This window comes from Diadema antillarum, unplaced genomic scaffold (genome assembly GCF_040938485.1).
Source record: "Diadema antillarum isolate AM-2024a unplaced genomic scaffold, OU_Dant_1.0 seq00001473_RagTag, whole genome shotgun sequence".
NCBI lineage: Eukaryota > Metazoa > Echinodermata > Echinoidea > Diadematoida > Diadematidae > Diadema > Diadema antillarum.
The window spans coordinates 426,765-498,853 of NW_027272212.1; the positions used below are offsets into that span (position 1 = coordinate 426,765).

The following is a 72,089-nucleotide window of genomic DNA, read 5'->3' on the forward strand; positions in this document are numbered from 1 at the left end:
CCTGTTCTGGATCTTGGCACAAGTGAGGTTGTTGTATAGGGCCTAATATCATACACTCATAAACAAATGCACTAATCTACACTCAGAAATATGTCATTCCTGGAAGTCAGCACAAAATTTCAACTCACAGTGATTCTTCAGTTGCGTCTCAGTGTAATATATATTTTGTTTTTATTTTCATAGGAAACTACATATACAAAAAGTACAAAGACTGTATCACCTTAAGATTTACAGCATTAATGTCCAGAAAATATGAATTTAGAAGAGAAATAAGTGCAATAATGAGTACATATGCATTTAATCCAAATTATTGGCAAGGAGGGAAAGGGAATTATGCTAGAACCACTGGCTTGCTGTTGTGGGTTCACTGTGTTCACCTGCAATGCATGAATCAAAGATTTACTAGTCACATCCATTATTTCACACACAATAATGATAGACATGATGTTTGGCAGATTGCCCTTGTTTTCTTATCAAATGAAATGTGCATAAACTTAACTGTCTTTATGCAAAACAAAATCTAGTTTTCAAAACTAATGTACAGCACATTCAAGTAACTTACTGCCCAGAAATACAGTATGTCCCCAAAAAAATTACAATCAAATTTTCACATTGATAACACCCGATATGATTTAACTGTCTAAATGCTACTTCAGGGTCTTAAAATATAAAATCTTAGCTCTATTTTGCAAAAAAAACCCATTCAATTTGGTTAAGCGGTCACAGAGAAATGTGGAATGTTGGAAAGCATGTCATGAGTCTGATTCTTCCAAGTTTAGCACTTTGATGCTTTTGTTTGTAAATACAATAGACAGAACTTGGAGGGAAGAGATTTTTGACATCCTCTACAAAATTCCTCATTTCTCTTTGACCACTGAAGCAAATCAAATGGGGTTTTCTGTAAGATGTGGGCGATGAGTTATAGTTTCATACCCTGAATTTGTATTTGGATTGATTCACTATTTTTAAAGATATCATTGTGGAGGGTCCTGTTGTAATTTTTATCGGACATACTGTATTTCTTGGGTGTGAGCAGACTAACACTGGCAGATCAGAGCAAAGCTGCACACACATTGCAGTCATCACCATATCTTGAATTTTGGTAAATTGTCTTGCATGGTATCCAGAGGTTATTCAAGGCATAAACATTTGTGTCAGTTATGCTTGTTTCCAATTATGCTTGCCTGATGTAAATGTGTTGTATCTTTAACTGTAATACAGGATAGAATAAGAATGGGAATAATCATTAAAATAATAATAAATGATTACAGCACCACTGCTGTGTGAAGCTGTACATGGGTAAGAACTAATATCTTGCACTATGTAAGATGTGGCAGGATATTTTGGTTGAAAATGATGCACTATATTACATCAAATCAGTCTACATTGGATATACCTTGAAGCTCATTTGGAATGCTTCGATACACCGAACAATGATGGCAGTAATGAGTCACAAACTGACTGCAAAATATTTTGTGTGTCACTGTGCAGATGGTGCATCTCGTATTGTGTGTTTATGTGTGCATGGGCAGATGTGCGCATTTCCATGGGGTAAAAAAGAAAATCATCAGCAGAGAGAGGGAATAAAAGCCAACTTCATATATTTCTTCTTTTCTGTGGTTGAACTTCGCATATTTTCTATAAATTCATTCACACACCTTCTACACCCAAATTATGTATCAAAGTTCATGAAAGACGCATCAAGAAAAACAAACAAACTGATGAGTCATTATTAAACTTCCAATGCACAGGTTCTCATTCAATGCATTTGTATTTTAAAAAGTCACTCTGTTCTGCTTCCTGCTCAAACTACTTACTTTTCGTTTACATGTACAACTGGATCAACAGCAATTTCTTCAAAATCATGCTGAAATATTTTAATCACGGAATGCAGGTACTATTTCAAGCATGATTGCCAGTTGGTTGATAGGATGTATCCTCGCATTCACATATTACAGCAATGGATGATGATGTTGACTCTTATTCTGGCTGAAACGCTGACTCACACCAGTTTGAAATTATTGTCATAAATCATAATAGATCAAAGAAAACCTTGCACTCTTCATGATTTTTCTGTTAGTGCTTCCTTCCTTCCGGCCGTTCCACACTGAATAGACCCATTCTTCCTCCCTAGGTCTTTCAGCATGTCATTTGAGGCACGATGGAATTCAAACAAATGCCCCTCGCTGGTAAGGAGACTTAACAGGAATGCAGTAATGTGCGATTGGTGAAGCCGGCATTCTACTCCTCTTTCAATCCATCATAACAGGAGCATTATAGTTCGGATAACTGTACTGTAAAAACCGTTATTTTTGCGTAGACATTTTCGCAAATGAGGAGGTCACAGACATTTTCGCGAGCTGTCGTTTGCGCGATTTGACACTGAGGCTATTGTCAGTGCACTTATGCCTGTCCATTCACTCCGCAATCCAGATTCGACGGTGATATTTTTGCATGTTGAATTCACAGCCCAGTAGTGATTCGTGATATTTGCAAAATTCGCAAAAATTAAACCCCCATAAAGATAACGGCGTTTACAGTATCACTAATGGCTCTGACTAGCATCCACGTCTAATCAGCACTCGGATCGGCACTCCTGAAGAATGTTTGCGTTTTGCGTTGCTGCTGGAGAATTGGCTGATGCAGTCACAGTGCCATCAGGATGGCGTTGTTAGCCCAAGATCCTCGACGGACAAGTTTTGAGTCCAGGTGTACAGCTTATCCGCTTCATCCTCCCAGCCATCACCATCATCGTCGTCACCGATGTCGCCTCCCTGGTGAAGGTCAATGGCGTCCCGTCCGTCGTCGTGCCGGTGCGGACTGACACTCGACGTTCCGCGGTTGTCGGCGTCACCGTGCCTGTCGGAGATGACAGTGTTTTGTGGGGCCAGCATGGATTCCTGGATAAACAACATTATGTCAAAGCGAAAAAATGGGAAATTACTAGAGCATATCTTCATGCCTTTCATAAATAAGAAAGGATAATATCAAACAGTAAGATGTTGCTTGGACGAACCTCTTCATTGTCATAACTAACAATGATATTTTGAAGTGTCACGGGTATGCATCCATAACGATATGACTTTTGAGTGTGATTTCTAACAGTACTACACTGTATTTCTAAAGAAAAAAACTCTAGCAACATGAAAACAAAGCACAATCAAAGCTAAAACTAATCATCAATAGCTTTTTGAATGTCTAATGACAGCATCAAGCAACTGTCTACCAGGCTGGCTGCAATTTTACACAGTAACAATAGGATATCATGCTTTTCAATACACCCTTTGTTTCATGTCTACGCCAGGGCCAGCGCTACGTTTTTAAGAGTGAGGGGGCCCAGTTTCTATTCAATTTAATTTAAATTCATTTTGAGGATGGAGGGGAAAAGACTTTTTGGATAACAAATTTCTGGTGCCACTTCCAACGTTAATCAGCTGACAAGCAAAAAAGAGGCTTAACCACACTTTTCTACTGTCCCTTCTGGGTTTAGTCAGCTGACAAGCAAAAAAAAAAAAAAAAAAAAAAACTGAACATTTTTGTGGTGCCACTTCCGGGATAAAGAATGAAAAAAAAACCCAGATATATCGCTACGGCGACTGATACATGTATGCCTCCGCCATAATGCATGGTTCTCCTAATAGGTCTATAGTACAATGTCTTGACAATGTGTGATGACAGTTTCACACAATTGGCAAAATATTAAAATGACAGGTTTGCCACAAATGTGCTGAATGTTCACTTTCCTAGAACTAGGTTCAATTGGATGAATGATTAAAATGTCAGAGTGCAGATATTTGGGGAACTGATGATTTTTACTTGACTTTTGACCCTTTTATAAGTTTATGCATTGAGTAATTTTCAAGGTATTGAGAAAAAGTATAATTTCAGTATCAAATGGGAAAAAAACATTATCTAAACCTGGCCTTTGACCTTTGACCTCACAGTTCCAAAGAGAATCACTGTTAGGTTGAACATGCATAAATATGTAAGATTCATGATGATACCTTGAGTTACTTTTGAGATATGGAGGAAAAAGTGCAATTCAACACTTTCACTTGACCTTTCACCTTTTGACCTTTGACCTTTTGGCAAGAAACTTCCCACAGAATATATATCGGGTAATACATGCATACATCAAGAAAAAAAAAAACCTTCAGGCATTGCATAACTGTATAAGGAAAGTAGTGATATTTTGAGGAGTTGACCTTGACCTTTGACCCCCTGACCTTTGAACCATGACCCCCAACTTCCCTAGATAATCACTGCCCATTGGAACAAGCATATATACTAAGTTCCATGAAGATACCTTGAACCATTTGCGAGATATGGAGAAAAACATGAATTTTCAACCTTTTTTTTCACTAAATAACCTGTGACCTTTGACCTTTGACCCCGTGACCCTTAAATCCAAACAAAGTATTATCTCCCCAGGATATACCCTCATACCAAGTTTGATGTAAAACCACCACATGGTTCTTGAGATATCGACAAAAACAAAACGGGACGGACGTACGTACGGACGGACGGACGGACGACCCGAAAACGTAATGCCTCCGGCCACTTCATTGGCGGAGGCATAAAAAGGTTGGGGGGAGGAAGACTCCAAGTGGTGAGACCCTGTGTATTCCTATGTATTATGCAAAAAAAAGATGCCCGCAAACTTCCCGCAAAACTTCCTCCATGCACTTGGCAAGTTTCTCACTTCTCAGGAAACTGCTCAAAGTTTAGTGCATAGTGATCGCACACAGCTGGAACTTCGAGAAGTTTGTGAAGCATAATAGATCCATTCGTGTTGTTTACACAGATTGTATTCTTTCGTATGCTGTTGCGCACTTGCATTTTTTTCCCTACGAGACACCGAAAGTACAGGTAGTTTCCTGTAACTGAAACTACGTTTATTTTGTCTATTTTTTTTTTTCTTAGCATCACCGCATGCTTAAACTTTTGGAAGTTCCAGTAAGCAAATTATGAGTAGTTTTGCATAATGCGACCACAACATTTTTTTTTCCTACGAGACACCAAAAGTACAGGTAGTTTCCTATCACTGAAACTACATTTATTTATTTATTTTTTTATTAGCATCACCGCATGCTTGAACTTCTCGAAATTCAAGCAAACAAACTACGAGTAGTTTCACATAATGCGACCACAGCTCATGAGATTCATGTAACACTTGGTCTTTCCCTAACGCCCTCTTAGAATCTCCCTGGTTTTGATACGGGAATGTTGGCAACTTGACATTCAAAACACAATGTTTAGAGCAAAACTCACATCTGTTGGGGACATATAGAGTTTCCTCATGCGCGATGCCCTCTGTCGGGCCTGCCTTGACCGCCTGGACGTCACCCCAGGGCTACTGGTGGGGGTGGCACGGGACGACGTGAGGGTACCAGGGGGAATGGATGGCAGGAACGGTGTCCTAAAATCGAAAACAAAGGAAAAGTTTGCTTTCGAATGAAAGGGACCAGACATCGACATCAAAGCAAAATAAGATATTTTACATTGTTTTTGTCATGAGAGAAAAATCAGACATGTCAATTCAGAGATTAAATCATGTACAGTATCACAAAGAAGCAATTCATAGCACTGTCTAGTGTGTATTTAGAGGTCAACAAACTAAGTGGCTAGATTTAGCCAGATTTACTAAGCTGGTTTTGGCTAGTCATGCCAACAAGACTACTTCAATTGTGTCATTATAGTGAAAAGACACTTAAGACATTAAAGTTGACATAACAAATGATTTGTCACACACACTATTCAAGTGCTTGACATGTCTTTGAGATCAGAGTAAACAAAAGAAAAATATGGTGCTTTGAAATTAAATATGTCTGTGTAAAAAAGTGACATTGGTTATAGACCAATCCAACCTGGTTGAAAATCCACCATTTCTGCAGTGTCCAAAGTGCGTATGTGTGTGCTGGGACACTGCAGTAATGGCAGATTTCGCTACCTGGTCAGGTTGATTCTTCTCTGTGTAGTATAAATTTAGACACCTTCTTGACTAAGCCAATGCGTACATAGGCATGACTGGGCACTCAATCAATGGGAAAATATATCACCTGAGTTTTGAGATGAGTTTGATGTGTTTCAGCTGCATCTCCTGCGTAATCGGACGTGCGGTGAGGACTGGGATCTCAGGACGCAGGCGGTCCGACGGGGAGCCTCTACTCAGGTAATCGATGATGTCGTATAGGATGGTGGTCCTCGGAAGAACTGGGAAATGATTTATGGTGCACATCAAAGGAACGGATAAAATCACATGGAATATGAATGATTAGAATAACAGGGACTGAACAAAAAACAAAATTACATTTGTATTTAAATATACAGTATGTCAAAAAAAAAATTACAATCGGATTTCTGCATTGATAACTTTCAAAATGATTATAGAATTTGAATGCTATTTCAGGGTATGAAATTATAACTTCTTACCTACATTTTGCAGAAAATTCCATTCAATTTGCGTAAGTGTTCACAAAGAAATATAGATTGCTGTGAAGGATGTCTGGGTCCGTTTCTTCCAAGTTTAGCACCTGGATACTCTTGGCATCCATGCGAATAAAAATATTTTGCTCACAACTGAGAGGACAACTAACATGAATTCAAATTCTGTGTATGATATCATTATATCACTAGGTAAATACATTAATACTGGGTATGTAAATATGCAAATATCATTGTTCATGGTTATCTTGAAGAAAAAAAAAAAACAGAACCCCCCCCCCACAAAACAGAAAGTCAAAAAAGGAGGAACAGCTCAATCCAACTTCCATGGGTTGACAATTTGACATCTCTCCTTAATCTTTCATTTTTCTGAACATGCACATATACTGTGAATTTATTTATGTACATTTTATTTCAAATGTGACCCTGCACCTCAAAACAAACAAAAAGTCGCCAGATATGAATTTTTAGTTAAGACCATATTCTGAAAGAGCAGACTTTAAGCTTTAAAATGATGTATAACTCAAATCAAATGGACTCTCCTAACCTGTCTAAATATTGGAAAGAAAGCACAAACTCAGGAAAAGTGTGAACTGAGAAAAGAGGCTCTGAAGTACAGTGTCTATTCAAGTGCTTAATCTTTACCAAGCCGTGCTGGCTGTGCGATGAATGGGACAAAAAACAGGAAGTAAACCACCAGAGTAACAACAATGAAGAGATTATCAAATTAAACTGAAATTAAGCATGCCTCATTAACACATTCTGTCCATAATTAATGCCAACTTTCAAAGCAGTAGCACTATCCTTTTAAAAGTTATTAGAGTTGAAAGTGAAGAGTGGGACAAGGTTTTTCAGAGATGAAAAATGTCGCTATGGCGACTGATGCTTCCGCCATAATGCATGATTCTCCCAATAGGCGTATAGTACAATGTCTTCACAATGTGTGATCCATGACAGTTTCACATAACTGGCAAAATATTGAAATGACAGGTTTGTCAGAAATGTCTTGAACTGGGTTTGCTTTAATTTTCTAAGAGTGCAGGTACACATATTTGGGGAATTGAGAATTTTTACTTGAATTCTGACAGACCTTTTTATAAGTTTATGCATTGAGTAATTTCCAAGGTATGAAGAAAGAGTGTAATGACGGTACAAAATGGATTTTTTTTTTTTTTTTTTTTTGGGGGGGGGGGGGGGCATTGAAACCTGGCCTTTGACCCTTAACCTTTGACCTTTCACCTTCTGGCTGGAAATTTCCAAGAGAATCTCCATTAGGTAATGCATGTAATAAGTTTTGAAACTAATAATGCAAGCATTGCATATACTAGTATATGAGGGAAATAGTAAAATTTTGAGGAGTTGACCTTGACCTTTGACCCCTGACTATTGACCCATGACCCCTAAATTCCCTAGATAATCCCTGCCAGTCAGTACATGCGTAAGTACCAAGTTCCACGAAGATACATTGAACCATTTGCGAGAAAAGTGATATTGCAACATTTTCACCTAACCTTTGACCTTTTGACCTTTGACCTTATGACATGAAACTCTCTCTGGAGAATCTTTACACAGTAGTACACGTCCACACCAAGTTTCAAGAAAATACCTTTGGGCATTGCATAGATATGGGGGAAATTGCAACATTTGTAGCATTTGACCTTGACCTTTTGACCTTTGACCTTTGACCTCTTGCCAATGTCACTAAAATCATATCAGCTAATTGTCCCATCATACATCATCCTTGGACCAAGTTTGGTGAAAGCTGCTTCATCCAGTTTTGAGTTATCACGCAAACAGATAAATTTTAGAATTTGACCTTGATCTTTGACCTTTGACCTCTGTCCGATTTCACTGAAAAACTAATCAAGTAATTGTCCCCTCATACATCATCCTCCAACAAAGTTTGGTGAAATTTACTCCATCCGGTCTTGAGTTATCGCATAAACGGATACAATTTCATGATTTGACCTTGACCATTGACCTTTAGCCGATTTCACCCAAAATCTAATCAAATGATTGCCCCATCATACTTCATACTTGACCAAGTTTGGTAAAATTCCAGTAAATATTACTCAAGTTATCGCGTAAATGAAAGCGGACGGACGGACGGACGGACAACCCGAAAACATAATGCCTCCGGCACCACTTCGTGGCGGAGGCATAAAAAGGGATTCTAAAGACACACCTAATCACACTATTCTACCATAAATGTTCGAGATAAACTGCTAAAAAACACACTTTCCTGCCCGTTTTAAGATACCAAATTTTAGCATAATGTAAAAGAAGACCCGCTCTTTCAGAAAATGTGAAAAAGACAAGTTCGGCTAGGTTGACCCATTTCACTTATTTTCAGTCCTCACGCAAAATCAGTGTGTGCGACTTTATGTTCGTATTGAGGTGCAGGTGTCACAAATGAATGTACCACTAATGCATGTCTTATTTTCATGGAAAAAGCAGAAATAAATCAAACTGAAACTTAAATATAGGCATTCATGTATTGAGAAGTTTACAAACAGATGACAAGAAGGAGAGAAAATGGGGAAAAATAAAAGACAAGCACTAGAAACAACAAAAAGAAGAGAGAGGAGATGGCAGACGTATGAAATTTGAAGGGACAAAGGGTGCAGTACTTCAAATCTACCGTCACTACCTTTCAAATTGTGGAATCATCAGTGATACTAAGAGCAAAACATTGTGCACTTTAATAATATGAAATACAACCAGCGCTTGTTACAAATGTATAATTGTTCATCTCATTACCATTTAAATCTAGTCTCCTCCACAGGTTTTCCCTTCCTCCCATGTACGCTGGCATCTCGTCGAGGTTGCTAAGATACTAGAGAAAGGAGAATGAGGAGGAATGAGTCTTTGTATTGGAGAATTGCAAAGAGTAAGAAAATGCTCGATGTTCCATTAAAAAAATACAAAAAACAATGTTCTAGTGAGATAAAAAATATTTCTTGGAGTTCATGTCTAACTGGCATTTCAGTGTCCAGAGTTGCATTTACAGATCAATTTCCAGATTTCTGCATCAATTGAAAATTCTTAATGCTCCTTTACAAAGATCATCATTGTACATGTAATTTCTCATGACAAATAGTATTTCCAGGCACATAACCACTTTAATATAAAATACAACAGCAATAACAAATATTGACCAATACATTCTCTCCTTTGATTAAAATAAACTGTCAAATGTTTATGTGAAATAATATAGATAATGGGAAGAACAAACTGACTCAATAACAGAGAACAGCTGATGTATCCTTTTTTATTGTGTCACTATGATTTTTAATCTATTTATTTGCCCAACTTTTGTTTGTGTTTACATTGTACTGCTTCGTTGGATATTTCCACTAACTTTTTTTTTTTTTTTTTTTTTTTTGGGGGGGGGGGGAGGGGGTTCCACTTTAGTACAACTAGACTGCATTGTAATACAATGGGACATTATTGTAAAAAAAGTTGACTATAACAAAAGCATCTTTAACAAAAACAAGGTGATTTTGCAGTTCCTAGCTCTTCATATTTCTTTGTGCTTGTACCCTACCACAATGAGAAACCCGATATGACAAGGTAGTTGTCAGGATTGTTATAGCAAGGTTCTCCAGAATTACATTTGTCAGAAATTTTCTACATTTAACAGTTTCATTAAAAAACACAACAAAACAAAAAAAAACACTAATGAAAAAATAAACAAACAAAAACACAACACTCAGCCTTGATAAAAAAAAAAATAATAATAATAAATAACCAAAAAAAAACAAACAACCAAAACCACAACACCCAGCCTTGATAACAAATGAAATAAACGTGAACAAGGCAGGTCGCTACCTGCATGTAGTCCTTCACTGTCGTTACGTCCACTTCGTCAGTGATCTTATCCCGTTCGTACTGGCAGGTATCGGCGATCATCTGGTCATAGAACTTCCGGTTGCCCATCTCCTTACAGGCATCAGAGGCAGCCTGAAACAAAGGGGTTAAGACATACAGCTGTGTAAGCTCTTCGGTGGTAGCTGTCCATGCTTAAAACAAAAATATAGCTTGGCAGTTCTTGATTTCTAGTGGGCCCACTGAGTGAGTGAAAATGCTGGCTCATCATGTGCATATCTTACCGTGGTAATGAGATACTTGTAATTATTTTCATTAGATTGCCAACTAGGAAAAAAAAATGTGACTCCCCACAACAAAAGGATCCTAAAGTCCCTGAATGACGACTGAGCCGACAAAATTGAGTTTGAAGTCAGATCATCAAAATTGGTCAAAACAATCAGATTTCTGTTTTTGGCATAATTTTGTAGTCTAATGTATCGTCTATCATCTGCTACAATTTCGAAGCTAAACGATCAAAGGAAAGATATTGGTGTTTTTCTGGGCCATGATTTTCTGACCTTCAACGGAACAGAAACGTGTCTGAAGATTCAAGATTTGGATTTAGCGCTGCAGATAGACTCCGCCCCTTGCAACGAGGAGGTGATCTTATTGGTTAGTGCATGACACCCTGGTTACTGGTTGGTCGTGCGTAGACCGCTGGCGCTAAGCTTGAGTGAACATCACAGAGGTTGCTAGGAGCAGACCTTCTGCTGTCAAGAGGTGAAACTGTCTTACCACCCCTTGATCATGATTGCGTTGGAAAGAAAACTTTGAAGGCTGTTTTCTCGAAACACTGATTTCCTAGACCACCCGACATGGTCTCATAAAATCACCAATATCTCCCCAACTGAGTACTTTTATGAGTCGTGTTATAAATGAAATAAAAGCGGAAGAGTAAGGAAATAATATCATGTCATTTTCAGAAAATCAACCTCCCCCGACTTTTCAGATCTTTTTGTTGTAGCGGGTCACAAATTATAATAACTCTTGACTCTTGGTTTTCTTCTACATGATTGGAATATGCCCTTGGAATCCTTGCAATTCGTGATTTTCCATGAATATCATTTATCCCCAAACAACTTTGGGCCCATCTGGATTTATCCTTTTCAGCTTGTCACAGTTACAGTGTGTAGGTTGAACAAAGCTGTATCCGCACACATTATCACATCCCTACATGTTGTTTATTCTTTCCATAGTCCCAACCACAATTCTAGGTAGGGAACACAAAAATAATCCACTGTCATCGGTCACAAACTGCAGAGCAAAACGGGCAGAAAAGATCACCATGCGCATTTAAGAGGTCAGGGGTCAATCTACCTCTGAGGCTGGTTTGATGACCTTCTTTCCACTGAGATACTTGAGGCCCCGCCCCTCTGTGTGAGTGTAGATCTTGAAGAGGATGACTGGCGGAAACTCTGAACCAGCAAACCTACACGAAGAAGAAATCAAGTTTTGTTTAATTTTATATCTTATACAAACAACCGCTTCATCTTTTATGAACATTAAAATAAATGTTATGTTAGTGCCAACTTCTCATTCATTCAGTATGATTTATTGCACGACCAAATTTTTCTGGAACCTTAACATACAACCTGATTTAATACTTGTTGATTCATTATAATGAAAAACTTCAAGAATCACCAAAGAAAATGAGTGAATGTTTGGTAACTCAAAACAGTAGATATTAATGTGATTATAACTACTGTACCAATTAGTCAGCTTTTGATCTATTTCTCACAATCTTTGTATGGACCATGGACTATATTGGCGAATTGGGCAGCATAGTCCCACACATCAATATCAACGTAGACCGGGCGGTGGCCATGCTTCATCTGACAAACAAGCATAGCATACCTGAATCGGACCCTTGTTTTCATGCTTTTGTCCTTCAGCAGCTCCGCCTCAGTTGGGCAAATCTTCCGCAGGATTTCAAAGGTCATGGAATGCTCCTGAAGAAAGGACGCAAAACATATTTGAGAGGCATTTGAAGGTTTATACCGCATAGAGCTTTGATCGGATGCAATGAAATAGAGCTGCACAATATTCATTCTTTGAAAATACGGATGTGAAATCTTCCATGCCCATGAGACTCTGTGAACAAGAGGAATTCCTTCCAAACATTGGCTCTTGTAGAAATAATGTTATTAACATGAAGGACACCAACCAGAATTGTTTTAATTTTGCATTAATTCGAACAAATATGCCATTTTAAATGTTAGTGGCATTATAATGCGAAGGAAAGCTGCGGCCATTCAGTTAAACAAATATGGCATATTATCAGACACATCATCCAAGTATCTTTCATTTGTCTCCAGGTTTAATCATGTTCTTTCCTCTGATACTTGATACATCACTGATCAGTAAATGACAGAACACAGGATGTGGAAAAAGGACTGCAATTGTTTCATTTCTCTACCTTCCCCATTCCCTTCCCAATTCTCCAGTTCAAGGGAAGAAAAACTTACTGCAGCACAGATGGCGTGCTTGAGGAGGCGGAACATCTGTTTGTCTCTGTACGCACACCAGCTTCGCTCTATGGTTCTTGCAGCCAAGAGATGGGTCATTCTATTTGGGGGAAAAAGAAAGAGAGAAAGAAAAAAAAAACAATACCCCAAAATGTGAATGGATGTTGGTTGATTGGAAACAGTTTTACATTTTCAGAGAAAAAAAAACAAACAAACAACAACAAACACACATGATGTTGACAGATATCATACAATGTATCAGGGGCGTCACCAGCTTTTTTTCAAGGGGGGTGCGTTTTGACCCTAATGTAACGAGATTTTTTTTTTTTTTTTTTGACAGACATTTGGAATATAGGAAGCTCTCAATCCCTAGACTTTTACTGTTGTTGAGGGAAACCAAGCGGGGAAAGGGCACCAGAGTAGCTAGGATTTCATCTTTTACAGTAAAAGAACTACCATTTGGAGCTATATTTTTTTCGCTTTGGAAATACATGTAAAGGGGGGAGGGCGCACCGGGCGCAGCTGCCAGCAATTACTGGCAGCAACATCAGGAGAAAGGCATAACAATTAAATGCGAGCGAGCGGAGCGAGCGAGATTGAATATTTTGACATTTTACAGTAAAAAAAAAACCCATGCCGTTTGTTGCTATATTTTTTCGCTTTGGAAATAAAGGGAGGGGCGCACTGGGCGCAACTACTGGCAATTACTGGCAGTAACATCAGGTGAATTGCATAACGATTAAATGCGAGCGAGCTTGAAAATTTTACATTTTACAGTCCAAAAGCTGCCGTTCGTAGCCATATTTTTTCGCTTTGGAAATCAAGGGAGGGGGCGCACCGGGCAGAACTGCTGGCAATTACTGGCAGCAACATCAGGTGAATTGCATAACGATTAAATGCGAGCGAGCGAAGAGAGCGAGCTTGAAAATTTTACATTTTACAGTTCAAAAGCTGCCGTTCTTAGCCATATTTTTTCGCTTTGGAAATTAAGGGAGGGGGGCGCACCGGGCGGAACTGTTGGCAATTACTGGCAGCAACATCAGGTGAATTGCATAACGATGAAATGCGAGCGAGCTTGAAAATTTTACATTTTACAGTCCAAAAACTGCCGTTCTTAGCCATATTTTTTCGCTTTGGAAATCAAGGGGGGGGGGGGGTGGAGCGCATGCCACCGGGCGCAACTGCTGGCAATCACTGGCAGCAACATCAGGTGAATTGCCTGACGATTCAATGCGAGCGAGCGAAGAGAGCGAGCTTGAAAATTTTGACATTTTACAGTAGAAAAACTGCCGGTTGTAGTTATATTTTTTTCGCTTTGGAAATTAAGGGGGGGGGCGCACCGGGCGCAACTGCAGACAATACTGGCAGTAACATCAGGGGAATTGCATAAAGATTAAATGCGAGCGAGCGAAGAGAGCGAGCTTGAAAATTTTACATTTTACAGTCCAAAAACTGCTGTTCTCAGCCATATTTTTTCTCTTTGGAAATTAAGGGAGGTGGCGCACCGGGCGGAACTGTTGGCAATTACTGGCAGCAACATCAGGTGAATTGCATAACGATTAAATGCGAGCGAGCTTGAAAATTTTACGTTTTGCAGTCCAAAAACTGCCGTTCCTAGCCATATTTTTTTCGCTTTGGAAATTAAGGGGGGGGGGTGGAGCGCATGCCACCGGGCGCAACTGCTGGCAATTACTGGCAGCAACATCAGGTGAATTGAATAACGATTCAATGCGAGCGAGCGAAGAGAGCGAGCTTGAAAATTTTGACATTTAACAGTAGAAAAACTGCCGTTTGTAGCTATATTTTTTCGCTTTGGAAATTAAGAGGGGGGGGGGGCGCACCGGCGCAACTGCAGACAATTACTGGCAGTAACATCAGGGGAATTGCATAAGGATTAAATGCGAGCGAGCGAAGAGAGCGAGTTTGAAAATTTTGCATTTTACAGTCCAAAAACTGCCGTTCTTAGCCATATTTTGTCGCTTTGGAAATTAAGGGAGGGGGCGCACCGGGCGGAAGTGCTGGCAATTACTGGCAGCAACATCAGGTGAATTGGATAACGATTAAATGCGAGCGAGCTTGAAAATTTTACATTTTACAGTCCAAAAACTGCCGTTCCTAGCCATATTTTTTTCGCTTTGGAAATTAAGGGGGGGGGGGGTGGAGCGCATGCCACCGGGCGCAACTGCTGGCAATTACTGGCAGCAACATCAGGTGAATTGAATAACGATTCAATGTGAGCGAGCGAAGAGAGCGAGCTTGAAAATTTTGACATTTAACAGTAGAAAAACTGCCGTTTGTAGCATATTTTTTCGCTTTGGAAATTAAGAGGGGGGGGGGCGCACCGGGCGCAACTGCAGACAATTACTGGCAGTAACATCAGGGGAATTGCATAAGGATTAAATGCGAGCGAGCGAAGAGAGCGAGTTTGAAAATTTTGCATTTTACAGTCCAAAAACTGCCGTTCTTAGCCATATTTTGTCGCTTTGGAAATTAAGGGAGGGGGCGCACCGGGCGGAAGTACTGGCAATTACTGGCAGCAACATCAGGTGAATTGGATAACGATTAAATGCGAGCGAGCTTGAAAATTTTACATTTTACAGTCCAAAAACTGCCGTTCCTAGCCATATTTTTTCACTTTGGAAATTAAGGGGGGGGGGGTGGAGCGGCGCGTGCCACCGGGCGCAACTGCTGGCAATTACTGGCACTGGCAGCAACATCAGGTGAATTGAATAGGGCAAGTCCAAGATAACACGCGCGTTACGTATGGGACATTCAGAGACTTTTATGACCTGAAAAATATTGTTAATGGCTTTTGATCATATCAAACTTTATCATGGTGATTGATATCTAGGAGAAGTATAATCATGCAAAAAATGGAGAAAAATGACCTTCACAATTATATTCTAGAAGAGAAAATATGTGCTGTTACGTATGGGACCAGAAAAATTTTGTTTTTTTGAACATTTTTTTCAACCTCAAAACTCTCTGAAAGTATTTCATTCTACAACTTGTAACTTACTGTGATGAAAGTCACAACACTCAAGATTATCATAGGTAAGTTTCGTGTCATTAGCTAAAAAGCTCTAATTACAGGTTCTAATTAAAGACAGACATGACGTGTTACGTATGGGACAGTTACGTATGGGACAGTTTGTCCCCCATTCATTTAGTGTGTGAAGAACCATGTTTATGGGTATTTTGCATAATTATTGAAGTAAAATCAGTTGAAACTACTCAAATACTGATCCAGATTGTCAAGGAAACAATATTCCCCAAATATTCACCATCCTAATCTTATTCAATCATATTTTTATATTTTTATGACCAACCTGAGTATGCATGCCCTTTGTCCCCCATTCGTTTAGTGTGTGGAGAGACACATTTATGGGTATTTTGCAAAATAATTGTGCAAAATACCCATAAACAAATTTTTGCATAATTATTGAAATGGAATCAGTTGAAACTACTCAAATACTGATCCAGATTGACAAGGGAACAATATTAATTCCCCAAATATTTACCATCATAATCATATTTAATCATATTGTATATTTTCATGACCAACCTGAGTATGGGGTATGCCCTATTTTTACCAGGATAGTTACTACTGAAAAATTGAATAGTTTAAAGTGTTTACTTCCATTGATGAAGGGCAGTTTGCCATTTCGTTTCAATAAAAAACAACTTGACACAAGAAATATTGATTTTTATAAATAAGCAAAACCTGCTGCGTGGAACCCCAGTGATCGAGTAGATATATGATGTCTGTCTAGCAGTCAGGTCATTGATTCGAGTCACACCTCAGTATGTATACCCATGAATTTTGTCGTGGCTATTATTGAAACCTGAATAAGGACAATTTGTGTATCACTTGCAATAAAAAAAAATCATTTTACTTTATATTCTTTTTAAATATTTATATCACAACCATTTCAAATTGGATCTCCATCACTAAACTTTGAATTCCTCTAGTCTTCAAATAGGATTGTATGCTCTTTAGTAATTCATATATAATTGGTTTCCAGTCATCTCATTAAATGTTGAAAACTGAATCCCCATTTCTACAAAAAACTATACCATCCCTTTAGTGCTGTTTTTTCATTGTGTATTTTGCCATTTTCCCCTCCCCCTTTCTGAAAATTGTTCAGTCAAGTACATGTATTGTTTAAAGTGTCTATAACTCAAAAAGTAGCGACAATGTTGGGATGCTTTCTTCAGGATGATTGACCATTTGTGTACTGAGAGACCTTCCCAGCTAGCTACATGCATTCACATGCATTATGTATGAGGATGTCCCATACGTAACGCATTTGTCCCATACGTAACATTATTTCAATGCCTTATAAAAAATATTCCTTTTTCTGTTTTTTCTTTTTTCTGTGGTATTTAATTTCTCTAAACAATAAATTAGAACTTTCCAAAAGGGCATTAATATAACCTTAGCAATTTCAGAAAAAACCTAAAAAAATGACCTCAATTTGTTACGTATGGGACATCTCATGATAGGACACGAGCTAATTTGCATAATCATTTGCATAATCCCTAAATTTTCATACCAAGTTAAACTATTTGATGAACTTCTTATGTCCACATATTAATCAAATATCATTTGCTTTCCTTTGAATTAATATGAATTTTTATAAATGTCCCATACGTAACGCTGTGTTTCACATTTATGCAAATGAAGCCCTTGAAATTTGCATAAATTTACGTAATATAATTTTTTCCTCCATGGAAATCAAAACTTCAACTCATAAGCTTCAAAATGATACCAAACATGTCAATATTGAGCAAAGATGAAATTTTGCCTTCTGAGGGGACCTTATCTTGGACTTGCCCAATAACGATTCAATGCGAGCGAAGAGAGCGAGCTTGAAAATTTTGACAATTTACAGTCCAAAAACTGCCGTTTGTAGCTATACTTTTTCGCTTTGGAAATTAAGAGGGGGCGGGGGGGGGACGCCCGGTGCGCCCCTCCCCCTGGATCCGCCACTGGTAGTCAAGGGTGTCGGTTTATGTTCATGACTGGGGGAGGTATGACCAGCGAGGTGGCGTCGAAGTGACCAAGTATGGGAAGGATGTCCAAAATCTATGTATATAGTCAACACTGCGTAGAATACACTTGCACTATTAGATGATTATGTATAAAATCAGTGCTGCCAGAACCAGGGGTGCGAATTGCCTTTGCCCACGATTTTTTTTTTTTTTTTGTCCCCAATGCAAAATTTCAAAAAAATAAATAAATAGATAAAAAATAATAATCATTTAGTGTCCGGCGTTGAGGTCGCTCGCAGACTGAAGGTTTTTTTTTTTTTTTTTTTTTTTTTAGGGTCTGAAGGGGGGTGCGTTCGCACCCAACGCACCCCCCTTGGTGATGCCCATGTGTATCCAGCAGCCTCCACTTTTTCCTTTGATATCATCTTATTACAGACAATAATATATTACCTGTAATTCCATAACCAGTAAATGTGACAAAGCCTGCTACAACATCCTTTAATACTATTTACAAATTCTCCCATTGCAGCTCCTCCTGTCCACAGTTTCAGCAATAAATATCATCAATAGTTTCATCAATAATGCTGATAGCAAAACAAGATGTTATATAAGAATCGGCATCTAATTTTTTGTCATTATTTGATAGATAAAATACAATGAAAATTATATTGACATTATTACATGTACAATTTGTACATATGTAACTACACACATGTATCTGCATTATCATGGTTTTCGTTACCACTCCATTCACTGTCATCCATTTCATCAGCAGATCCAGCGTGTGTATACATAGTGACATCTCCTCTTCCATAAATTTGGTTAACAGTAGAGAAACATCCATATAATGAGAGGTGGCATGTCTAGGCCCCACCTACAATCACGATTATCACAACCAACAATGATCATAGCGATGCACTTGGGATCAAAACAAGAATCCCCCAAGTAGTGAATGCTCGCTGAAAATACAGATCTCGGGCTCTACTTTCACTTACTGCTTGTCTCGCTGCTGAACAGGCTGCGACTTCTTCCCGTGCCGTCTGCCTTCTGCTGAACCCACAATACTTCCACTGTGCTGACTTGGCAGGGTGACATTGATGGTGGACCTGCTGGAACTTCGTGCAGCATCCATTCTAGAAAGCAATAATTTTTTTAAGAGGAGAGTTGACAAACAAACCCACAAGTTACAATGTATGCATAAATTTCCATAAATTGTACATATAGGCCTACCTGCTTACATTACATTCTGGCTCTACAATAATGTAGGGTTGGACCTACTACTCATCAACCGCCTACAACTGTAATGTTTATTTGCTTGATAAGAATATTTAACACTGAAATTCACGTAAAAAACTGGACCTACTTGATTGAGAAAATCCAGCTCTATCAAATGCCGTTGTTCCCTTTTCGATTTGAAGTTTCAGTGCAAAAATATCGCCGACGAACTTGCGTGGCCTCGTTTCAGCTCCCCGCGGTAAATCGCGTTATTAGGATCGACCGCTGTTTTTGCATTGACAATGCACGCAAACCGAGTTGTATTGAACACCGTGTTGTACGAAGCTTTTTAGATGCGTTTTAGAAACTTCCATAGACATTACATTGTGCTGTCATTACGATTCGGTGAAAATGTTCATTCGAAATTTTGTCCTTGATTAAAACCATTAATGAACAGTGAATTATCGCGTTTTCCCACACCATCCTCATCTACATTAAAAGCCAATCCATTTTTATGTGCTTTGCGCGCACAGAAGTGCGTACTAAGTGTTCAGTGCGCGAATTATACGCGGTCGGTTTAAAAGAAGGTGGTCGACATGTAGTAGGGCTACCATATCCATGATAACTGCTCATCCATTTTTTTTTTTTTGGTTGGCTTTATTATTGAATGTTCATTCTTCAAAGCACAAATGGTTGTGCTTGGGAAGGTTTGTTGACTTTGAAGTGATCGATGATGTCTTTGATAGTTATCATGTCTTGTTACTTGCCCATGTATGATGACGTGATGTAATGCCAATTAACCTTTTTCTTGGGTCTAATACAGTTCGTATTAGTAAACCTTGTGTCCTTGAGTTGACCTACATGTATGGATCTAACAATTCAATTGCACGTCATCTGGTCGGGCTATTAAATACTGATATAAGTAATACAGAGCAGTGGTGGATGCAGGTGGGGGCGTGGGTGCACACCCCCTCCCCCCATCTTTGTTAAAACAAAAGGAATTAAAAAAATGGAGGGGGGGCGCATGCACCCCCTTTAATTTATACAGAATTCCTGGATCCGCCCCTGCAGAGAGGGAGAGAGAGAGAGAGAGAGAGAGATTGGTGGATGGTGAGAACGAGAAAAACGGTGTGAAGTTGAGATGCTAGACTATTATTTACTTTTAGTCATTAGGGCCTACCTTCTAATTTATCTTGGTCTTGTGTGCTGCGCCTATGCGTATAGTGTCTACCATCGAAGACGAGACCAACTGCACCTCCTCGTAGACCTAGATCCAGCTCTAGTAGTATTCAGGGTAAACGTCTAGACCTAGTAAACTTAGAAATGTATTTCTATACACTAAGGGTTAGAGACTTCACTCCGTCTTCAGCCTCAGCCGGCAGCCGTCAGGGCAGGGCATGTCCACCAGAAAAGGTCCAACGACACCAACCAAGGCCAAGGGCAAGGATTCCAGCATCCAGACCAGGATCAGATTGCTCGTCTATCAAATGGCTATTTAAACTCGTTTCCGTTGACTCCGTTGTTACAGGATAACATCAAATTTTAAAGTCAGGATGAATCTATTTCTATTAAGGATACATCTTGTCTGTTGTGTCGCACACGGTAGAGGAGGAGGCATTGATATTCGGCCTAAAACTTAAAAGCGCCTACAGCGGTACGGTGTCGGTATCACACACAGGTCACAGCCGTGGCGTAGTGTCGCGAGGAGTTACGGGTAGATGTCCCACGAAGAGCTGCCTAATTATGTTAGATCACAGCGTGTGTACATGTATTCGTGCACTTGCACTCTCGAATGATGTGGGTTGTTTATGTGCTGTCAACGGTGTCCACTGGTTGGCAGGCTTTGCGCTCGTTCAAGCAAATATAGATTTAAAAAAAAGATATGAGATTTTTTCTTTATTGTTTGTCAAATATTTGTCAAATATAATAATTAAAATGATTTTATAATTTTAAATGGTATAAAATTTGGGATTTTCATTGAAATTAACTTAAATAGATTGACAAATTAGCAATCATTTTATACTGCGCATGCTCAGACTTTGCATTCCTAGATTCGCTGAGGTTCTTTCGTTTCTGGGGACGCCCGTGAGCGCTTCTAAGGTAAAGATTTCTATCATATCTTCAGTTTAAGTGATATTCGAATAAGATATCGGTACAGTCTGTTAATTCCTGTTATGCAGCCATTTTTGGTATGCATTTCTCTATCCGATTAGAAAATCAAATTTGGGACAGAAGCAGCATTCGTTGTGAAATGTATATTGCTTGGTCCCGTACATGTGTATATATGTAATGATGTGCTAGCAGACAGTGAAGTGCACCATCACCAGCAGCTCAGCCTCACAGGCTCAGCTCAGAGTCGATTGCTCACTGTCACTGACATTGATGACACTGGGAACAATTGGGACTGGGTAGCGTTACTGAGCGGTATATTAATACATGTATATTGTTCTCTTTCAAAGAAGTGCACATCATTTTCAAACCCTAGACGACCTCTTGGTTCTAATTTGACTCCGAAAGTATGTTACCGGTTAATTTAATTAAATGTAAGTAAATTTGTTCATGATTTAATTTGGCTAACTTCCAGTTTTATGGCACAGAATTCAATCTACGTTATTTTGAAACCTTTTATTGTCTCTTTCAAAACATTAGGCTTGTCGTCACTTTCATCATCATGTCCTCAAAATTATTAATATGACTGAGTTCTCACATCACTATCACTATCAGTATGTGAATATCAGTATCACATCAAAATCAGTGGTGTGACAGTGATTCACTGGATTATACACGTTCTCATGCCACGGTAGTGGGCAATAGAGTTGATTGTTTGATCTGAATGTAGTGATCCCTTAGCCTATTTAGCAACAACAAGAAGTTTTTCTGCTGTATCATTAAAAAGATATTCTAGTTTCATCTTTCCATGCTGTAACTTGTTTTAGTGCTTGTAATAGGCCTACACTGGAGTACCGTTACAGAGCAGTGCAATTAAGTAGGACATTTTGTTTAACGTACATCAGAAATGATTGTGATGTTTGTACTTTATGATGTGTTGGGTGTGTGTGCATCCCTTAACCTTTCTTTCTTTTTGGTTTTATAGTACCTCCTTTCATTTGATTTTTCAAGTACACATATATCCTTCTCTTTCTGTCCTATTATTTTTTCTTTCTTTCCTCCCAATTTTCTTTTTCTTTTTCAATGTTATTATCTTCTCATTTGTTCTTCGTTTCCTTCCATCTGTCTTTCCTGACATCTGCGTTTTCTTTCTTTCCTCTCCTCAGTCCTATCTTTTTCTTCTCACATCCTAACTAATAATAGGTATAGACTATTTTGTCTTTCCTTTTCAAACATATTTTTTTTCCTTCTCTAGTCATCTTTTCTTTCCTTATATTCTAATCCATCTCTCTTTCTCTCTTCCTTTCCTTTTTGATCAATCTTTTATTTTTTTCTTTCCTACTTTCTTTTGGAAACCATTTGTCTCTTCTTCCCTTCCTTCCTATAATATTCTTTTCCTTTTCATTTTAGGGCTCTTTTCTATCCTAATTTTTGTTTAATTTTTAATTTTTGTCTTTTTAGTGCTGTATGTTTGTATTAATATTTTTTTTCTTTTTACCCCTTTTCCTGTCCTTTCTCTTTATCGCTTTCCTCGTCTTTCCTCTCCTCTTTGTCTCTCTTCTCTCACCCGCCTCCCCACTCTTTCTCTTTAATTTCTAATCTTCCGAATACCATTATTCACTACTTTTCGAAATTTACGTAAAAACATTTTTCCCCATTCTTATTTCATTCAAACACACATAGAACACAGAACAACAAAAACCTCAATCAACCGCTTCATATTAAACAACCATTAACAGCAAGACTTGGTACAAGCTGAGGGAAGGAGAAAAACAAGTCCTAGCTGAAGTATAAGTTTTAAAGATACCATAGAAAACTAGCTGTCCTCTCTATGGGATCGCTGCATTCAGATCAAATGATCAACCACATTGCGCACTGCTGTTAGAACATGTACCATTGATTTTGAGGATTTAAAGTTATAACAAGCCCAGAGAGATTTTAAAAAAAAAAAACATATTCAATATTGCTTTGAACTACAGATTGAATTTTACATCATAAAACTGGAATTTAGGCACCTGGTGAGAAACTGCACTATCACCCAATTACTACTACTACTACTACTACTACTACTACTACTACTACTACTACTACTACTACTACTACCACTACTACTACTAGTGGTAGTAATAGTAGCAGTATTAATAGTAGCTTAGTAGTAGTAGGCCAGGGCTCAGGGGAGTGAGAGTGCAAATGATTGATTATCAAAGGTATCTAAGCTGCTGATAACTGAGAACAGATGTATGATTTTTTTATTATAACTGCCCAACATTCATAGTACTGACAAGATATGCCTGGGCAGTGGCCATGCTGATTAAAGGAAAAAAAAAGATAACTTCCAATATCTTAGATTTCTCCTGTGTGCTTTTAACCTCCATAGTTACATTATTGCCTCCACTCCCAGCGAAGCCATCGGACTGATGAGTACAACTTCACATGACAGAGGAGCAGTTGATGCGGTGACCATTCTCAGCTGTTGAAACACCTGATCGAGAAGGGGAAGGGGAAACAAGCCATTATGAGACTCAAGACATCCCTTCCAAAGGAACCAAAACATATCCTTGATCTAGTTTCATTATATAATACAAGTAGTTAGATCTTGCAGTTTTCTCAAACTATTTATCGTTACTGTTACCAGAATTTGCAGACAGTGAAGAGCAATAATTTTTCCGGTCACGGTTCTTAACACCGTGAAAGTGCTACAGAGTGAAAGAAAGAGAAATAGATAGCAATGGATGAAAGTAAAATGTAACATTCATCTGCAGATAACATTTGGCACAAATATTTGACCTAGATGTAAAATTTTAAGTCAATCTTCTTCGTAGGTTTTCAGTAAGAAATATAGGTACTTCGTGAAATTTCTCTTTAGAATTTCACCTCTTGAATCTCATTTTGGGGTTTGTTTAATTTTTGGACCTGATAAAAATGAAAACCACATTTTTGACATAGTAATCAGTGACTTCAGTTGTCGACCATGGAAATACAACAATGATTAAAAAAGAAGAATTAAAAAAAGACAGTTTTGTGTACAGGTTAGCACTTTCTAGCCCTTGACTGCCTTGCACATTCAGAGCTTGTGAGCTGCGTAGCATGGACGACATCAGAGGAGCTGTACTCGTGCAGCGACGACCACCAGATCCTGCGCTGGAACCTCCTGTCAGATGAGACGAGCAGCCTGGCCAAGCTGCCCAATGACATCTACGCCACGGATATTCACTTCTTTCCCAGGGGCCTTGGAGGAAAGGGAAAGCAGTCACAGTCTGACGTCTTTGTGCTTACATCCACTGATGGTAGGTTTTATCAGTGTGTCCTCTTCTTGTTTTATCTCCTTGCTTTTTAGATGTTTTTGTTTTTTTTCCAGGTGGTTTATGCTATTGCATCAACTCAATTCATATCTTCAATTTTTCTTTGTAAAACATGACAGAATGATTTTCTATATTGCACATATCCATGAGAAAAATGTTCAACCCATTTCGATAAACATAGGTGTTAATACATTTGGATTAACAGTAATTTTTGTGTTTCTTTGTCCCCGTTAAACTTTTTTTTCTGCAAAACGTGTACACTTTGTTATTACAAATGCTTTGTGGAGTTACAAACTGTGGTGATCAAACTCTGCAGACCCTAATCATTTCAATAACAAGCTATGTTCAAATCTCTCTACAAAGTGAGGATGAATAGTTCATTTCGATGTAGACTGAAATTTTAGATGCTGATATACATGTATTACTTTGTAAGCCAACTTTTCAACTGAACTGATTATAGGAAAACATAATCAATGCATCTTTTTGTTTGTATTGAAGACTGATGACTGTAGCCTCTCTACTGTTATGATCTGGCAGTTACAAAAGCTCTGCAAATGGTTGTCATGGCTAGGAAAAAATATGTGTATAATGCCACACATACGTTGTTTAAAAATTCCTACAAGGAATGGGGTGGTACTAATGTTTCTGTCCAGCACACATACAGCCTCAAATCTTACAAGTGTGACAAAGCATTGACCCTCTCACAATGGTATGGAAACAGAAATGCCGAAATAAGACTTGAACCCTTGTTCTTTTTCCCACCAGGAAAGTACCATCTCATCTCAAAATCCGGTCGTGTGGAGAAATCAGTTGATGCCCACCGAGGGGCGGTGCTGTCGGGGAGGTGGAGCTACGATGGCACTGCCATGGCAACAGCGGGAGAAGATGGACAGGTCAAAATCTGGTCCAGGAGTGGCATGCTCCGATCCACGCTAGCACAGACCGGTCAGTCTTCTTAATAAAAAGAATTTAATTGATTGCATTTGATGATGATTTTGTCAATGATAGTTTGTAGGATTTACAATGAGGATCATTTTCTTCTAAAAGAGTGAATTTTTACCATTTATCTAACCAACAGGCTCTCCGGTTTACTCGATATGCTGGTCACCCGATTCTGACCAAGTCCTCATCACCAACGGCAGGCAGCTCATTATCAAATCACTCCAGGCCAACGCCAAACCACTGCAGGTACTGAGCGGCAGGGTTCCAGCTGCAAGTAAAATCCCTACCTCTGTCGTAACTGACTTTGTTAAAACTCTGTGAGATAGATGCAACAATCCAGGCATATCCTTACAGTGAATTGAGTCACTTTAGTTCATTTTAGTCTCACGAAGACACAGTTCTGTGTTCTGATTGCATTAATTGCTTTGCATTCTGTTTTAGTGCATTCTTATTCTAAATTGTTAAAACCTTTGAGTACCACCACAACCGCGAAAGATGAAAGCCGCTGACATCTCTTGGCATTGTATTGAGTAAGATGCCATTTTGCATTGCTGAGTTTAATTTTGTACATTTTTACCTAGTGCATTCTTTGTCACATGCATACAATTCTCACCGAAAGTCATATGTGAAATCCCTGTTGCAAGAGAAAACTAAAAATATGCAAAATGTGAATATATTTTTTTAAAAAGGAGGGGCATGGGTACCTATCCAAGATGAACAGAAATATTTCTCATTGTATCTTTTAGTGCAAGTAAAGCTTCCAAAATTGTTGAAGCTAATAGAAAAAGACTAGAGTATTTTGGAAATCTGTGAGCTATAGACAGTATTTCATAATTTATAATCTGGTTTCTCTCTCTGTTTGTGTGCCTCAGTGGAAGGCCCACGATGGCGTCATTCTTAAGGTGGACTGGAACCCAGTCAACAATCTGATCCTCTCCGGGGGCGAGGACTGTCGCTACAGGGTCTGGGACTCCTACGGCCGCCAGCTCTTCAGCTCCCAGCCCCACGACTACCCCATCGTCTCCGTGGCCTGGGCGCCGGACGGAGAACTCTTCGCCGTCGGCTCCTTCAACACGCTGAGGCTGTGCGATAAGAGCGGGGTGAGTCTGCTTGAACCCTTTCGACGCAAGTCTGGTGCACCACGCTGTACTCTGGGGTACTGTGATATCGCGGATTACAGCGTTGCGTAGTGCCATTTTGTGTTTGTAAGATGTACAGTTACACACTGCCATCATGGCAGCAAAATGTTGGCATTCAGTGGTAATGATCCTAGTACCATGTCAGCCATGTTTTGACGTTTTTGCCATCATTGCAATAATATTTACTTTTTCAAAACATGTTCTAAATGTTTTTTTTTTTAATCTGTAATTCAGAAAGAGATCATTTTAGTCCACGAACTCATCCCATGATAACTGAAATTACTTTCACCTATTTTTTTTTCTTTTTTTTCATAGCCAGGGGTACATCAGTGAAGAAATGAATGAATAATTCGATGAAATGGCAGATTTCTATTTGGTATCCTAGGGTACCAAACACTGTGTTGTGTGCCAGAGCACTAGTATCAGTGCCAGTGCTTGCTGTGGATAAGAAAAGGCAGATCTACTCGTGCAAGCACACAGTCTTTCTGTATCATAAAACATCTGAACAGAATCTTACTCCCTGATTGGTCAACTTCTCAACTTCTCATCGTATGACATTTGCTACTACTACGGTGCACTCCTGTTACAATGAACATAATTATAATGAAATTTTGTTACAACAAAATACATTTTTAGATCCTAAAGTTCTTACCTATATATCTTTATATACTTTGTTCAGTTATAATGAAATTTCAGTATAACGAAAGAAAATAGCAGACCCCAAGGACATTGTTAGAACAGGAGTCACCCATACTACTACCAGTACGACGACTACTACTACTACTACTTCTACTACTGCTACTGCTACTGCTACTGCTACTGCTACTACTACTGCTACTGCTACTGCTACTACTACTACTACTACTACTGCTACTGCTACTGCTACTGCTACTACTACTACTACTACTACTACTGCTGCTGCTACTACTATGACTACTACTACTACTACTACTACTACTGCTGCTGCTACTACTATGACTACTACTACTACTACTACTACTACTACTACTGCTACTGCTGCTGCTACTACTATGACTACTACTACTACTACTGATTTCATTTCATTTTCATGAATTTGAATACTACTGCTACTACCACTACTACAATCATTATTTTAATTTTGTGTACGCATTCGAACAGTAGTATTCATTCTCATTTCTTTTTCTTTTTCTTGATCTGGTTCATGCAGTGGTCCTATGCCCTAGAGAAGCCCAACACAGGTAGCATCTTCCACATAGGCTGGAGTGGGGACGGCACACAGCTGGCAGGGGCCTGTGGGAATGGACACGTCATCTTTTCTCACATCATTGAGAGGTGAGATGAGAGTGTTAAACCAACAATGTCACTTGCATGGGTATGTTTGTTTGTTTGTTTGTTTGTTTTTACCTCTGCTAAGGAGGTTACGTTTTTCAAGTGTTGGTTTGTTTGTCTGTCTCTTTGCAACATAACTCAAGAAATTATGAACGAATGTGGATTAAAATTTTCTGGAAAAGTTGATAATGACACAAGGAACAGATGATAAGATTTTGGTAGTGATCAGGATCACCGTCTGGATCCAAGAATTTTTACAATTTATTGAAAGATTCTTTATCATCGGAAAATCACAGTATAGATGGAAATGAGCTGCTTGGCAGAGGTCTGCGCTCTCCATGTGCTTTTCTAGTTTTTTAATACGTTAAAAATTGTGCTCCTCCTCAAAGGTTTGTTTTTCTGTGTCTTGGCTTCTCAGTAATTGTAACATGTTTGCAGAACAATGATGCCTATGATGGAATAGAAATCTACCCTTGTTACCGATTGTGAATGGGTAATAATGAACTAATTTCATTTCAGTTTGCTTTTAGTTTTCTTTCTAGTTGAGACACCCAAGATGCTGTTTATTTGGTGGCTACAACCTGAGACCTAACAAAACAACACAAACAACAAACAAACAAACAAACACACAAACAAACAAACAAACAAACACTTAAACGCTAGACTCTCCAGTCAAGAGGCATGCAACCACTCAGTCATGTAGTGCTCAATTTGATTACAGCAAGACGGACGTGTACTGCTTCTTTATTCTGCCAAAATGCAATCACCTCTTAGAAGTCTGTGATCCATTAACCCTATTCCAACTGGGGGGGTCAAATTGACCCCCCCCTCGACATTTTGCACCACGATTCCGCAACGCGCAAAGATATTGCAGCGTCGTTTCATGACTTTTTTCATTGAAGTCTCCTGCATATTTTGAGACCAAATTTGCGATGTCCGGGTACACTGTTCTGAAGTTACATAATGTTTTGCATATGCATGTCAACCCAAAAATGGCTCCAATTCGTGATATCATGTGCAAATCCAATGCAAATTGTGTTTTTTTTGTTAAATTGATATAAATTAGATTATTTCAACTTTAAACCATTGAAATTAATCAATTCTAATGTAGATAAGCTTGAAAAAGTGCCTGCAACAAATTTTGGCAAAAAACAATAGAAAACAAAAGGTCGAAAAAACAATAGAAAACAAAAGGTCGAAAAAACAATAAAATACATAAGAAATTAACAAAACAAGAAAAATCAAAAGAAATTGATTTTGATTTCGCTATCTTTTTACTAGAAAATTGTTCGATGTGTCTTGAGGAACTCTGACACAAAAATTTAGGGATCCTTCAGTCATTTTAATGGAATTATAGATGAAAATATGATTTCATGCATAAATTTGCATAATTAATTTACTTAAAATAGAAAGCCAATATTTTTCTTTTGTATGACCATGGGTCCGTTTCATGAAAGTCTTAGGAGAGACTTTCTCTCTCCTAAGTCATACTTAGGAGAGACTTTGCTAAAAACCGTTTCATGAAAAAGCTATCGCATAAAGCTATCACATAAACTCAGACTTAGGAGAGACTTTTTCTAGAAACCATTTCATGAACAAAGCTAGCACATAAAGTCTCTCCTAACTTGGCAAAGCTATCACATAAATCTAGGAGTGGTCAGGAGCACTCCTAAGTTTATGTGATAGCTTTTTGAGAGAGCCATTGTATCAAAATTTTGTCTCATTTTTGGAGTAATTGACCCTAAATTTGGCATGTGTGACCACTGCCAAAGGTAAATGAGCAAGATATCTTTTTCGTTAATATCGCATAATACGTTGTCATGGCAACGGCAAATTTTCACTGAAATAATACAAATTGTTGTGGATTGAACTACTGCCCTCAGTTTTAAAGCAGTGCAGTTGAAATTCAGCATAGAATCAGATAAATGTAATGTGTAGTTGTGCAAAACACTTTTTTCATGTGGTGTGAAAAAAATATGTTGCCATGGCAACAAGTTTTTCTATATACCAATCACACAAAGAAATATGTGAATTGACCTAACTTCCTTAATTTTTTTTTAACATTTGACCAAAAATTTGGCAAGTGACCATTACAGTATGTAGATGTGCAAAACTAATCTTTGGTTGATGTTGAACAATGCGTTGCCATGGTAACAACATTTTTTCACTTTAAAGCATACAAAAATTGCGAATTCGCTGAATTTGTTAATTTTTGTGCATATGACTTGAAATTTGGCACAAGTGACCGGCATAGTGCGTAGATGTGGAAACTTCATCTTTTGCCATTGTTGAACAATGCGTTGCCATGGTAACAGCAGACTTTGAATGAAAATCATACAAAAATATTGTGGATTCCGCTATCTCTCAGCTTTTGAGCATTTTGCTTGAAATTTGGTACATGTGACCACCATGATATGAAGTTGTGTAAACTTCATCTTTCACAGATATAGAACATTGTGTTGCCATGGTAACAGCATTTTCAACGAATATAATAAAAAAAAGGTGTAGATTCAGTTTACTCCTTCAGTATTTGAGCATTCTACTTGAAATCTGGCACATAAGACTGCTTAAGTACATAGACTGATGTGCAAATTTCTTCTTTGTACTTTTTTCACACGTGTTGCCATGGTAACAGATTATTTTGAATGAAAATCATTCAAAAATATTGTGGACTCAGCTAACTTCCTAAGCTTTTGAGCATTTGACTAGAAATTTGAAACATGTGAAATTTATACTATGTACTTGTGTATATTCATCTTTCGTTAATACTGTACTGAACAGTGTGTTGCCATGGTAACATCATTTGTGAAAATCATAGGACTTTCCAGTTTATTCATCTAATTCACTCAGTTTTTGAGCACTTGACTTGCGATACATATAGACACATGTGACAAATAGATTTTTTGAATTAACCAAACACAACTTTATTCAATGTTGAACAACGCATTGCCATGGTACAGCTTTAAAAAAATAAATAAAACCATATAAAGTTAACGCTGGTTGAACAAACTCCCTTAGTTGTAGGTGGGGGCAAAAATCACAATGATAGTTCTAATTTCTGCAGGTATTCTTTGTTTCGTACTTGGATTTGATTTCACTTATCAATTGCCACAATGGGAACACATTTCATTGAAAGAGGCAGGAGGACATATGCCGACAATGATTCAATTATTTAATTCATTCACTGCTATCAATTTCATACTCATTAATATAAATTCCTCACAATTTAACTACATGTCATGCGAGTGATTATGTAACTGAAAAAACTATTGGAACAGCTGTTGCTGTCAAAATTTCATACATTTTATTCTCTTACCTGTTTCATTAGAAAATCTGATCTTAAAAAAACATTATTTCATTAAATGTCACCATAATCACAGCACAATTATCACAACCACTTTCGTGATACTGGTTAGAGTCATTGTGAAAATATTATCACTCACAGTATTTTCTGGTATTACACTCTACTTCATTTCTACATTATAAGCTTTGCCTAATTCTATCTTTCTAATTACATAGTAATTGCCCGCATAGACATAATTTCTAATTGGGTTACATGAATATTGCCGTCACACGCCTGGAAATAATAACAAAAACAATCCACTGCAACGTTCACTGATTTATTTATGTTTGGATCACTTATACATCAACAGATCTTTCATAATCATTTGAAATGTTTTCATGGTTTATTAATCAAAATATGACAGCAGCTGAACTTCACACAATGCTATCATTGCAAATATTTTTTAAGCATATGATAATATGTGTTGCAATCCACCTTCTTTGCACTCTAAGGTTCCCTATATCAGATTATTAATTATGATATTAATACTAATAATAATGACCTTGTCTACTGCACAATAGCTTTTAATCATCAAAGATCAGAAATCAGATTTTGCATTTATCTGTTTTAAAATGCTTTCTTACACTTTACTATAAATCTCTTTTTTTTCAGAGTGCTTCAATTCATCCATTTGCTTTTCATTGAATTGTTTGCATGCATTGTTCTGTTCTGTTTTGTATTGTAATTTTTTTGCTTTTTCTTTTGAAGGGGGATTTTTCTCATTTCTGGTTTGGTTAATACATGTACCTGGCAAAGCACTTATGCCATCACCTGTGGACTCGTCCATGACAAAACTCAGTGAAGTTCAGCAGTCAGACTGCAATAGTCTGATTGTAGCTTCATATCTAACACTGCAATTGTGACTCTGTATCACAAAATCAACAGAAAGTCACCAAACATGGATTTCTGGTTAAAGGGCTGGTAAAGTTTTGGTTGAGACCTGGTTTCAGATTTTTAACATTTCTTCTTCTTTTTTTTTTTTTTTGGGGGGGGTGATATAATAAGAAACCTCTTATGAAATAAGAAAGACCATTAATTCAAAGAAGAATTCAATGTTTATTTGACGAAAATTAGTTTTGAAATGATTGAGATATCCAAAAGCAGAGTAAAACAAAGCGATTCTAGTAAAAGGTTGGTTCCACCTTTTATTAGATTCCTTTATTTTGGATATCTCAGCCATTTCAAAACCAATTTTTGTCAAATAAACATTGAACTCTTTTTTGAATTAATGCTCTGTAGCACTTCAATAGTGGTTTCTTAGTATCTTGCAGAAAAAAAAGGCCAATCCTGTTTCTGAAAAAGCACACTCTAAGTTTTAAAATGATGTACAACTGAATTCAGATGGACTCTCCTAACCTATTTGAATATTAGAAAGAAAGTACACACTCTGCAAAAGCATAGCTAGCAAATAGGTTCTGAAGTATGCGGTCTATCTTAAGCTCTTAATCTTACCTAGCTATGTTCTGTGCAATGAATGGGACAAAAACTAGGATATAAAACTCTAGAGCAACAATAATGAAGGGATTATCAGATTAAGTTTAAATTGAGCGTGCCAATTATGTGAACACAAAATAGAAGAGCAGACAGAAAACAGTCCAGATGTTGTCAGGTTCTGTAATATTACTCATGTCATTTGCAGCAAGTGCATGAAATTTGAAAATTTGTTATGTGTGTAGGTCTAGCAACAATAGACCTATTCTTATTTTCCAAATGATGTCCTTAAAGACATAATATTCACACTCCATCTTAGGAATTTTTGTTGTGCTAGAAGCTTTTGTCATAAGGATCTATTACAAAATCACCATGAAATTTGCATTCATGACTTTCATAACAGTGCTGCAGGTACATGTCAGATCCTCACATCTAATGCAGCCACCCCCCCCCCCCCAAAAAAAAAATGTATATATTGTATACCATTAATTTTTGAAGGATTGAATCCACAGTGGTCAAAACCAACATATGTTATATTCAACCTGTCTGCATCACCTTTGGCAAGCTCCACGCCTTGAGAATCTATATGAAAGAAAAAAGAAAGGACAAAAGAAATAGAATATGGAAAAATAAACAATACTGGTTACATACTGAAATTTTGCGACATGCAAATCACATCCCCTCTCCCTGACATTACACAGAGTGGTAACATGTGGGTGTACAGTTGAATGAATACACACACGACTACCACACATATCATTACACAGAGCTGCTTGTCAGCAATTTTATATACAGCTGTACAATATATTAGCGACAGTTTAACAGCATCAAGGGCAAAAAAACAAAAAAAAAAACAAAAAAATCGTCTGGGTTGTCATACACAAGAATTAGTGTATCAGATTCTTCCTGATAACTTAAAAAGGTGTGACACAGACTCAAAATGAAAATGTGCCTGTGACTTAAAACACTCATCTGACATAATGTCATTCATTCATGTCAGTAAAGACTTATTTGACTTTTTTTAGAAAGGATTGTAAATTATATCAGGTAAGCTGGGAGTTCAAAAATAAACAGAAAGATGAATTAGTGGGTTATGCAACAAGTCAGCTGCATTGCTATGTAAGTGCATTAATCAACTATTGTGGCTGATATAGACATAAACATTGAATCAACTCCCAACTGGGGTATATAAATACACTAATTTCTTAATTTCTCGTGTGGAACAGTTTACATACAGAGGTGACATTGTTTGTCCACCAAGTCTACAATCATTGCTAAAATAAGAAAGACCAAATTACCTGTAATTGATATGTCATCAACAGAGGTTGCCTTTTTTCAACTGTTATTCACGTTGTTTATTTTATTATACTTTCAGGTTTAATTTGAGAAAGCATACCTGTGTTCTGTCATAGATAAGATGCTGCTATACAGTTCGTAGTCCAATTGCAGTCTGACTCTGACCTGGGTGAAGTTAAGGTGCAGTTGTCTGTCCCAAGGCTTGGTGAGGTTCAGCTCTCTTCAGGCCTTTGGGTTTGCAAATATAAGAACAGTTAAATGCCATACAAACAGAAACATCAGATGCACAAATGGGATATTTGGAAAATATTTAAGATGAGTGTACATCTTTATTAAAACAAGCAATAACAACAAAATGTTCATTAATTATTATCAATTTTGTAAGACATATTATGTGAACAACAAGTTGTAATTGCCAGTTTTCAAAGTTTGAATCACTATGTAATGAGCCCCTGTTAGGAAATTGTAAGAGTATGAGGTATTTTTAGTAAGGAATGAGAGGGGAAATTAATAACAAGCATCACTTTATTCAGTTGGCAGCAGAATTATTCAACCCCATTGCATTATGGACACTATGGCAAATTAAATAACATACGATTACACACTAAATCATATACAAGTGGTGAACAGATAGTTTATGACAAATGCTTACCTGATCAATAGTCTTTGATTTGCATATAGTTAGAAACTTTGATCATTCACACATGAAGAGATAAGGTCCAGTGAGCACACTATGGTCATTTCAGACCTTTCTGTGATCACTGAAGCGTGACGTGTTATGGTCTGATCATAACAATTAATTTCTTTTGTTTTAATGGAATTTCAAATAGTATCTTGCCATTCTATACACAACTCTCAGCATTTCAATGGGTTATATTCATTTTGACATGACTTAAACTTTGAATTATTAATATCACGGCTAAACCTCTGTACAAACTCTATGGTGGCAACTTTCACTAGAAATTAGTTCATCTAGATATTTTTGTACAATGATAATTGCCAATTGAAATATTAAGAATCCTACATCAAATTCCATCATATTGTGTCACCTATCAAAACATTGAGTGAACAAACCATATTCAACGAAGTATTTCAGTGATCACTGAAAGGACTCAAAATGACCATAAATGTGATCACTGGACCATATCTCTTTATCCATGAATGATTAAAGTTTGTAACTATATGCAAATCAAAGGCTACTGATCTGTTATTTACTTGTTGCAAACTATCTGATCATCACTTGTATGATTTAGAAATAATCTCAGTTATAATGTAATTCATTATGCCAGAGTGTCCAAAATGCAAGAGAGGGATTGAATAATTATGCTGCCAACTGTAGATGATCAAGATAACATATGATTTCTCAACTTGCTTCAATAGCTAAAAATAATCATTTAACATACCAAATGAAGATGATGGAATATCCATGACACTGTCACTTGACTTTTCCATTTGCATCTTGCCCCCAGTCCCTAACTCTGAACTGGATGAACTTCACCTGTTGTCTGGTCCTTGGCTGTTTGGAGTTTATTCAATATACAAGAACAGTTAATATCTTACAAACAAAACAAGAGTGCAGGACATGGGACATTAGAAAGTATGTTAGAGATGGGTGCTTAGCCGTTGCTATAACAATCTATAGCAATCAAATTGTAAAGCCCTACCAATGATTTTAAAACACTGAATTCACTAGCATCTACTGATAAGCTGTAAATAGGACTTTTCACAGTTTAAAATGAGTAGCTATGTCAAATATTCTTGTTTCAAACATTATAAGAGCATGAGGTTGTTTTGATACTAGAAAAGGGAGAGGGTAATAATAAACAATCATAGTAGGGCCTACATTATTAAGATAACGTGACTGCTAAAGTTTGTCTCAGGAGCTTGATACATGTAGACATGCAGGTACACCCCCACCCCCCCCCCCCATTTCCATGAATTATCTCTTTTCAATTGGATCAGTATGTCATATTCTACAGATAGTGAAATTAAAAAAAAAATGCACAGAACAGTTGTTTCTAGAAGGGTCACTATTCATTGGATAAGAATGTTTGTTTTCAATTACCAGGTTGAACAGTACAGCAAACATTGTTTTCAATATTTCCTGTCTAACACTTTTCAGCTAAAAATCCAGAGACAATTTGATGTCCAAATGTGAATAATGTTGCAATTGTAGTATTTGAAAATAGTATATACAGATATGTTGTCTGCTGAAATAGTACATTGTATTAGCTAAAATACTTGCATTCTGTTGAAGGTGACCATGCCGTTTGCTAAGTCTCGACGAAGTTCAGTAGCAGTCTAGCTGTGGAGAAGATGGAAGTTCAGCAGCTTGGTTCTGTGTTCAGTGAAGTTCAGCAACTGACTCTGGGCTTTGTGAGATGCAGTAGTCTGATTGTAGCAGTCTGACTGATGTTCCATATCTAAAACTATAATTAAAAATGTGAATACAAAATAGAAAGTGTGTTTTCAAACTGCTGTTTGATTATACAACATTTTACACACAATATCTAGAATATGCATGAAATCTGAAATCAGTTCACATGTTTTTGCAGTTTAAATATGTAAAGGACCTTATATTATTATTTTTTTTTTTTGGGGGGGGGATGATAAAAAGACACACTAGTATTTGAGTTGTCTCAATTCAGCATGTGCAAGCCTATAGTTTGGGGTATTATGACTTGAGGTTCTAGATCTTGTCAATAGGCATCCATGTGGCAAGGTCTACATCTACCTAAGATTTGGTAGGACCAGCTGTACTGTGGTTTCACATTTAGGGTTGGTCGCAGTTACAGCCTGAGATGCAGCCACAGTCTAGCTGACTCTGATCATCAACTGTTGTCATGTCATCATGAATTAAATTGCTAAAAGAAGTTGTGTAAGCGGTACTAGCATCAGAGTATGGACCTATAGAATCTACTAATTGCCTTGATATGATAGATAGCACTATTTAGAAGACCCATTAACTTCCTTACTGATGAGTGATAAGCCTACTTATGTTAGTGATAATGTGTTTAATTAGATCTAGGAATACCAAGACTGAGGGTCTAGTCTGGTTATACTTTTGGTATACACTGGTTAAGTAGTATCTACGTCAGTAGGTGCTACTCAGGATCACTATACCACCGGATTCTAGATCTATAGACATCTGGTAGTATAGCAGTAGAATTCTAGAGGTTCCTTGCCAATGAATTTAGGCAAACATCATTCTCTATCTTTTTGTGACATATGCATTGCGATTACAGTGCTGTCACAGCATGCACTTAGAATTGTTAAAGATAGCTTTCAAGTCTGAACCAAGATCTGATCGAACCATGGTTTCCAATTTATATTCTGTATAGACCTGGATCTACGTACTACTACTAGGCCCTCCTACTACTACTAGATCTAATAGTCTAACCACTCTCGGACTCTCTAGATAGAACCCTGGGGCACTCCCTGTTAGTTGTACCAGGGAGGTGACCTCACCTCCCTGGTTGTACACAGTGCTTCGTGTTTGGGCTGGTCGCAGTTTTAACTACTGAAACCCCAGTACGGTACTTTACAAATTTTGGTTGTAGACCTATAGTAACGTTAGATAGTAACATTAGGACTTGTAAACGTAACAATGACACAGGTGATGTTACACTAGGTCCTACAGCCGGTTCTCTGTAAATGCTAACGCTATAAGTTCACGTTAGGGCTTAAAAACGTTAGGCCTAGGCTAGGCCCATAATTCTGTGGGACAAAATAACCTAGATTTTCTAGACTGAAAAAACAAACAGTTGATCTTTCCTGTCTATTTGACATAAAACGGAAGATTTGTATCACTTCTGAATACTATCACACAGGCAAAACAGCTAGTGACAGTGTAATTATTTAATGTTATTTGTTAGACACGTCTTCAAAAATATAAAAACAATAACAATTAAAATGCAGACCAATTCTTATGAAATTCCGGTTTCTTCTTCAATCCCTACACTATTCAGGACTTAAGTTACCTGCAATTCACCCATACATGAACAAATCGGGAAATTGCTCTCATGAAATATCTGCACGCTAAATATATCATAAAAATCAACCCACAAACATTTCACTATTACTAATTTACCATGCTAAATACTAACGTTAGCAAATTTACCTAATTTAGCTCCATAAACTCAGCTGGCTATTTAGTCTTACAAACAAATGGCGATGTGCCCACGTGGGACTATTGTGATAACGCTACTACCGGTAAGACTAGATCTACATCTAGCTAGCCCTTGGAGAATTGTAGAAGATTCGAACAAAAATATATCCACATAATATGACATTATGAATCCACATGCATTACTTTTCAATTGCAGACAGCTTTAAATATACTCACTAATAGAAATATGTACTAGTAGCGGTGTAGAATGCAACTTGGCCTTTGGGATCTTGCCTCCGTCGTAGATTTGTTGCCTCTGCGCTGTATATACACCGTGTGTATACGTGCTATGTCTATGTAGCGAGTGCTCACCGCATGTAACACATTGATAGGGGAAAAAAAAACGTTAATGATATGCTAATGATATGTTAATTAGTATTACCCTCGAACATGATGATTGAAATAATTAAAGTCTCTCCTAGCTTAGGAGAGACTTCGTGAAATGGTTTTTACTTCTCCGTGAAAGTCTCTCCTAGCTTAGGAGCGGCTTGGCCATTTTAAGATTTATGTGATAGCTTTTATGTGATAGCTTCATGAAACGGACCCCATGTTATCTTGTAGTTTACATACTATCTTCAGGCAAAATTTTGCGATCGCGTGATCGGCGGCCGAGATCTGATGGGGGGGGGTCAAATTGACCCCCCCCCCCCCCAGTAAAAACTTGGTCTCAAATAGCCCAGTTAGAATAGGGTTAAAGGTTTGAGGTGAACGGAAAACATGGGGTTGGGAAAAGTCATACCTGCTACTCACACTATTCTTATCAATCTCTCTTGGCCCATCTTCTTTGCAAACTAGGAGGCTAGAGTGGAAGAACTTTGAAGTCGTCGTGTCCTCCCGCAAGTCCATCAGCGTCCGCAACGTCACCAACGACGCCAAGGAGAAGCTGGAGTTTCGAGACCGCATCATCAAGACTGCTCTGGCCTACCAGCATCTGGTGGTTGCCACGGCTTCCCAGTGTTATGTGTACAGGTGACTAGCATCTTGTGAAGCATCCATTACAGATCAGTACACTGTGATTGTGACCATTGGAAGAGTCAGATGGAAATGTGTTGTTAGTTGTGCAGTGTTATGAAGCACAGTTTTAGGTTAATGAAGATGAATATAAATCTTCCTTTGAACTCAGCAAATATTGGCAAAATTAATTTCGCTTTCTTTTGAGTGGCCTTTAGCACCAACCAAGTGTGGGAGAAACTTATAAAAGCACTTGATCTCTTGAAAGCCAAGCTCAATAAGATTTTGCAGCCATGTTTGTTACGGAACAGATTACTGTCTTAGTTTTTGTTTATCACCCTCATATAAATGTTCTAATGGAAATTTGCATCAGATAAGTTCAAGAGTACAAATGAATTCATCATTTACTGAAATTTTGTCCGAAATATTACATCATTCTGTCTTGAGATTCGTTAGACCATAAGATGAAATTAAAATTCATGTAATATAAATCTTTCCCTGTCACTGCTATAATGCTAATCTTTGAAACTGGTGAACATTCCTTCATCACTCTTTATCTTCATCTGTACCGTCCCCAGTACCAAGAATTGGAACACTCCAATGATCTTTGACCTGAAAGAAGGAACTGTCACCTTGATTGTCCAAGCAGAGAAGTAAGTCTTATGAAAGTTTTTTTTTTCTTTCTTTCTATTTATTTTCCTGTTTGTTTTGTCGTTTTTCTTTTCTTATTTTCTCTTATTTGCATCCATAGCCATCACATTTCTTCTATTTTTTATTTCCAGAGGGGAAAGTAGACGGAATAGCATTATACAGATATTGACTGGTACGGGGTGGAATATAACATTCTTTGGACCGCCAGGGAGTTATATTTTCCCAAGGGAAAATATGATCACGAGGGAAAATATAACTCCCTGGCGTTCCAAAGATTGTTACATTCCACCCCCTACCAGTCGATATCTGTTGTATTAGATGGCCTTGCCCTTGATTGCGCTTTACAGAAGAGTACCGGAATAATAGCTACTGTTAGGCCTACACTAACGAACCCATAACCGTTTAATACGCTCATGTTAGCCCGACCAGACGCTGTGTGCGCGCTATCGCGATTTTGTACAGCGACTGATGGGCTGTGTAGTTAGGCTCATGTCCTCTAATGACAGTACTAACGTTAGGCTCAAGTCCAGTAACGACGCTTTTTAGTTACATTAGGCTCAGGTCCAAAAGATCAGCAGATGTTCTAGGGTCTACTGACAAAACAATTCTAGCTTTACTCTTAGGCCTAACGTTATGGCCTACTGGGCAATTTTCATCATTTGACATTTGTTTCGTAGTACAGGTAACCTACTAGGCCTAACTAGATCTAGAATCTACGCTAGGCCTACACGGTCTAACGTTACGTAAGTCTAGCATCTCTACTCTAGGTCTAACGTTAGTGTCTACATCACATGCGTCCACATTGGCTCCCCAGTGCATCATCTTTTTCTACCCTGTGATTTTTAGTCAATTGTCTTGTGCCAGGACAGGTATAGACGTACCTTCTGTCATCAGGAATCTGCAGCAATTTCAAAATCAGTCTTCTTTTTCCTCTGTTGCAGAGATGAACATTGTAGAAACTATTCACAAACACAGTAATTTGCAAACCTGCTCGGTGTCGTAGTCTTCCACTTCTTCAATGTAACGTTAGATCTAGTCTAAGTTACGTCAATGTACAATGAAGATGAATGAATTGCCCTTGTTCTAAGAACTGAACTGAACAAAATGTCTCTAGACTATTAACTCGCTTGTTTTAGGACATGTTTAGTGGAGTTAGAATCCTTATCCTCCAAAATCTTATCGAGCTCGTCGTTGTTTATCATAGGCAAAACGGGGTTCCACTTTGAAGTGTGAATCCAAACTTCGCGGGCCGAATGATACGTGCATACGTAAACGGTACATTGGGTACGGTACCTACATATTATACACTGTAACATTAGGCTTCCTGAATTCTACCCAGGCGGGCCTAGCGCATTATGACGCTACTCCGCACCGCGCCGTGCGTGCCGTCTACTAGTATTCGGGGGGGGGGGGGAACCAGATTATATCGATCCAGACTGCAGTTATCGATAGTAATCGTTTGCTCGTCCCAGTTACCGATGTGGTCCCACACCCTTATATTGGTGTCATTGTTCGTATTTCAACCGTAAGAGGGCGACACACATGGAAAAAATATATTCATTTGACCAGTTGGTGAAATATAACGAGCTGGGAAAATATAACATTTGCGATCCTCACAAACAGTATCATGTGACAAGCTCTCGACCAATCACTTACCAGAAACTGTCTAAGCCATCTAATATAATCTTTTGCAAATAGTTGAGAAAATACAAATCACTAATTATGATTGTGTTCCAGAGCTTTTAACGGCTCCCAGTGTTGCTTGTGATATTTTACAGCACTATATTGATTACATTTGCTTAATCTTAATTTTATTTATACCACACAGAAATAGGGGTTTGTTAAACATTTAAATGATTCAATATTGATAAAAGAATCTTATATTAAAACGCATTGCTGACATGCTTCATTTGAGTGGTTCAGAAAGTTACAGTGTAAGTAAAAGTGGCTTCCTTCAGTTACCTTCAGCCCACTAATGCAAAGTCTGTTTTTGTAGATGACTTCAATAATGGTGTGGTGTATAATTCTTTTCTCTTTGTTTCTCTACCAGACACTTTGGCATTGTGGATGCTGCTGGTCTTCATTTGTATACTTATGAGGTATGGATAATTGCTATGGGGGGGGGGGGGAAGAATTATCTCACTTTTGGATATCCTGGCTCGTACCCCACATGTAACCTGGCAACAAGGCAATGGGACTAGGGCACTCAAAAAATGTTGTGTTTTAAAGCAAAGGATGTTGTGGACAACATATCACAGATTCCTTGTGTGGGTCAAAAAGCACTTGATAATGAACAGCTTGGTGTTCACTTTTTCATCATGGGGAGTCTCATGGATATCTGTGAAAGTAGAATAATGGGAAATACTTGAAACTTTTTTATACACTAATGGCATCTGTAGTACAGCTTGATCTGAATGTTTTAAACAGGCCACCATAGTGCCAAATATCATCTGCATGTATGTTACAACAGAAAGTGAGAATGCTTTACAAGAGGAGGCTTCTGACCCAAAGTGGAGAAACTATATTTATGCTGGATCATCTTGCTGTTGTCAATTTACCAGAGAAAAGCAAAGGTGTGGATCAGGGAAGCTGTTATTGCACAAGTTAATAGCAACATGTCTGTGCATGTTTTAGGACCATGTTACATTTTCTTTCACCAAGCTAGCTGCATTGCATACACTTTGTGCGCGCAGGTTTGGCAACGTTGTAGACCTGTCCTAAAAGATGACAAACGCAGAGTTTGGAGTTGATTTCATCAGGTATTGTGAAAGTGGAAACTTTTCTGCAGTTGACTCTTTAGGGTTTGTTAGTTTCAGTGAAGAACTTGTTTATATTTTTATATGAGGGTATTTCTGAACATATTTTCATATTTCCACAAATGTATTCACACAGTGTTATACTTGTGCTAATGCAGAAGAATGCAAAATCTTTTTTTTTTTACATATCACAAAATAGTCCACATATTTAGTAATGCAGTGCACTTTGATATAATGTAAAAGTGGGAATTTTTGCGGTGTTGAAATTTTCATGCATTTCTCGCAACCAGAAGTTAGCGCGAAAATAAAAGCACGCAAATATTTTTGCTTGCCATATGTTCCAGTAGTTGATGTCTTGATTCCACAGAATAAAAAGCTTGTGAAACTCTTCTTGCCGGGCGGAGCAATAAAAATTAGTCGCGCGAAAATATTCACTTTTAACAGTAGATTTAAAATGCACCAGTGGAAATACTCTTATCCATGTGCTGTGTTGTTTAAACGCGCTCTCAACCCTGCAATTCTTGTATATTTCATCTGCCTACAGGGTCGTCTCATCTCCTCGCCAAAGTTTGCTGGCATGCGACCGGACACCCTCAGCCAGCAGACGCTGTCAATCAGTGCCGACACCGTGGCGATCCGCGACAAGACCGACGAGAAGCTTGTGCACCTCTTTGATGCCACTACAGGCAAGCCGCTTGAGAGCAAACCACTGGCCCACAAGGTAATACCCGATGTCTCCTGCGGCACTACACCAGTTTGTCCATTGACGCACAGTATCCAAATGGATGATGTTTTTCTAATGCGTGGATGTTTTCAATACCTTTAATGAGAGGAATACACATATATGGTGTTTTAACCCAGTGACCACTATGGCTCAGTTGGATACAAGTGTGTACTCTCTAACTACACACAGAGTAAATGTTGGTGAATAGTGCATGGCTGATGTAAATTAATTGCTAAGTACTTCTTTTATTCTGTTCATTTCGTCAATTTACATGCTGTAATGTAACTGTCAAAATATGCTGAAGGACAGTGTCAAAGTTTATTCATATCCTGAAGCTTAACTGTTCTTTAGAGATATCTTAATGGGAAATGTTTTGTCATAAATCAAAGTGTAGTCAAAAGGACTTGGTAAGAAAAGTGTCAAAGGACTTGTAGCAAACTATTTATGACTGGTATGGTAGAGTCCCTGAAAAACTTTAGTTTTGTTTTCACTCTAATACCCAAAGCATTTGGTGTCATTTCTGTCAACTTGACAGTAAGTTTTCCCTGACATAATCTTGTTCCGTAATATGAAGCAAAAACAACAACAAACAAACAAAAAAACAGGCAAAATAAGATAAAAAAGACAAGGGAACTTCTGCATTAAAATGGACATAGAATGATCTGCTCAGAAGTAGACAAGTTTCAAAATAGTCTTTTGAAGACTTTGTATATTTGAAAATATATAACTTTGATTTAAATTCGCAACAATATTTTTCATACAAGTGCTTGCTTTTTAGTTGGGAAATATGAGTACACTTCTTATATCCTTGCCATAGTCACCATGAAATGATACCTTGTCTACAACTTTCCTGCGTTATTGTGAAATTCTACATTCCATAATGATTGTGAATTGAATTGGCCGACATTCAAACTTCAGGAACCTTCTACTGACATTTATTATTTTTGCCCCTGAACTCAGCTGGAAGTGATGGAGATTGCCCTTGACCAGCAAGGTCCAGCAGCTGACCGACACCTCGCCATCGTGGACAAGAATCGTGACCTCTACCTCTCCACTGTCCGCAATTTTGGCAAGCCACCAAAGATCATCAAGCTCGGTATGTGGCAGCTTTATGATCTTGTCATTCTTTTGTGTTTGACAAAGAGGAATATTTAAAGTGTAACATGTAAAAAAAGAAGAAGAAAAAAAGGAGAATGCCTCTTACACCGAGCTGCTATAAGTCTCCCTGATTCTGCAGGCGGCTTCCTGAAAACTTCTGTATTCCTACTTTTCTGGATTAGAAAATATTTGTGGAATTAAAAATTGAGATGCATGTAACACACAAGTATCTCCCTGATTGCTCTTTAGAATCTTCCTGACTTTGATGGATGAATATCCACAGCCCTGCTCGTATGTTTCTAAGAGGTGTTTAGTAGTATTAATGTTTGGTTCCTGTCGGGACTTACTATTACTGTGGGATCATGTTTCAGCCCGTCACCCTATGATTTCCCCACTTAAAAACTCCCTGATACCACAGTTTGAGATTAAAGGTTCAAATTTTCTTCATGATATTATAAACCTGATGAAGACAAGCCCCAAGAATACATGGGCAGGATGTATCTATGTGAAATGCATATTACAGCAATATCAGCTCATCCTCGATGGGTTAATATGATGATGATGGTGACAATTTTGCAAATGATGTGGTGTAGAATACCAGTGTGCTTGTGCAACTATGCCTTGTGTAAAACATAGACAATAGATTTTAGTTCAAACTTGCCAGCAAACTAGGGGAATAGGGTTTCTAATAGTTTATAAACCTGTAGGATGGTTTTTGCAGAGGGCTAAGGAATGGCATCCTAAACTTTCAAAGAAAAAAACAAGAAATGCAGGAGGCTGACATCTTTGTATGATTTTCTGTCGATATAGTGCAGTGCTAAAAGACCCAGTTTAAAGGACGTATTTGTATGTCTTTGTTGCGTAAGAAAGAAAGTCTTCAATGGAAATACCACAATGACCCCAATCTGTGCAGTTAAAGTTGCATTTATTAACCTCTATCTGGTGTCATTGGAGTGGTGACCTTCTTGTGTATCCATGGAGTAATCATGAACCATGTGTTACTCCCCTCAGGTAACATGGTCACAAGTCTCGCGTGGAACGACACAAACAACATACTGGCGGCTCTTCAGGATAGCAAGTTCACAGTGTGGTACTACCCCAACGCTGTCTACGTTGACAAGGACCAGCTGCCTGTGTTCATCAAGGATGCAAGGTTGGTGTTCCTTCCCTTCATACATCTCACAAAAGTCACAAAAGAATGGGCAAGCCTCTGAACAAACAAATTTCAAGTTCACCCCGTGTAAAGTGAATGCAAGTGCAGGTTAGTCCTGTTATAACAAGCTACTCGGAACAGCAAGCATTTTCTTTGCTACAACAAAATTTTGCTTCTCTGTTCATTATATGAGGTTCACCTGTACATACATGTATGTATTTGCTTCACCATCACTCCCTGTATTTCTTTCTGTTTTCCTTCACTGAATACTTTCTCTCCATCTTGCTGTCCTGTGCTCTGTCATTCTTGTTTGTTTGTTTGTTTTTTACACTCCTCGCATTTATTATTTTTTTCCCCTGACTTTCTCATGTGTTCTTGAGTTTACTCTCTGTTTATCTTTTTCTTTGGCCTTTATTTTACCATTCTTGTTCTCCATCAGCTCCTTATTTTATGGCCTCTTTCTTCCATTCCTTATGTTCTTGCCTCTTTTTTTTTTTTTTTGCATACATGATTCAGTTCCCTCATTCCTACTACATTCTATCTTTTGATGCTGCCATATCTCCTTTCTGCTTGTATTCATCAGCATCCAGTGTAATTTCATATTCTACCATTAAAGGGGCATAGTCCCGGTAGTGTAGAGGGGGCTGTTGATGATACTGCCGATCACGGTTAGCATTGATACGAAGATTACCAAAGTTGAGCTGTCATCAAGAGTAAAGTGCGTAGGTGTTGCTAAGTAAGGTTGCCTTCGTTGTCTTCTCTGCGCATCGCGCAGTCTGTAGTAATGCCAGGGTGCGTGCGTATGTGCTTGTTATTATGAAATCACAAAAGAAGTTTGCTAAAGCTGTCATCCCCCTCAGCGGAATCATGAGCCGAACTGTGATCGGACCACTGACTACAGTGGATCGGACTTCTTCGGACTCGGGGAAGTGGGCCAAAGCGTAAGCGCTAAAGAGGAGTCGATAGCGTAGGTATCTATAGGAAACTTGTGCCGTGCGCCCGCGTACGCATTTGACTAAAACACCGGGACCATGCACCTTTAATTCATTTTATTTTGGAAGATGTTCTTAGTCACTTGCTGGTATGATTTTGGTCATTATTTCCCTTTGATCGTTTGATGCAGCGAGTTTGGCAAGAATCCCCAGATTGTGGATTTCCTTGGCACCCATGTGACCATCAGGAGAGCGGACGGCGCCCTCGTTGGTACTAGTGTGTCCCCTTACCCCGGGGCACTCCATGATCTGGTTGGGAGCAGCCGCTGGGAGGATGCAGTCCGTCTCTGCAGGTTTGTCAAGGTAAGATTTGCATGGAACGACTCCAAGATGACCAGTGTGACCTGATCAGAGAGGGGACTCAATATTAAAAAGAATGACTAGTCGCAGTGATCATAAGATATTTTAGTAAGTGAGCGTGGAGAGAATGATATTTAAAACCATGTGGTCAGCAGGTATGACTTACATATCATTGTGCTGAGGGGGCAAGTGTGCCTAGCCATGTTGCATTTTAATAAACAATGGTACTTGCAGTGATAGACATGATAATTGCAGTTGTTGTGGTGTTTTTGGTGATTTGAATTGGAAGTGTTGTTCCTTTCTTTTTCTTTTTCTTTTCAAGAAGTAATGTTGCCATAATGTTGGATGAAAAAACGAATGCACATCTTTCCTTATCAAAACTTGCTGTTGACAAATACTGATTATATTGCTATCAGTGGTTTATTCCTTGGATGAAAGCACTACTTTGGTCAGGATGAAGCCTTTCTTTGACATTGTAGTTCCCACCAGGGACAATTTTGCCATCAAAGTCAGGTCTCCCAGAGGACATTTTGCTGTGGTTCAAGAAGAAATTGTTACATTGATGGAGTGATTTGGGAGTGAAGAAAGACGACATAATCCAATGAAGTTCAGCGATGACAGCAGCAAATATCGCTATAATTTTTTAAGTTCTTCTTTAGCTGATTAGAAGTACATTTCAGAAAAAAAAAAAATGATGGTTTCTTTGTCCGTAAGTAGCACCATTTGTGGAAAGCATCTTAGGTTTACAGGAATTAAAATTTTTCAACTCATACTGCGAAAATACTCTGAGGAAAAGACAAAGGATTATGGATAAATGGTAATGGTATTTAATTTGTCTAATGCTCGTTTCATTTTATGTCTTCTGGTTTCATTCACTGCTTTTCCTGCTGTTGTAAATTCCATCAGGATACTGCCCTCTGGGGTTGCCTTGCCACAATGGCCGCCTACGCCAAGGAACTTGGCACAGCGGAGATTGCATATGCCGCCCTCAACGCTGTAAGTATAGCCTTTTTTTCCAGCAGTTACAGGGAAATTTTAGTTGCTGCTCAATCTGTTGACATGCATAGTGTGAAACAGCATGGCAAAATTGAATTACATGAAAACAGATCTTGGTGGTGAATTATCAAATGTTGAAACAGTAGAAATACCATTTAAGTCATTTAAGTTGATACAGTAGTGGAGAGGAACATCATATGGATATTAGGGAGGAGGATGTGGGGAGAGAAACCCATGGGAATTATCCCCACAAACCATATTTATCTCATATTTGAGACTGTTACCACAGATCTCTATAGGAAGTATCTGGATATGTCACAGGGCAATTGCTTTGAAGCCACCGCACCACCATCTTACATCGTACCATGGACATCGCCCATACATTTGTGTACAGAGCTCACCATGTCACATGATCTTGGTGGCTGTCTCTACTGGGAAATGCGTGCAAATCCCGATGGAGTATGCCTGGTAAGATGGCAGCTTGGCGGCTTCACTTGTTCGGCATTAATGGACCAATGAGATATCCAGTCACATCCTCGATCAGTGACTATTACTCATTTTTTACTTTGAACTCTAACCTTTGACTCCCTACTTCCTGCTGCCGCAGGTCGACAAAGTGCAGTACATCCTGCACATCAAGGAGTTGCCGGTGAAGGAGGTGCGCAACGCTGAGATGGCGCTCTTCTGCGGCAACGCCCAGGATGCCGAGGGGATCCTACTGCAGGCCAACCTCACTTTCCGTGCCATCATGATGAACATAGAGTTGTACAACTGGGACAGGTGAGGGCGGTCTTCATGGATTCTTTCTCTCTGTCTCTGTTGCTTTTTCTCTTCTCTTTCTTAGTATAAAAACAAACATAATGAAGCAGAGCAATTCAAGAAGATGTTTTTAAACAGAGTCAGTAGACAAGACTTCTAATGGTATTCAAGATGTTAACCAAATAAGTCTACACGTATATAGTCACAGATTTCAGAAAATTGACAAGAAAGGTGTTCTTTTTTTTCATTTGTACAGAGGGCATACAAATTGAAGAACAACTCATATCTTCACCTCTGGTTAATAATCTCTTGCTTTCAAGAAATGTGTTTTGTTGGGTTTTTTTTTTTCTCCCCAGTCTCTCTTTCTCTTTCTATTCAGTCAGGACTCCTGCAGCTAGTTTCAAAGAGGAAAGTTTGTAGAACCTCCTGTCGTCACATTCCCTTGTTCAGTTTTTTGATAGCAGCCCTTTTGTGAAATAAACATTTCTATTGTTCTACTTCCAATTTTGAGGGATAACGCTGCATGACAGACCTAGAAATCATCATTCTACCAGGAGCAAGTGGAGTGTTTGAACCACTGAGAATATAATATCGTGTGTTTGGTTCTCGTATATATCCAAATGTGATCTTGTTGTGGTGTGTTTTGTAAACAGAGCGCTGGAGTTGGCTGTGAAGTACAAGACACATGTTGACACAGTCCTGGGCTTTAGGCAACAGTTCCTGGACAGCTTTGAGAAGAAAGAGACCAGCAAGAGATTCCTGCAGTACTCACAAGGGGTAAGTTTGTACTCCTGTTTGTTTGTTTCTTTTTTCCATCTGAGAAGATGGCTGGATAGCCGATATTCAGCTGCACTAGCTGGTCTTCCTTTGGGCCCAGTTGGGATGTGAGGCGGGACCACTTCACCGGGTTATGCACCCTGCTCTCTGCAATGAATGAATGAATGAAGCAGGATTTTTTTTATGTGCATCATCTCTGGTACCTGTGTGACCTAGTGATATTGACTGACCAGGGGAATGACTCCAAGCAATCACTGTCTGTTTATGATTATCATGATTTGGATTGGTTTTATTTTGTTGGTTTGTTTTGGTTTTATTTTTTCCCCTCTTGTCTTCAGGTGGAAGTAGACTGGGAGAACGTCCAAGCCAAAATTGATGCAGAGTACCAGAAGGAGAGAGAAAGGGGTGGGGGCAGATAGAGGAAAGTGAAAACAATGAAGGAGCGAATCCAACCCTGACCTCTGACGACCCTTCTGCCTTGGTGGTGCCCAGTGCAACCTGCCCTACCTATCCACCATCAACTGGACCAGCAATTGGAGAATGTCCCAGTGTAAAAAACATAAAAGAGGTCCCCGTATGGACTGAAAGACAGAAATCAGTGATGCAGAGAACATCACTGAAGTCAAGAGGGGCACAGGTCACATTACACATGTATACTCTCACTTGCAAAATATTTCCTTAGTCCCACCAATTACTTGGTTTAAAAGGGTATCATGGCCTCACCCATTTCCAAGGGTTATAAAATACAGTCACTATTTCTATCCTCATTGGCTCTTGGGAATGAAGGTTGCTCTGTTTTATAATCCAGGACCGTGTAGCCGTGTCCTGTTGGAGGAGTAGTCTTTGCAGGTGTCAAGTGTAGTTTATTAATTTGTGACAAGCATTGCCATTGATGTCCAAGAGAAAGAGAGGCAAAGTCTTGTTGAGGGCGTAAAGTTGGCATAGGGCCGTGAATCGATGAAAGCAGTCATGTGATCAGCCAAATAAAAGCTTCTCAAAAAGCCGTGACTCATGCATCCACATTATCGCGTACTTCATTACTTGTTTGCACCAAACACTGTTCATCATGCTATGATCCATCCAGCCACATGTCAACCAGGGGGCATTTCATGAAGCATTCTGTCTGACAAATTTGCTCTCAGCAATCAGATGCAAGGATTTCAATAACTTACATGTATATCAGGTTTGTCAGAAAAAATATCTGACAAAACGCTCCATGAAATCCCCCCAGGAATCTACTTTGCTAACAGACTGACATTCCAAACTAATCAGTTTCCATGTCAAAAACTCTTCTGTCACCACTTCTTGTGATGATTTATTCTGTCCCTATGTTGTATTGCTGCTACATGTATGACTGATATGATACAGGATAAATGTGCAGAAGTGCAATTCCCTCACAGCACAAATCCTGTCAGTAGAGGGCAGTATACCATTATGGTGTATAGAACAAGTTGAGAAGTGAGAACCATACACTCCGAGGATACTACACGGACTGTTCTCTGGGTACAGGATCAATTCATTATGACGAGTGAAAATTGAATATCGCCTCGTTTGTGGCCTTCTCCTAGTCCTCATGCATTTTTGCTTATGAATTTATTGATATTTATAAGAACATGGAGATCTTGATATTTGGCAGGTCGTGGCTAGTACAATAAGCCTAATAAGTCTATATGATCTCACGTTGAAAGACAGGATATTGTTTTCATGGAACCAATGTTTGTTTTAATAGTCGTGCGCTTCTGTGCTTGTGCCAACAGATGAAAGTCCCATTTGTAAGCCCTATCAATTCCCTGGCATTTGAAATGTCTAGAATTGACATCTTAGCAGTTGCAGAAGATTCAAAGAGCTAATATTAGTACCGGTATTTAGGATTGGTCATACTGTTTGGTAGTACAAAATTTTAGTGCTTTTTTTTAAATATTTCTTTTCTCCAGTGTTTCTTTAATGGCTGAAAGTATCCTCCAGTGTCAAATTGACATAAGTAATACATCATCGCAATAAATCATAAACCTACAATCTCAAACTGTGACGCTTGGATACTTTTGTAATTAGAACACCTGTCTGAATAATTGTAAGATCTGCTTTATTTATAAATATATCGTCGCTGGGGTGACAAGACCTTGTATCTCAAATTTTGGTGAAAATGACTTTTTTGCATTAGTGGTCAAATAATCGGTTAAGTGATGTCCTGTCCAAATCCCAGCTGTCTTACCCAAAAAATGAAGCCACCACGGCACGTCAAAGGAACGGCTATCCCATTCAGTATAGTGCTTTGGCCGCCATGTTTTTTGGCTCTCCTGAACATTTGACATTTTTGAGATACGAGGTCTTGTCGCCCCAGCGACGATATATCATATATCATTTTGGCTGTTTTGTTGATACTGATATTCTTTTTGAGGGTATGTAAAGACAGCATATTAGACTCAAATGCAATGTTTTGTTTTGAGGTTTTTTTATCCGCAAAGCCAGGTTGACTCAGCAGGCACTCAACTAGAAATACAGGCATTGTATCATTTATCTACACCTCTTCCTTATATCTTGTGGTATGAGAAAATTTTAATCCTCGACTACATCTGACGTGCAAGATACATTTCAAATCTGGCATTGTAAGAGCAAGCCAGGGCCCTGTTTTATGTAGAGTTAAAATCGATTATAAAGTTGATTTCAACTGTAAGTCTATGGCAGCTTGTGTGGCAAGGAAATTTATAATCGATTTTATCTTTTGATAAAATGGGGCCCAGATCTTGTAATGACTCATCCCACTCGGCATATGTGTAGTTACCATCTTCCAAATTTTAGGCAGTTTCAGTGAACAGCACTTACTTGGTAAATCCGAGCATGTATTTTGAACTGCTGCTTTACTAGCATGCCATAGGTGGTAAAATGCAAGATTTGTTTGTTTGTGGAATGTTTTTATTTGTTTTTAATGCAGTTGAATATGAACAGGGGAAACATCTCCCCTAAAACAATAACTTTCATGAGTTGAAAGTTGAGTGAGCACAGGTTATTCCACCACTTTCACTAATGGGGGAAAAGTAATGTTTCGATTTATTCATGGCTAAGATACTTCCTTGTAGCATCAAGGAAAATTGTGGTTTCCCCACAAACGTCAACATCACTTTATAACCACATACTTGGTGTTTTTGTCCTTAGAATTTATGAGTCATCATGTAGCAGGAGAAACTGAAGTTGTAAGATGCTGCGGGAACCAAATTTAGTTTAAACTTAAGTGTACTTCAGAATTGTTGTACATTCTTCATAGTCTCTTTCAATTCAATATTTTCTTAAACTGCCTTGAAGCTGTCAATGTTAAAAAAAAAAATATGACAATGTAAGTATTCTTGTAAAATGTACTACAAAAAAAGTAATAGATTGTACATAATGTAGCCAGCTTGAGTGTATTGATCCAAGTGTGTATAATAATGATGTACAGAATAAAGACTGTATTTGTCTTTTTAAATGGCATTGATATAAGTGTGAACTTCTTCTTGTCTTGTACTGTTTCATAAACATGGCATCAGCATCCATATCGCCTATGTCATCACTGCAAATTTTGGCTACGTGCTTTCCTATTTATCTGCAGGAAAACTTTAGAATCTTACCAATGCTTTCTCAAACACTGCCGTAGACATGGTCAGTGCTTTCCACTAAATGTCTTGGAAATTCATGGGAATATTTCCTCTTTCTCTTTTTTTTTTTAGGATTAATGTAAGCACTCATTGCTAAGAATTGTGTACATGCGTTTTCACTGATAATTTACATAGACATTATCAGAGTTGCCATAATGATGTCGTGGAGATACCTGTTATATGATTGCAAACGAGATGTGTGCTTTGATTGAGTGGGTTAGGACATCATGACTGCATTGGTAATAACAACTGATACTGATCTCAATGGTGAGGGTGACAGTGATGATGATGGTGATGATGATAAAGATGGTGATAAAATTGTTGATAGTGTTTGTTAGGGAGATGATGGGTGGTATTGGTGTTTGTAATTATTGTGATTTTGACTAGTGTGATGATAATGATAAGCAGTATGATTGTAATAATGATGACAATATTTACAATGATGACATTATGATGATGACGATATGACTGATGGTGATAATGATGATGATGATGACAGTGTTAGTAATGACAGTTATGATTGTCATCAAGATTATACCGATGGCAATTTTTTAATGATGCAATTAACAAGCTTAAAACAGAAAAGAAAGACAAAAGTCGGTTATTCTTCATCGTATTATGTAACACGGTCTAATATATTTCACTTTCATATACAAGAATTGGTATTCTTTGGATTACAATAAGATTCTCTCAATGAATAGAGATTGAACAAGAATGTTGCAATGACTTTGATATAATGAACTCTGGATGAATTACACCATAAATGACTAAAAATAAGCTTTATTACCAAGCCTATAAAGTATAGAAATTGAAAGGATACTTATGCCAGCCCGGTCCTGCATCTTGCCATCTTTAAAATGGCATCTCTGAATTTCAAGTGCATATCTTGCATTGGAGTTTGGAAGGAGATAGTCAAAATAATAAATGTGCACAAAATCAGAAAAAAAAAGGTTTACTAAAATTTGCTCATTTGGGAGAGAAACTTAAATTATAGAAGCCTCTTGTGTTGTCAATTTTAAGAATCCGTAACAAAGTGAGCAATTACAGAATCCTTTGAAACTTCTGCAAACAAAACAATGAAATTCTGTAAAACAATAACAAAAGATTGTGAAAATTATATAAGTATAAGACACAGCTTCGAACCGCGAAAACTGGTTTCTAAGACTTGATGAATAGAGATTATGTGAATAACGGCAATCATGATATACATGTATTTGAATAAAAACTACTTTGTGTATAATTATGTTTATATTTATATCGATACGTTTAATAACCGCAGTAGAATCAACTGTAACTATATCGATTATATCTGAAGAATAATATATTGACAAAGTAAACGTAAGTCTAAAAACAGAACTGGAATATTCTCCGCGGTGTCGATAACTCAGATAACTCAGATTATGAAATGTACGGGGTTCAATTCAATTCAATTCAATTCAATTCAATTCAATTCAATGCATTTAAATGCAATTCAATTCAATTCAAATCAATTCAATTCAATTCAAATCAAATCAATTCAATTCAATTCAAATCAAATCAATTCAATTCAATTCAATTCAAATCAATTCAATTCAATTCAATTCAATTCAATTCAATTCAATTCAATTCAATCTTTATTTCCGATTCAACATTTAGATATAAAATGCATGTGAATATGAAAAAATTATGTACAAAAGTGTAGATATTAAACAATGAAAACTGATAAAACATGCTGGGATTATGAAGCAGAAAAAAAAGGAAATGGGGAAAGCAGATAGCATAGGTACATAAAGGACACAAGCTCAATATTATTATTTTATGTGTGTGGTTGATCGAAAAGTGATATTTGCGTATAAGAAAGCCAGAATAGGCTTGTTAAGCTGCACATACATAGTCATTATCAATATGCCCTACTTTGGTAAAAGGAAGCAAGTGACATTTTTATGGATATTGACTTTTTTGTTGATTTGGCATATTTGAGGCAAGCTCTATTTAACTGAAAAATCCAAAAGTTGCAATTTTGACCCATTTCTGCGATATTCGGGTGGCAAAAGGAAGCAAGTGCACAAAATTGCATGAAAAAAAATTGGCAAAAGGAAGCAAGTTAGAACGTCATGATATGATTGTCACTTGCTTCCCTTTGCCAAATCATTTATATTTACACAAAATCTAAAATACTTTGGCAAAAGGGAGCAAGTAACATCCTTATGATATGATTGTCACTTGCTTCCTTTTGCCAAATGTGTATGTTTGCTACAAATCTATAATACTTTGGCAAAAGGAAGCATGTTACAACCTCATATGATATGATTGTCGCTTGCTTCCTTTTGCCAAATTATCTATATTTGCACACAATCTAAAATACTTCGGCAAAAGGAAGCAAGTGACATCCTTATGATATGATTGTCACTTGCTTCCTTTTGCCAGATTTTTCATGTTTGCTACAAATCTATAATACTCGGCAAAAGGAAGCAAGTTACATTATAATGAGTTTTTATGGAAATATCAAAATTCTTCGAATTGTCACAAATGCATCACCATATGACTTGCACGAATACCGACATTATTTCTCATCACAAATTTCCACGTTAAAATGCCTACCTAAAAACATATTTTCTTCATTTGCAGATTTGTACTCGATGTCACTTGCTTTCTTTTGCCAATGTAGGGCAGAATAATAATTAAGTACAATGTTTAGTTTAGTACAATGTTTATTCTGTACCTTCATGTTTTCTTGTTGTCGATAACTCTCAATCTACGGTAGATGACTCTTTTAATCAGGCCAAGAGTTTTTTTTTTTATGGCTACTACGGAGAGAACCATTTCACAACTCACCCGCAGTTGTGTCTCTAGCTCTGACAGCCAGACGAACAGTCAAGGTTAAAATGGTCAGGGTCAAAGGGACCGACTTTGTCCATTGTTAACAGGAACCAGCAATTGTGTCATCTACATATATCACATCTACGACGGAGTTCTTTATTTCGGCGACAATGGATTTAAAGGGTGTGTATACAGTTCTGGTCGAGGTGAGGATTTAGCTTTTAACGTTTTGTAAGATGTTCAGAAACCACTGTATGAGATGTCAAAGAGCATGCAGTTCTAAGGGGTATCAAAAGTTTTTTTCGATGAAAATCGGTTTTGAAATGGCTGAGATATCCAAAAACAAGGTGAAACAAAGAGATCATAATAAAGTTGTGGCATGTCGCCTTTTATTATTAGCACGTTTTGGGATATCTCAGCCATTTGAAAACCAATTTTCTTTTTTTTTTTTTTTTTTTTTAATTGAATTTATTTATTCAGCATAAAAACAACAGAGAAAGACAATGATGAGCAATCATGACAGACACAGAGAAAAAAACATAACTTTGGAATACATAAAGCTGAAGGGAAGCAGCCAACGAGGAATTAAGTTTCCTTAAAATCTGGCCGACCCAGAAAATCCATTTAAAAAAAAAATGCATTGGTGGTAAATTTTTCATATTTATAAAAAAAAAAATGAGATGAACAGATATACCGTTGCAGGACAAAACATAAAGCAATACAGCATGATATACAATACACTACATTTACATTACAAAGACAATACGAATAAAGTGAGTTACGATCATTAGATAGAATACATGAATTGCCAGCCAAGCGTGTCAAAAACTTAGGAATTATAATTTTGTATAAAATTCTCCTTAAGTTTACGTTTGAATACATTAAAAGAGGTAACTTTACGAATATCATCTGGTATTGAGTTCCATATAAGCGGACCTTGATAAAACACAGATTTCTGAAATAATGATGTTCTTACTTTTGGGATATGAAAATTCTTAGCGTTTCTGGTATAATATGAATGAATATTGCAATTTAAGGTGAAATAATGCATCAGAGAATCGGGTAAAAGCTTTCTATGCCATAGAAACATAAGATTACCTAAAATATATTTATATCTGTCATACAACTTTAAAATCTTTTGGGAATTAAAAATTGGTGAAGTGTGAGCTAAATAAGTTGAATGGTTTATAACCCTTATTGCACGTTTTTGTAGTTTAAAAAGTCTGTCTATGTATATATTTGCAGCACTTCCCCAAACAGAAAGACCATATTCAAAAAAAGGCGCAATAATTGCATTATATATCATTTTAAGAACAACAGTGGGTAAAAAGTTAAGTCGAAAAAGTATCCCAATATTTTTTGAAATTTTGTTGCATATAATATTTATGTGATCTTTCCAAGTCAATTTATTATCAATTGTGATTCCTAAAAATCGCAAAGACACTTCATGCTTAATTTCAGATCCTGCTAAATATATGCTAATATCCTTGACATCAACATTTCTATTGGTGAATATCATAAAATGTGTTTTACTTGTATTTACTGATAATTTATTTATATATAACCATTCAGAAATTATACTTAGCTCATTATTGACTATGATTTGTAATGTTTGGGGATCATAATGAGATATAAAAATACTGGTGTCATCAGCAAACAATATATATCTAAAAACCTCAGACGTATTACATAAGTCATTCATATATAAAAGAAACAAAAGAGGTCCCAAGATTGACCCTTGGGGTACTCCACACTTCAATTCTTTAGATTTAGATTGAAAACCATCCACAACAACATATTGCACTCTGTCGGATAAATAACTGCGGAACAAATCTAAAACAACTCCTCTTATGCCATACAAATACATCTTACTAAGTAAAATATCATGATCAAGACTATCAAAAGCCTTACTCAAATCCAAAAATATGCCGATTAAAATTTCCTCATTTTCTATTGCACACATCACATTTCGAATAAAATTGATTAAAGCATGAGAAGTGGAGTGCCTCTCCCTAAAACCATATTGGTTAGAAGTGAATATATTGCACTCTTTGATAAAGGATAATAAACGAACATAAATGCATTTCTCAAAAATCTTTGAAAAAAGAGATAAAACAGATATCGGGCGGTAGTTACTTAAAATCTCTTGAGAACCTTTTTTAAAAACAGGTATTACACGTGCTATTTTCAGTTTATCTGGGAAGACACCAGCATCTAAACACTTATTGAATATTGCACATAGAGGTTCACATAAATAATCAATAACTCTTTTCAAAACACAAATTGCAATTCCATCTGAACCTGGGCTTGTATCATTCTTAAAATTCTTCACAATGTCAACAATTTCATCAGGAGATATTGGTTTAAAAAATGCAGATTTCTCATTTTTGACAATATATTTTACATTAGGTGACTTCTTATCATCATCGAACTTACATTTCAAATCATAACCAACATTAACAAAATACTCATTAAAAACATCAGGAATTATATTCTTATCTGAAATCAATTCATTATCAACAATAATCTTATCAACACAGGATTTCTTTTTATGTTTTCCCAAAGCCCTATTAATAACTTTCCACGTTTTACTACTGTCACCATGTGCAGCCTGAAATTGAATCTTATAATACAGTTTTTTTGCCTGCTTAATTTTATTAACAACTTTGTTTCTAATTTTCTTATACACCCTTTTTCTATAATCAGTTGGATTTTTTAAATATAACTTATACAAACGGTTTTTCTTTTTTATAATCTTTCGAATTTCATCATTAAACCAAGGTGCACTTTTATTACTTTTGCTTTCCTTTAAATCAATGCGTTTTAAAGGAAAATATACATCATAATAATCTAAAAATACATTTATGAATTCATTATAACAATCATTGGCATTAGGAATTGTGATATTCCATTGGAAACTATTCAGATGCTGCGCGAATCTAATTATATTCATCTCACAGATTTCACGTTTATGAAAACATTTTTCTTTAAAAACAATAGAAATTTTATTACAAATACAATATATGGGAAAATGATCGCTTACATCACATAAAAAAAGCCCCGATGAAGATACATTCACACTATCCTCATTTGTAAATATATTGTCAATTAACGAAACCGAGTCTGGAGTAATCCTTGTAGGATATTTGATAAGAGGAAACATATTATGAACCAACAACATATCAAAAAACTCATTTACGTATTGCTCTCTATCTATCCTTAAGAGGTTAATATTGAAATCACCCAGCAAATAAAACACTTTTTTCTCATTTTGCACAATTTGTAATACTTCACTTAAAAATTTCATAAAATCTTCAACACATTGATTAGGTGGTCTATACACAACTCCAAATAAAATTCTTCGATGATTCATTTCAATTTCAGAAAATATACTTTCAATATAATTATTGTTTACATCCAAGTCAGTCCTTCGTTCAAATTTGACATCATTTTTCATATACAAACCAACTCCACCACCCCTCTTAAATCTACGACTATTTGCAAAGAAAGAATAATTATCAAGCCTATACATATCAAGAGATGAGTTAGCATTCAGCCATGTTTCAGAAATTCCTATTATAGTTGGTGCAATATCAATTGAAGTTAAAAATGAGTTTAAGTTATCAAAGTTGCGAGACATGCTCCTACAATTAAAATGAATACAAAAAAGGGGAGATTCATTTTCTTTTGCAATCATCTTAGAATGTAAAACGCTGTTAAAATCTTTGGATGAATGGTAATACTGATCAGAGACATATTCGTTATCGCTAGCAGGAGAAATATATTCATGTAGTTTTTTAAGTTCAGGGTTCACGTGAGAAAACTGGCATGGGTTGACTATATCAGAAAAATACATTGAACAACAAAATAAGACTCACTACACACAATTAAAATAATTTCAAGAACTAAGAACATACATAAGAGAGGGTGAGAGCAAAAAGAGAGTCTGCTCCTAAAGAGTGAATGAGGATGCCTTAAGTATCAAGGAAATTCGATTAGGTTAACATATCATATGTGTATAGTAGATGTCAGTTTACGAAAATAACATATTTTGTTTAAAGCTTTTTCAATTCACTGACTGACCATATTCTCTTTCTCACAGTGGATCCATTGGTTGCTTTGACCAGCACGATGACTCTGCCATCACTGGACCATGCTGCACACAGTTTGTCGTTTCTTTCCACTTCTTCTTTTGCTTTGGTCAACAGGAGGCGATTTTCTGCTGTGAGATCTTCCTCAATCCCTACATGAGTTGAAATAAACGTTGAATCCTTCTTAAAATTACATGCTCTTTCATATTTCATAAGAGGCTTTTCATTATCTCACTTAGGAATGTTCAAAACATGAATCCCCACCTCAACCAGTACTGTACAGTCCCTTTAATGCAAAGATGTCAATAAAGTATATACGGATGGCAGATCGTTCTGTATGCTGTTGAGGTTTATATAGCCATGTACATGTGTATATTTTTTCAATTTACTATTCATAAATAGTTGAGAAGATTGTCTAATTATCTTTAAAGGGAAATAGCTTCAAATCGTGCCCTTCGGACAATTTGTTTGAATGACGTCTTTTGATTGTGACTGGTTGTATGCCGATTCCATGTATAAACATTCGTAATAAAAATACTCCAGTGAAAAAATGTACGCATAGGATCGATTTCTACATCAAATTACAATTTGGACATAGATCTCTTTTGTTTGCAGAAATGGTCTTTTTGAAGACAAGTACACATAAGAATCAAGTGATTACCTCATACAACCATTGATTTTGAATTAACTTCATTCTACTTTTCGAAGTATAGAAATATAGTAACAATATAACGAGTATATATATACAACGAGTATATATATATATATATATATATATATATATATATATACTTATCACAAAGCAAAATAAAACATACTTATGTCCTTATAGGCAATCAAATAAAAAAAAAGAATGGTCAATACATGAGACAGATTCAAGGACAAAATGTAATAGCTTAAGGTTTCGTGATATCCATATTAAGAAAATATGAGGAGGACAAAAAGAGGAAGACAGAGAGAAAGAAGGAGAGAGAGAGAGAGAGAGAGAGAGAGAGATGTAGAGTGAACTTGATCTTGGAGCAAGGTCTTGACAACGATTTGGTCTCTCATAATAATCTCATCCCACGTTCATAATGTCCACATTGCAATAATGGACCAAGAGGGCCATCATAATGGCACGGGTATGTAAGATCTGCACTTGGCATTTGAAAATAGTGTTTCTGGGACACGAAAAGGAGCTATATTGTAAGGTGTGCAAACAGGAATAAAGTCTGCCAAGTGCTGTAGCGCGTGCCCCCGAAGCACAAGTAATATGCACCCACGAAGAGCAGACAAGCTTCCGAGTTAAATTAGAGGGACAAACGAACAACACACACACACACACACACACAGACACACACCCACAATGTACCTCCTGCCAGTGCACACACACTCACACACACACACACATACACACACACGCACGCACACACACACACACACACACACACACACACACACACACACATTCAGATGTCCCAAATAATCATAACGATGGATTATGAGAGCTATGGAGCGCAGGGAGTGAAAGGGGTACACCAGTCCTGTTCCTGGATGAGTGGGGTGCATGGGTGGAATATTAATGCGCGCTTAACCATTTGCTTGCTTTTGGTTCCAATTGACACTGACAACCCCATACTGTAGTACATACTGTCAAAAGTTCCTGGAACAGAAAGAGTTAAGAATAATATTCTATTCCGCGTCTTTATCATCTAAGAATATGATGATGAAGTGGAGGTGAAGGACATATGGACAAGGATGAGGATGGAGATAGTGGTATTTATAGAGATGATAATATTCGGTGTAATGAAGAAGTTAATGGTTGAAATAATGGGTGACTAATTTAGAGATTACGCGGATTATGAAAAGGGATTGCAGTTAGATTCGACTGTAGGAAGCAAAAAAAAGTGTACAACAAACACAAAGAGGTAAGATCCATAATGGATATGACTTAGATGAAACGCGTGAGCTTAAATGATTGACAACAAACAAACGAAAAAAAAATCTCGAAAATTCTACCAAGCATGGAGCCCGAAATTATCGGTCGTCTGTGTTTATATTTTGTTTGTTTGCTTGTTTGCTTGTGTGCCGGTGTGTGCATCATTCTTAATCACCTGTGGGTATATGTTTGTGTGTGTGTGTGGGGGGGGGGGTGAGTATGTAGGATATGTGAGTTGCTGTGAGCAAGAGGCATAACCACGACAACATCACAGACATAACAGGCGGCGATTGCAGGGGGGGGGGTTAATATCTTATTTTACTATTTTTTAAGCATTTCTGAAAGAGTTTGTATATATGCGAACCTGTTCAAAAGATTACAGATTCTTGTTTGAAAACTTGTCAAATATTCCACCAAAAGTGTGCACCAGATCGCTGAATTTCAATTCTAAAAAAGTAAAAGCTCCCTCGTACAAGAGGGGAACACATCCTCCCACCGCCTCCCCCCCCCCCCCCCCCCCCCCCCACACACACACACTTCCTGGCCAACTCCATAAACTTTAGGGGCCCTACACAGTGAAAACGCACACGCGGGTCAAAAGGTGACAATTACCACGATTTGATTTAATTTGATTTGATTTATTCACAAAATGCATATATACATACATTATTCACAAATATGCACATAATTTTGTACATAAACATCATTCAAAAAATGTATTATGCACGTTCAATTGATTAAGTCATTCACATTGTCCTTGAATATCATTCTTTTTAAAACCATATTTTGATTGAAAATTTTGCAAACTGTCCATCAAAAGTATGCACCAGATTGTTGAATTTCGATTCTAAAATTGCAAGAGTTCCCTCGTTGGGCATAAGATACCCTGTCCCACGCCCTCCCCTTGCTCGGTCGCTGCGCTCCCTCTCTTGTGTGGCGTCATTTTTCATAATCATTTCGCATTCGGTGATTTGCTCCTCCCCCCTCGTTACATGAATTCACGGCCATTGCATTTTAAGTATAAAGAATAGAGGGGGGGAGGGAGGGAGTGTGTGTGTGTTTGTATCTTACGTTTGTGTCAATAATTTACGCTTTCACGTTTCATCCATCATGTCATATTCATAAACACTCCCCCTCTTCTGTTTTTGTTTTCTTTCTTTCTTTTTCTTCTTGCAGCCGAATCATATATCGCAATCACTTTTCATGATCTGCCTAATCTTTATATCTCCCATCCATTCCAAAACTTCGTCACCACCCTTACCCTTTCGTTCTCTTAATTCTCTTCTTCCATTTCTTCCTTTCTTAGCTATCCTACATCTTCTCCCGATCTCCCTCTCTTTCGTCGTACTTTAGATTTAGTCCCTTTTCTTTCTTTAAATCTCAATCTCTGTCTCTGCGATGGGTCTGTCGCTCTCTCTCTCTCTCTCCTTCTTCAAATCTGAACTCATTACGATGCTTCCCGACGTTATCTCCTCCAGCTCTCAAATTTCCCAAACTCCCCCTTTGTCTGGTTCCAAACGGCGTGTAACGCCGCTGTACGTACCATCTCTCATTTTAGTGTGGAATGTGAACAGTGCGGCGAATGTCAACTTTGCCCATTGCGCCGGGGCATGCTTGGTACATTTCATGTGTAATTTACTTTCTAAGAACGTGACATTTACCGCATATTTTTCCTCGAGGAGCAGCCGGGGAGGGGATGTTTTGAATTTTAGTTTGGGCGTAGCGCCGCGAAGGAGGGCTACCGAAAGTAATAAAGAGAATGCACATAGCCTCACATACACCATATGGTATGCAACCCCGACCCTCCGACCCATCCCCCAAACCCCTCCACTCCGCTCGTTTCGCGTTTTTAATTTCGTCTTGATTTTCAGAGAATCGTTCGGCATTTGATTTGATGTGGCAGACAGTGGGTCTCGTAGTCATAAATCACCGCCTGTGACTAACAAAAACAAAGCAGAAATATTGTGACGGCGATGTGTCCGCGATGACAACAAATACTATAATCATTGTAAATTAATCATGATTAAAGGAATTGAATTGAATTGAATTACTGAAACTGCACTGGTCTTACACTCGAGACACAGTGAACAGTTCCAGCTATTTATTTTCACATTTCACTTCACATATGTAGATGTACTTAACAAAAAAGAAACAAAAATACAAACAAGCAATAAGCAAAATACAAAATATGATAAAAAATTGGTAATTACAAGAAAGAGTGTCAGCATAATGTACATGAAAGACAATTCTCTATAACACGTGAAATAAGAAGGAACCGCAAAAGCAAAGCTTGTGACCGCTGTTCCAGGAAAAAAAAGTATCAATGTTAAGTATCAAATTATATTACAGATGTATTGTATAATTGATGAAAATGATGATAATTGTTGAAAGTATTTATACTACTGTTACTTTGTACTACGTTAATGAATTCCAGAAAAATTGATGTATTTGAAAAAATGGCATACAGATAATAAATCAAATCAAATCAAATCAAATGTAAATTCGTTTTGCAATGGGAATAGGACACAAAGTACAAATGACCAAACTATTATGAAAGCTAAAATAGCAAGGTACAAATCGAGCAGAAGAAGTAAAAGAAAAGAGAAAGAAAAGGAAGAAGAGAGAAAGAAAGAGAATAAGTACTGATTGATAAAAAATAGCATGAAAACACACAGGTATACGAGCATGACCTATCTGCGATCAGTTTCATAACGAGTTCAAAGTATGAGTACTAGTGTAGTGATTATAATATGGGAGAAAGCCTGTTCGTAGTTCCACTTTGCGCATGAGCAGAAACAAGGTCATTCGGACCAACAGGCATAATGGTTTTTAAATTCACTGGGATAAGCATCTGTAATGTAATGATTATTCATGAGATACTTATAAATGCTGCTTGCCAGCACATCCACCTGACAGCAAAAGTGGTATTTGGCAATATCGATAGAAAGAGATTGTCAATACATTCAATGCAAAATAATGAAATGGATGCTTTCCCAAGTGTAAATTGACGGATCGTTCTGCTCATCTGGTCTACATAACTCTATTCTTTGTTTGAACAGGATTATGAATCCCATAAATTGTTATGTAAAGCTTATGAATTATGTCGCTGTAAAACGAGTGAAGTGCCCCTAACCGACTGAGAAAAGAGAAAGGTCATTCGTACCAATGCGCCCATAAGCTAACTCCGAACTATAGCTTATAAACACGATATTATCGATAGCTATACACCTGTCACCCAGGCAAAATAATTGTCGATATTTTGTATGCTTCTTTGCACATTCTGGCAAAGTTAATAAAATAGATTGCTGCAAGTCTTTTGTAATGGAAATATAAACTTCCACGTGTTTTTTATACCAGTGCCAACCATTTTGCAATTTCAACAAAGGCAACTTTAATTCATTTATTTAAAAGAAGGGTACTGAAACATGCAGCTGCAATTAATCTAATATCGTTTATTATCACTTACATTTTCCAGGATCTCAAGCAACCGCTGTCACGGAGTGTAATAAACACTCTACAGCAACTTCAGCACTTGAGCACATCTGATAAAAACAACAACAAAAACCAACCAATCAGACAAACAGAAAAACAAACAACGACAGCAATACACAAAAAAAAAAAGAAGAAGAAGAAACAATCGATGGAATCTGCCACGGCCGGCGGAACCGCGGGGGGGGGGGGGGGGGGGGGGGGGGGGGTGGGGACGGGGCCTCGGGCCCCCCATTTTTTTTTTTCACCATAAAGAAAAGGAATACATAAGGTGTCACCACTTTGTCCCCCCCCCCCCCCCACACACACTTTTTTTTTTACCCCGGAAGTGCGTTAGTGGCAGTAGAATGAAATAAAGATAGAGACCTTGAAGTGTGAGCGCGGTAATTATAAGGTTAGGCCTATGTTTTTGCGCTGAATTTGTGCTTGTCAGCTGAAGTAACCCGGAAGTGGAAGGAGAAAGATGAGGTGAAGACATTTTTTTTCGCTTGTCAGCTAAAGAAACCCGGAAGTGGCATCAGAAGTTGCGCTGAAGGCCTTTTTTTTGCTTGTTAGCTCATGAAACCCGGAAGTGCCCCCCCCCCCCACACTTTTGAAAAGCTGGCCCCATGTACAACAGCATGCACCGGCTCTACACATAGTGAATAATGTTCGTGACCAGTAAACAAGAGATACGAAATAAGGTTCGCAATCCCGATTTTTTTTTCAATTTCAGTTTATCGATGAACATAATGTCGTTTTGGGATAAAACGAACATTCGGAATAACGAACCTGCGAAAAAAAGCCATAAATGTTTGGATAACAAACCTTATTTCATTTTCTAATTAATAAAGAACATCTGTAATGGATTAAAGGAATTTGTGTGTTTCAGATTAACGAAGCCTTCGGGATAACGAACCTTATTGCTTCGGAATAAAGAACTTCATCCGTGATGGACATAAGATAAAGCGGTATACTGAAGATGACTGAAAGCGATTGGAACACACACAAAATGTTTTATCAGAAGAATGGCATATTTACAAATGCAATTTCAGACCCTGAGGATGGAAAATTTCCCCAGAACATTCTATAGTAACGTTCGTGACAACAGAATTCATCATTTATTGCATCACATAGGTTTACCGAAGTACTCTGAGACAAAGTCTACTGAGCCTCATAGAGCCTGCAAATTATGGGAACCTCGTCTGTTTCTGTTGGTTTGTTTGCTTGAATTTGTAGCTGTACACTCGAAAATCTTGTCACTCAGGCCGAACACAACAAAATGCTCGATTATCACTATCATGCAATCATGTTAATGTATTTACCGACCCGTATTGGACTAATCATGATGTCAAAAAATCATTGTACAGGTACTATATTATAAGAGACAACGGTGTGTGACGTTGTTGATTTTTCCGGAGTCATTTGCACATTTCGCGGTCAAGAGCACATGAGCATGAAGTCATCATGTCATCAACCAAACAACACCTGGATACAATAAACACCAAACAAAGAGAAGAATGCAATGCACCTGACGTCCAGCTGTAAAGAACAAAAGGATACCTGATCGCGTAAAAGTACAGAAAGGCAAAACATGCAATCGTAAAGTCAAAGCTCGAAACAAAAGATTGCAGAAAAATAAAGTGAACGAATCAAAGTAAACACGTAGATCTGAACAACAGCCGCACAACACCATTATCATCATCAACAACAAATCAACCAAATTCCCTTTCCGCTCACACCAAACCGTCTTTGTGTTAGATGCGGTAATAATAGTGTTTAATTCACTTCAAAGATACTGCTTTACATTATGTAAACAACATATATCTGTGTATGCACTTGCAATCCAAATAAGCGATGAAATAAGAATTTTGTCTCATGGATTGAGAATGAATTCCTATGTACTTTTTTTTTTCAGTATGTATCGTTGAATGGTGCTATTCGGTCTTACTGAGCTCATATTATATAAATACCTGTATTCTCAAAACGCCGAAAAGGTTACGTATTTAGATTTCCTTGATCCTCCGACTTTTAAAATCAGACGTTCCACCTGAATCCCTTCTAACTTTTCACAATGGAAAGTATCCAATTTTAGTGCGTTCGGCGTTGCTTTGAAGGACAAGCTACAGGCCAGGGTCTCTTGCTATCAGGAGTAATGTTTGCTACAAAGGTAGACACAGATTTTGAGGATGTCGATAAATTAGACCATTATGACGGGCGCAGATGATAGGTCAGGCAAAGCTGAGCCAAGCTTGTGGTTTACCAGATAAAAGCGCGTCGGGGGATACAACCAGTTTTATCTAACATTTTCGAAATCCACTTCAAATTGTTATCATAATTTACAGGAAAACAATCTTTTCTCCCTTACTTTATTTTGTTAAGCCATGCCCGCATAAAAAAATCTCCAAAATTGTCATTCTTATATGAAAGTTAGAATAATATTATTGAAGTCACACACTGCCTATACCATAATTTTAAGTTGTTCTTAAAATTTAAGATGACTTAAATTCTTTGTGAAACGCCCCCATGGTTCTTTCTAAATAAAAAATATTTTCGTGCTAACAGTCACATGCTGTCCTCACATTTTTTGTTCCCCTGTTACCCAAGTACAGTACATCACCACGTAGAGTGAATGCATTTCCCCCCTTTTGCTTGTTTGTTACACAGACTATTGAATATATCCAAATCTGATGTATATTTTGTATATCAAGTATATACAAATGATACGTATCAGTTAGGGCATTATCAAGAATTATCCACACAGGGTAGGCAGATCTCAATGTTCATTTCCAGTCTTTGATGAAACAAGGTGCGTTCTATGTGATATTATGGTAAATGAAATGTATCATAAATTTGATGGTTGCAGTATTCATGTATATTGTTTGTAAATGAAAATAAAAAGGAATGAACTGATCTGAACTGAACAGTCTATAACACGACCGAGGCAATAGCCGAGGGAGTGTTTTAAATGTTTCAAAGATACCGAGGGCAATTATACTATAATGCCCGAACAAAAAAGATGTGTATCATTTACTTTATAAAATGACAAAGCAGGGATCCGTGTTGTTATGACAAACCACCCTCATCGTGAGTAAATAAAAGAATGAAATCTCGTTTGGTTACCATCGCGACGTGTAAGTGCTAATGTCCGGCAATTATACGAGTGCTTTATTCTAATACTATAATAATCGGTCATAATAATAAGCAAAGTTACGTGTTACACGAGCAAAATAAATTCTTAGTCACATGTATACATGTATACGCTCTTAACCAATCATTTGATTAGGATCTGCTCCATCATTTTGTAACACAACAAACATGAACATTGCTTTATCTAAACTAAACCATTTTTCTTTACACTCTGCTTGTCTCTTATATTTTCCACAAGTAACTTGTTCATATGCTATCTAAAATATCACACATGTTCTTGAGCAATATTGTGCCCCCAATGAGTAATACAGTATGATAGTAGAAGAGTGTAGGCCTTATTTGATTACGCTGAACAAAATTGATTGATAATGTCCCTACTAGTATTATGTGTTACCGAGGTGATTATAAGTATACTTCAGCAATATACGGATCTTGAGATGCCCTCATCTCCCAGCTCGCCCAGAGTAATTTACAAGTTTTACAGGCTATGCTTCTCTTGTGAATTCCTCTTTTCCATATATAGTTACAAAATAAGATTGTACTGCTTACTTGGTTATTTATCTAAAAACCAAAGTTGATATTATCATAATGTTGTATCCATGTTTTGTTGAAACTTATGTGACTCAAAGTTCCTTAAAATATTATGTACTCATGTAAGCGTTGTGTATATTGCTTTGTATTACTTTATATGGAAATAAAATCATTTGATTTGAATTGAATTGAATTGAATTGAATTGAATTGAATTGAATGTACGTTCTGCCATGTGATATGTTCTTCAAAAACTGAACATAATATTAAAGACGTTTATCAACTACACCAAATGTGCTGATTTCTATCTCTTTCAGAGTAGGCCTAGTATATTAAAGCTCGACCAGTGACCAAATCAGCACTCTCGACGTGCTAGTCAGAGAACATTGTAAACCACTCAGGTAATCCTTAATTCCATCAAGATATAATCGCTTTAAACTGTGTACATGTTGTGTAAAAGTACCCACGCATATACCCCCCCCCCCCCCGATATGAGATCTGCAGCAAACGACCTTTCATATAATGGGAAGCAAAACTACGAGTGACTCTCTCATCCCCAACTGGGTCCGGGCAGGGAGGTGAGACCTGTTTCATGAAGTCATCACATAAAAGTCTTCACATAAATCTCAGAATGGCCAAAGTCGCTCATATTATTATGTAGCTATGAGAGTCTTTCAAGTCCGTTTCATGAAGTCTCTCAGGAAGTATATGCATATGTATTAAGTTTCATGAAGATACCACTAGCCATTTCCGAGATAAGTGTGTCTTACGAGGGAAAAGTCTCTTATAAGACTTTCATGAAACGGACCCCAATCTGCTGGTACTACAGTCATGAACAAATGTAAATTTCTCATGTGAACGTTTCCATCAGAGCTATGAATCAAAAACAGTCACGTCATAAAACTTCAGCAGTCAATTTCAACAGACCAGTGTCACAATTGGCCGTCTCCAGATGGTCATCGGTCACTTGACCGGTAATGGCCATCAAAATCTGCTTTATGCTGTGTTGTCCTAGACCTCTCCTTCTCGCTCTCTCCATCTCCATCCTCTCTCCATCTGTTTGTCTTGTCTATCTTTCTTTCTTTCTGTCTATATTCGTATTTACCAATATATGAAATAAACATATGTACAAATTATGAAAATCATCTTTGAAACGGTTCCATTTATATTTGCTCCTGCGACAATAATTAGCCCCATGAAATATCTGCACGCTAATAAGCCAAACATAAATTCTACCCACAAACATAACCATATAACCCTAATCTTAATCCTCACATCAAACGAAACGTAAAACCCTATACAATTCCCTAACCTTAACCCTATGTCCTTGGAGAAAATAAAACCTTAGCAATTGTCGCAGAAGCAAATGTTGTGTCACCCTTTCACTCATATATGAATGAGTAAATTAGTTGATGAATAAATGAAACATAAGCTTATAAAATTATCAAAAGCTAGCTGTTATTTTACTCTAACACTCAAATACAATTGTATGATTTACAAGAGAATATGCTGTCTATCATGTTCATTTCATTTATGTGAAAATTAGTAGATTGTAGCAGGAGCATAAACATTATATTTGCATTTATTAGAACAACGAGTAGTACGAGGACTGTGCCCTTGAGTCAGTGTTCAAATGAAGTCAGGGTCAAAGCGAATAATCGCGGACCGTTATAGCAGCGCAGACTACCAACTAATCTTGAAGCGAGCGAGCGCCAGCTGTAACACATCTCCTATACGGCGATGTCAACAACTGGCTCCTCACGAAGAGGACTGGTTCGCGTTCCACTGCCTTGCTCAAACATCCGCTACAAAAACTTTTGCTTAGATGCTGCTAAATACCGCGTTTGTATTCACCGTAGTGTTGCTGATTAGGCGACTGTCACAGCTATTCCCTTCTGTAGGTGTTGTAGGTCATTCTTTCCTCAGATTGGGTGTTAATCTAAGCAGATTAAGTATTTGTGAGACTCGTCAAGTTAAGAATTAGCCGAGAGAGCAGGTGGATTTGCCCACGCAAGTTGCTCCCCTTTCTCCAAGAGACTGTCGGCGTGGGAGCTGAGAGGTCAACCGCAAGCACCGTTGAAGAAGAGGAGGACACGTCCGCACCTTGCATTCAGCCCGGTAAGACGCAGACAGATTCTGGCAAATTCCCTTCTTTTCACATTTCCCATCATATTGACCCCCGCGATCTGATTACAGCAAATCGCATTTGTACAACCGTTCCATTGTGATTGTTTGCAACATGCTTTGATCCCTGCTCAGGGATGTGTGATGATGCGCAAACCACCGTGACCAGTACATGCTATGACGATGGTTAAGGGAGGTCTACTGAAAGTGGCTCACGTTTCTTGGTCTGTAGCACGTGGGATGTTTGGGAATGTTTGCATCGGAAATCAGTATCATTTTGGGGCGAATGGTTCAAACACCTTATATAATATAGGCCTACCCCATCATTCCTTCGACTTTTGGATTGTCTTCATTTCCCATGTTTATATCGAAGACAGCAAACAGCACTGTTCTGGCTTCTGCTAAAATAAAAATGATGGCATGAAAAATCTTAGGTTATTGAGTACATCTGTAATGTCTTTGATCATGTCGATATTCTCTCTGGCAATTTTTAGGAGTATGCCACTCTGCTGTGAATATCTGAAATTAGATGGCCCATATTCACGAAGGTGGTTTAAATCGCAACTATGGTGTAAATTTGAGATTTATTCCACGGACTAAAACAAGCATAAAAGTATAGGCTAATTTAATTATACCTTTCCCAATCATGTACATGTATCAAGGCGCAATTATTGGATGTCTGTTTATGTATCATGCAATCTGTCAACTGCATTTACGCTCAAGAAATCTGTATGATACATCATGGACTAGATTTAAACAACCTTTGTAAATACTGGCCAATGAGAGAAACTTTTGCATGAATTCAGGAGGAATTTGCATTTGAAGAATGAAACCAAGGAGGGGCATTATTTGATATATACATACATAATTCTCTAGCTGGGCATACTTTTGATTTAGACTAGCTGTAAGGAGTAGTTACAAACAGTATTTAAATCAAGGATGACAAGATCTAAGCACGTGCATATAAGTAGGCCTAATTGGTCTGTTGGAAATGGAAGTGGAAAATAGAGTTGTATTGTCACTTACAACACAAAGAAACATTCCTTTTGTATGTCTGTGTGATAAATTATGAGCGCAGTACTGTGTTACTGACAGGGAATCACTGTGTCGTGAAATTTAGGTATCATATTTCATTTAAAATAATATATCCAATACTTACGATTTTTCACCGGGTGATAAATAGCATATCGTCTA

General features: G+C 37.6%; 2 protein-coding genes across 2 annotated transcripts; one reads left to right on the forward strand and one right to left on the reverse strand.

The window, feature by feature from the left end:
- Positions 1–2,657: 2,657 nt before the first annotated feature.
- Positions 2,658–18,906, reverse strand: LOC139709830 (uncharacterized protein CXorf58-like). The gene is made up of 9 exons (XM_071621791.1): positions 18,770–18,906; positions 12,780–12,879; positions 12,169–12,263; positions 11,632–11,743; positions 10,276–10,407; positions 9,205–9,280; positions 6,060–6,213; positions 5,272–5,419; positions 2,658–2,900 (listed from the first exon to the last, which is right to left on the reverse strand). Exons 1-9 carry the CDS (start codon positions 18,904–18,906, stop codon positions 2,658–2,660), a joined length of 1,197 nt encoding a protein of 398 aa, XP_071477892.1.
- Positions 18,907–23,513: 4,607 nt separating this feature from the next.
- LOC139709831 (intraflagellar transport protein 80 homolog) lies at positions 23,514–49,898 on the forward strand. The gene is made up of 17 exons (XM_071621792.1): positions 23,514–23,650; positions 24,161–24,385; positions 25,166–25,345; positions 25,479–25,588; positions 26,215–26,442; positions 27,671–27,795; positions 38,826–38,999; positions 39,560–39,634; positions 41,683–41,731; positions 42,933–43,109; positions 44,073–44,208; positions 45,222–45,363; positions 46,487–46,658; positions 47,562–47,651; positions 48,259–48,431; positions 49,064–49,187; positions 49,526–49,898. Exons 1-17 carry the CDS (start codon positions 23,614–23,616, stop codon positions 49,604–49,606), a joined length of 2,298 nt encoding a protein of 765 aa, XP_071477893.1. The 5' UTR covers positions 23,514–23,613; the 3' UTR covers positions 49,607–49,898.
- Positions 49,899–72,089: the final 22,191 nt, after the last annotated feature.

Bases quoted from the DNA above. Each gene is read 5' to 3' on its own strand.
- LOC139709830 (XM_071621791.1), bottom strand. From the start codon at position 18,906: ATGGATGCTGCACGAAGTTCCAGCAGGTCCACCATCAATGTCACCCTG. The intron at 5,420-6,059 runs GTGATATATTTT...TTTCGATTTTAG, and splicing joins AAACTCATCTCAAAACTCAG to GACACCGTTCCTGCCATCCA. The intron at 2,901-5,271 runs GTGAGTTTTGCT...TTGTTTATCCAG, and splicing joins TCTATATGTCCCCAACAGAT to GAATCCATGCTGGCCCCACA.
- LOC139709831 (XM_071621792.1), top strand. From the start codon at position 23,614: ATGAGACTCAAGACATCCCTTCCAAAGGAACCAAAAC. The intron at 39,000-39,559 runs GTGACTAGCATC...TACCGTCCCCAG, and splicing joins TCCCAGTGTTATGTGTACAG to TACCAAGAATTGGAACACTC. The intron at 48,432-49,063 runs GTGAGGGCGGTC...TTTTGTAAACAG, and splicing joins GAGTTGTACAACTGGGACAG to AGCGCTGGAGTTGGCTGTGA.